We start from the raw sequence: 66,795 nt of genomic DNA, 5'->3' as shown, positions 1-66,795 counted from the left end.
CCACTTTAGTACGGAGATATAGAGAGATAAAAGGGATTGTGTGTTACGAGCAAGCAAACTTACGCGGTAGCATAGGGATCCGCAAACTGCACCGCTTTCATGATGAACGTCGTCTGCGTGATACGCACATAACATGAGATGTGATAACCATACAAACGCTAGTATTCTGATCTTTTTACCGTGTCTGCATCGCTTTGTACGCTCACACGCATCTGATCTTCTCGCGCACGCACAAAAAAGTGCTAAAAACTAAGATAAAAAAAGAAAATAACACTGTTGGAAAATTTGTCGCTTGCTGCAGTTTGTGGTCACCCTGAACATGGTCACCGAGGCATCGGAAAGGAACAATGAAGCAGCAATAGCGAGTTTCAGTACTGCATACGCAAGAACGCCGCGAAGTTATGCGCTAACGCGCGCTCTAGGCGGAACGCAGTGTTCTTACGGACACCACGTACGCCGCACTAAATCTGCCTACTATTGAAGTAGGTAGTGTTGAGGCACGAAAGATATTTTATTGGTCAAGAGCAGTGTCGTGTTTCATCGGGGTTGGAAACCGCCGCCGAAAGAAGACTACGGGAGCAGTACTGAACGTGGTTTGTTCCATGCAAGCGCGCAGTGGACAGCGGCTGCGCGGCCACATGTCTGGGTTTATATAATCAACAGTCGCGATAGTCGAGCCGCTGCTATTGATCTATGGACGATAATTAACATAACAAGCAGCGTGCAGGTGTAAGAGCTGCGCCGTTTTCGCCAGACAGCTCTGCTTTTTTGTCGTTTCTTTTTGTCTCTATTCGCGTGGTTATCTGTTAAGGTTTTTATACCTGCTGCGTGTGGAGACAACTTAATCCACGTATTCGCTTTTCGCACAGGTATGTGGCGTGAACAAAATACGCCTTCTGTCAAACCAGCGAAGCTTGTAATGGTCTCTGAACCGTGGTGCACTTTTTTTTTTTCGGTTGAAGCTAAAGCCTGCAGTTTACACATAAAGGGTCTTTTTAAAATCTTTGGTTAATGTCAAGACATATGCGGATGCTTAACTTAGCTGCATATATTCTTTCTTTCTTTCTTTCTTTCTTTCTTTCTTTCTTTCTTTCTTTCTTTCTTTCTTTCTTTCTTTCTTTCTTTCTTTCTTTCTTTCTTGTGCGATGCAACAGAAGGTCGCGTTTATCCCTTCTCAAGCTCTTCTGACGTGAGGGTTTTCTCGAAAAAAGAAATGTCTCCCTGCTGAGAGTGCTAACCTACCGCAGCTGCATTTATTTGCTCTCGAGGAACTCTCGGCAAAAAGTGCGAACCCGGAGTGGAGCGACGCATTTTCTCGCACGATGCATCTTGAATGAGGCAGTCACTGTGGAACCCCTTTACGGCGTCTTTTCCCTCGTGCGACATTTTATTTGGCGTTGTTGAACTGAAGTGAGAAAAAAAAAGCAAACGAAAAAAAAAAAACGTGAAAAGGGATTTTCGCTCGCGACTTGATGGGAAAAAATAACTGCCATGTGTGGCCGCTCCGTAAGAACGTTCGGTGCGCGCGCTCCTTAAATGGTATTTGCGCGAGGGAGTATAGCACTCTCATTGTGGTGTAGTGCGCCCCGTGGTATCCCTATGGTTGGTGAGATTGCACCGATTTTGGATGTAGAAATTGCTTTTTTTTTCTAAACTGCTTTCCGAGATGTAAAAAGATAGCGCTCTTGCTTTCGGGAATGACACTTCATGCGTTATATCGCGTGAAATTTACTTTCTCTTATCATTCTAAAGCCTGGACGTACCGTGCTCGCCCTTCGGGTGCTTCTCGCACCTTAATAACCGTTTCGTTAGACGGCCCCTTAAAGCTATGTGGCTCATAGAAAGGGCCCCGTGTGAAAAACGAGAATGTACGGGATCTCTCTTCCTATCTCTCGTTCTTCGCGTGTGTTTGAGAAAGGGAGAAAAGGTAAATAAAAGAGCAAGGAAAAAGAAAATGGGGAATGCTGATTTGTTAGGCCACGTGTCGGAATTGAAGATACGAAAGCCGTGCGCCTTCACGTTTGCACAAGCCGTATAGAAACAATGGCGACGCGGAGTGAATTGCCACGTCCGCAAATAGTGATTATACACGCGAAAATATCGAGTGACTCTGTTGGTGTTAAGAGATTTTCGCTAGCATTGTTATTATTTGTTTTCAATGCGTAGCGAGTAAGCTACATTCTTGCTTTTCATTCCTCTAGCACGGGAGCTTATGCTTTGCCACAGTGACACTCATTGTGTGGCGAAGCCAGCTTTTCAGCCCACGTGGTACTGGCGCAGTCGCAGTCTTAAGCATCAAGCAAGTTTTTTAATGGTAAGGTTAGACTGCTTATTTTGCCTGTTCGCTGGGTTGCGATATTGCAATGGTAGCAGCACTTCTCGTTTCCCAAGAAACATTCGGTCACTGCAATTATCATGCTCAATACAGAAGCAGAAAGCTTGTTTTTTATGTTGTACTAGAGTAAGGAAAAACATTTTTTTTTTATCCTTTCCAAGTGAAAGAAAAGGAAGACGCTTAATGCTAAATACCGACTTTTGTAATGCTGTGCTTACTTTCAGAGAAAATATATTGGAATTATTCGGTATGTCGCAGGCAGGAAAGCGTTAAAAAATGAGTGGGCTACTCGCCAAGGCTTTTGTTCCCCGCCAGTGCTATTTTGTTGTGCCGGCATACAAAACAGTAAGCCGTACAGTACCTGTGTTTCTAAACAGCGAAATGGTCTATTATATAGACGCTGCGTTGTATCTGTACTTCGAGGCTTCAGGTGGTCACGAAAAAAAAAAAAAGAAACATGGAAGTAAGAGAACAAGGGGACATACACCTGTGGTAGGTCGGCGCGCACGAGGCATAGTGACCTCTTTTCTCTCTCTCTCTCTCTCTCTCTCTCTCTCTCTCTCTCTCTCTCTTTACGATTGCACCGTGCTGTTAGTAAGTGCGCTGCGAGACTAGGAACTTGAGCGAAAGCATGCTCGATTAGCGTGCACCATCGCGGTGATCGCTACTACGTAGGATGCCATACAATTGATTGATATGTGGGGTTTAACGTCCGAAAACCACCATATGATTATGAGAGACGCCGTAGTGGAGGGCTCCGGAAATTTCGACCACCTGGGGTTCTTTAACGTGCACCCAAATCTGAGCACACGGTCCTACAACATTTCCGTCTACATCGGAAATGCAGCCGCCGCCGCAGCCAGGATTTGATTTCGCGACCTGCGGGTCAGCAGCCGAGTACCTTAGCCACTAGACCACCGCGGCGGGGCTAGGATGCCATACAAGTCCGGTATAACGGACGGGACCACTTGTGTTCCCAAAGAAGAACGTTATTGCGAAAAAAAAAGAAATAAACTTTCGCTTCCTTTTTTTTGGGGGGGGGGGGGGGGGGACGATACGTTCAAACAATAGGTAAATAGTACTGCACGATTGTTCGCGCGAGCTTGATCTCGCAAGCGATCGTATCACAAGCGTAAAGAGCGGAAACGAGGTTTTCTGTGTGGTAATTGAATCGTCTTTCTACTTCTTCGTATTTCTGGCTCGCGTCCATTTCTGACTACATCGATTTTTTTTGTTTTTTTCTAGTGACGTCTTTGAACTAATGTTCTCGTCGCTTGTGAAGAGAGAGAGAGAGAGAGAGAGAGAGAGAGAGAGAGAGAGAGAGAGGCGAAGAGTGTTCGGGGGGTGTTGTGCCTCGTCCCTGTGTTCCAGCAGTGGTCGGTGCATGCCGTGGACGCCTCTGCCCGCCGCTTCAGCGCAGCGTCGGTTACCGAACGCCGCGTTCGCGTTTCCCAGCGTCTCCCCTTCTTGACACGCTTGTGCGTGCGATCGTTCGCGCCTTGACCGGCGTGTCTAGTGTATCGTATAATGTGCTGTGTCTCGCGTGGCTAGCAGGGAGCCTGTCCTGGGCCCTTGCGCCAATGCTGCTTCTTTTCGCGGGTGCAGTGTTTCCTCGACGTCGCCAGCGGGCGCGCCTGTGCCGCTGCTTCCACACCGAATTGATACCCCCCCCCCCTCCCCCACCGCCCCGCTATCTAACTATAGCGTTCCAACTCCTCCCCTATTCCGCCAGCACCACCCGCCAATCTCGTTCCTTTTTCTGCTGCTTGTTTTATCGGCCAACTTGCTGCCTCTGCAGCGCGGAGAGACAACATGCGTGCCAGGTGTGAGCTGTTGAGCGCCGAAGCCCCGGAGCGGATAGCAAGGATCGAATGCACATCCCCCCTCCCCCCCTCCCATTCACCGTATACTCCTGTGTTGGGCATATTGCGCTTTATACGCAATAGGCGTAACTTGAGAACTTGTTTCGCTTGTGAGCAGCGTGAGAAGGTAAATTAGCGAAGGAATAAAGGCTGTCATAAAAAGAAAGAAAAATAATTTGGACTACAATGACTCGGAGGCTCATTCGCCTAAATTTATCGTGCTTTCGAAAACGGAGGTCCCTGTTTATACGATTCTATGAAAAGAATAAAGTGCGGTACTTTACTCAATGTACAGGTGTATGTTAGGGAGATTCAGGTGTTAGTGCTGCACTCGCCTCAATGAATGTTGTAACAAGCAAAAGTAAATGTATGTTTTGTCTCCGTGTCCTACAATATCGAATGCAACTAGGATAGCATGATGTGCGAGAGGCGGGAGTTATGCTGAGATACTTTTCTCTTCATATCGCTAAGTTGAATATCACTACCCCCCCCCCCTCCAGACGATCGAATTAATCCGGATATTCACGGTGTGCCGTCGCTATAAACCTATGTAGCAGTTTCAAAGCGCATCATGCTGAGATACTTTTCTCTTGATATCCCCATTTTAAATATCACTACCCCCCGCCCCCCTCCAGATGATCGAATTAATCCGGATATTCACGGTGTGCTGTCCCTCTAAACCTATGAAGCAGTTTCAAAGCGCCACAATTAATTTGAAGAGGGCTGGCTTCTTTGTACAAACGTGCATCGCGTTAATGGCGCCTATCGGGTGAGATCGAGCGTGGAAACCGTCTTAAAGAATTCGCGTAATGCCACGGGCGCTGGACGTTAAGATGATGAGAAGCGCTTCCTGAACACCGTTTGATACTAACGGCCGCTGCTCTCTATCTAGGCTTTGCTAAGCGTGCTACAGCTGCCGACACGTTAAGGCGATATGAGAGAAGGAGATGAAACATTGGCTAAATGATGAGAGGATGATGGCTTCGGAATTGCAGATACCAGCCCTGCTGCGAGCAACGATTGCTCGGGCGGCGTGCTGCCTGTAGGAGGTGCAGAGTGGGGGCTGCTGTAGCGTATATAGGTGGGGTCGTGTCTGATTCTATACGGCGGCAATCGCTCCGAACGCATGAGAAGCGCATTTTCGAGGAAGGGAGTGGTCGTGTTGCCCGTTCGATTAAGGGTCCTGCCTCACAGTCAAGCGGGAAGAGACGGCGGGTGAGAAAGAGGTGTCCTTAAAGCAGAAGAGACGACGAAAGATGCAACAGGCGTGCTGTTTATTTTTTTTTTCGTGATAGTTGGGCCAATGATCGCCAGCGACATTAATTAACCGTGCTCATTAAGCCAAAGGTGTCATCCATTCCCTAGTCTCTTCCTTTCCTGTGGCACAGTCTTCCTCGGCAGCCTCTCTTGTCGTGGTCTAACCACTGCACTTGACCCTCTCCAGCTCCCTCGATTAGTATGCTTGCAATAAGTACCTTGTGCTATTTGTATTTATATGCGTCTGTGTTACCATCTCTCGTTGCTCGAGATGTCGTGCTTATGACGTGGCGCAATACATAGGGGCTCCTGCAGCGTTGTTAGGGGTCGCAGCGTTTGGTCTATTTTTGGTGGCCACGCTACGGACACCTTCCTTTGTGTTCATGCTTCGACGGTTTTAGAGAGTACCCTATCGGCGCACGGTCTAGATGACACCGACGTTACATTTGGGGGCTGCAGGGACGCTGCTTTGTACTTTGGACGCGACTAAGAACAGCAGTGTGTGCGGCGGAGATCAAAGCCGGGGATCCTCAATCACCGTCTCTCTCCAGAGGGAACCATCGTTGCTCCATTGCTAAACCTTTCTCAAGAGCAAAAGCAGTATGGCCCTTCTTCAGGCAAAGGCAGTAAAACAAACCTAAATGAAACAGAATCTTCGACGGTATTGAAGTCAGGCCTAATTCGAGGAATTTCTCTTTTGTAAGTGTGATTTCGTGTTATAGCCGGCTTCGCTAATGATGTGTCCCACTTGGTGACTCACTGAAACGTGCTCTTACAAAGCTTGTTCAGCGTGAGACGTTTTTGTGAACGCGGACCTTCTGGCGCGGAACGAGAGAGGAAGCGCAAGTGCATGGCAGTAAGAGAAACGAAATTTCTATGCAATCAAAGGTGGCGTTAGTGTTTAATTAGGCGATGATGGAATAAACTGAGCAGTTGAAAGTGCAATCGCTGTTGTTTCAGTGTGCAAGTTGTCGCGCTTGAGTTAGTTTAATGGCGCAGCTGGTTAGTGAATCTTCTACGAACAAGCCGATAACCTACCGTGGTAGCCAAGTAGCACGGGTGGTGCGGTGCTAAATTTGAGCGCTTGTATTGGATTCCCGACCATGGTGGTTGCGTTCTTTTTTCTTCTTCTTCTTCTTACTTCATACGCGATGTTCAATTCTGTGCTGTCTGACAATGTACTCGTAATCTTATAAGTGTTAATAAGTATTAATGTGGGCTATATTAGAAATCGTGGAATATTTTCAAAGTGCTTTGAGTTAGCATAAATTCTATTGCTATGCATAAAAACGACCCTAAGAACCGCATTCACAGAATAGAAATGCAGGAACCTCACTGGGCTGAAGGATACAGCGTCATAGATATTGTACCACTTAGCTGTATCGAAGGATGAATCTCGTGGAACGCCGAGGGCAAGGAATGCTTTAATTTACTCTTGCGCGATTCATTAAACGCGTGTCCCTTACATGTCCGAAGGATCATTCGAAGCGGTATCGGTTCTCATTTCCAGCTGGGAGTATTAGAAGCTGAACTTGAGTGAAACTGAAGGGCAGGCTTTTTTTTTACTGATACGGGTGTGCGCCTCGTTAATTTGCCAGTAAGAAGGGGCATACGCACGCTGTCTTATTGTGATCGCGTTTCTTGCTCGGCAGCGTCTCTCCGGTGAAATCTCTCTTTAAAGGAGAGTTCGCTATGTAGTATGGATGGCAGTTGTTCTTTTCAAAATAAATAAATATATGTATCTAATGAAAAGGCTCGTCTTTGTGCGCCACTATGCCACTCAGCGACGCTGACAAAGAACGTCCGGGAGTAATAAGGTGTGTGGCCTCCGGGGTTCAGGTCTCCACTGGAGCTGTGCGTGTGGTTTGAAGTATCTCTGTTCTCGTTCTTTCGGTCGCTCTTTTTTTTTTTTTAAGTGCAGCTTCGCGCTCTTTATTTTTTCTTGAGCCTTCATCTATTTTTTCTTGAGTCTTCAGCATTATCAGCAAGATAGTGCAATGAGCGCGCGGCGGCTCTCATGTCTCACGCGTACTTTGGCCCACAGAGAGAAGGGGAGTGGACGATCTTTCGCGCGTCCTTATATTCCGGTTGTGTGGATCATACGTCTTGGCTTGCGTTGGGCTTGCACTGGAGTGATTCTGTTGTATTTACGGGGCGCACGAATGTCTCTGCAATCGCTGCGCAGTCTCCGTTTGCGAAAAGGGTGCGCTTTTCAGACACAGTGAAGTAACAACTGAGACGCTTATTCGCGTTCATCTGTACCTGTGAGTACGTTTCGTGCGTCATTTGTGCGTGAGAAACGCGGAGCACGTTTCGATTTGCTTGCCATTCTGCGCGCGACCTTCCAATTTGTTGCTATCGCGTTCATTGCTTCACCTTAGCGGCAAAACTGTGACCTTTTTTTTTCTTTTGTGAAGGTTGGAAGCCTCTAAACCCTAGATGCAATGCTTGTAAACATGACAGCTTAAATGCCCGACTATGATACTTGCCTTTCCCGGCTACATAGCAGCAATAATATCCGGGGTTTTTGTGCCAATGCCAGGATGCCACTATGAGAGACGCCGTAGTGGAGGTCGCCGGAAATTTGAACCATGTGCTGTTCTTCAACGTGCACTCACGTCGGACAGTACACGGGCTTCTAGCGGTTTGCCTGCTTCGAAGTGCAACAATCACGATACAATCCGCGACCTTCTGGTCAGCAGCCGAGCACCGTATTGCCGCCAAGACGTACTCGCGAAACTCGAGTAAATCGAGTTTCGCTTCGTTAGAGTACAAGCAGCAGTAAGAGAGGCTGATGTGTCGTTTCACGAAGTTTACGCTCATCGACAGCCTTGCTAAGAGCATTAATGCAACTATTTATGATGTTTTTTTTTTACAACTGCATGCACTCTCTTTCCCAGAAATAACTCCGTTTCTAACACGCACTCTTGTTACAAGGGGGCCACAAGAGAACCATTTCATCTTTTTTTTTTTGTAAAGTCTTCTTGCCCCATTGCTGGATGCCTGTTCAGTAAGGTCAGGTGCGATCTCCGTTGTCGCGATTTAAAGATTGTAGCGTTTCTATGTCGACCAAGAGAATCTCGATTTTTGTCCGCCGTGATGGGTCAGCTGTCGCGTGTCCTCGGCTGCTGACCCAAGGGCCGCGGGCTCAATTCCGATCCCGGCGGTCGCACTTCGATGGATGCGAAACGGTAGAGGCCCGTGCACTGTGCTACGTCAGGGTGCACGTCGAAGAACAGCAGATGGCCGAAATTTTGGGAGTGTGCTCCACTAAGTCTCTTGTGCATGAACATATCGTAGTTGCGAGACGTAAACTCAAGTTTAATAATAATAATAATAATAATAATAATAATAATAATAATAATAATAATAATAATAATAATAATAATAATAATAATAATAATAATAATAACGTTATTATTATTATTATTATTATTATTATTATTATTATTATTATTATTATTATTATTATTATTATTATTATTATTATTATTATTATTATTATTATCGTAATTTATCGCTTCCGTGGTGCTATAGACGCCGTTTGCGCGCAGAGAGGTATTCGATTGTTTCGCTCGCACCTGGGCATTTCTTTCGCCAAGTCCAGAGTGGTCTGGAAACAAGCACTCACCGGGCTGTTGAGATATCGAACGACGGCGCGCATCAGCGCTGAACGCCCCCAAGTGTCGAAATCCTCTTTCGCAAGCACTAGCGAGCTAAAAGCGTGCAGGCGAAAATTCCCGTCATCCCGGGGGCGACCGGTGAAACAGGGTCGCGTGAAACATAATTTAGGCGCCTTACGTACGTTTTCTTTCGCGTTTCGCTCATAGCTCCCTTCACTGTGTATAGATTATTGCAGCGCTGCTAAGCGTAGGCTGTTTTAGCCAAATATTATTCTACAGGTGGGCAGAAAACATACAAGGTGACTGATCCTCCATTGCCGTGTTTTGGTGACCCTGTGTGGTGCTTGATGCTTATTGAATGCGTGAAGTTGTGGGCCCAGGACCCCTTAATGCGCCTATTTTATTTCAGTTGTCTTGTAATAATGCGCGTTGTTCTGGTAGTCTCTTCATATTTAGGGGCATGAGACCGGGCTCATAATAGTGGCGCGAAGACGATGACCATCTGTGCTGGCAGTGCTTCATTCAGGTCATTCCTGTCGTTCGTTATCATTTTTTTTTTGCTAGATTCTACCCACTAAATATGCTAACGAACATCTGTATTCCTTGTTCAACGTCCGCCTTGATGAGTTCATGGTTTGTCGCTCCGGCGCTTAATCATCGTGAATGAGCGGCCGTGAACAGGTGTGATGAAGCATAATAAAGTGAACGAAAGAACTGAATCCATAAGTCATCAGAGTATCATTAACATAGAACAGAAAAATATGATTATTTGGCTCGGGGGGGGGGGGGGGAAGGAGGGGATGTGGGACGGAGGTGCACTCAGGGTGTTTCATATGCGCCAGGGACTGAAAAGTACGTTTGAAAAATCGCCTGTCACTCAGGATGAGTGACTGATGCACCCTTTTCCGAACACTCGGGCGTAGGCGGCATGTTGTCACAGCCTTCCCAACACTGCACAGAATAAGTGACAGAGCTATAGAGTATAGTTTCCATCTGTCGGCCGCGCTGCGGTCAACCGTGTTACGCCAGCATTCGGGAAAAAAAAAAAAAAACAAATAGCCCGGCGGGTCTCCTCTCCGGATTCTTTTCTTTTTCTTTTTTGCCGCGCATCGCGCACTCGATACGAGATTGCAAACAGATGACGCCATCGTTTCCGCACGCCGCAGCGCCTATAAACGCGGTCGTCGAGCTTCTTCCTCGTCTCTGGACCAACGCCAGCAGCATCAACGGGTCGTCTTGGGCGGGCAAAGAGTTTTGTCTTTCCGCGATGCGGGCGTCGGGAAGTCCATCCTCGGAGATCCGCGTGGAAACGATCTGTTCACGCAGACGTATATACACATGTGCAGGCGAACTGGCCCGCCCGGTGGACCGGGATTTCGTAAGCGCGCCACTTTAAAGCGGCTCGGTTTACGACTGTACGCGCACGACGCGGTCCTTTTGGGGGATTCTATAGGCCGGTCATCCGAGTGGACATCGTTGACCTAGTCGCCGTTGATGGATGGACGTCGATTGGGTTTACTCGGATATTTTCCCTGGCCTTGCCCCTCGCCCTGGTACACTCCCCGTCCACCATACAGCTGCAGCAGAGTTCTTTTTCCTTGGGATGTTTTTGTCTGTTTTTGTGTGTGTTTGTGTGAGTTTGAGCGAATATCTTCTGACACGTCCGTTGCTATAGGTTCATCGCAGACTCCAAGACAAAAAATGAAAGAATGCCTTTTACTCTACTTGTTGAGTTTTCACTTGTTATATAACCGCAAAGATACTCGTTAACTCACTTTCGGGGATAATTAAACCCTCTTCAAGGATCCGTGAAAGGGTTTGAATGTGTATCTTTGGAGAGCGACGTGCGTCTTTGTAGATGGGTCTTGTCAGCTCAGGTATTAAGAAAAAAATAAGTGCGCGCATGCGCATTAAGCCGCAGCGTGTGAACACGAGCCACTTTCGCACTTGCATACCATTGTTAGCATGTGTTTTGGGTGCGACTTCGTCCGCCCTGGTTATCGAACAATTCTGGTAATATTACGTTTCACTGTGTCTTCCGCTTTACTATTCCTTGAGTAGAGTCTCTGACCAGTAAGCTTTCGGTTGCACCTAACGAAGATAAGTTGCATAAAAATTTCCAGTCCCTTTAGTATGTGGTAGCGCGCGGGCATATTCCGTGTTGTGCTCAGGAACGTAGCGTGGTGTGTCCAGGAACCTAAGGTGGTGTGCCCAGGAATTTAACCATTAATTTAACCGTTAGGTAGTGCCGTCGTGGAAAAAAAAATTGTTTCTCGCTTCTTTGTGCAACTACACTGAACTGTGCGAGGTATGTGCGTGAGGAGAAGCTGGTTTACGGGGAACGCGAGAGCCACGCGGAGAAGACAACTTTATCCCTAACCACACGTATGCGTTACAGCACGTCGACGTGATGCGTGTGCATTCGGTGTCGCACCCGCTCCCTACAGAGGAAGAGAACGCGCACCTTCGCCCAACCGCGCGCCCTTTCCCTTCATAGGGAGAGGGCGCGGCGTCGAGTCTAAACGCCACGCACTGGCGCATTCTAACGCGTACATGTGGTCAGGGCTCTAGGGCAAGCGTGACAGTTGTGCGTGATTTCCACACACTTTAGGGCTTCTATATTGCAGAATTTGAACTACGCGCTCCTTTGACTTGCGCTTGCGATTTTTTTTTCGCTGCCCCAAGTTGGCATACCGCCGTCACTCATTCGATCGCGCAGCATTGTTCCTCCCGCCTCACCTTTTACGTCTGATTATGGACACTGTTTGTCTGTTCTGCCTGCTTGGGATTCTAATGAGGGCATCGTGTTTTTCTCGTCTTTTTCCAGCTCCTGAGCAGCTTGTATTCAAAGCATATTTAGCTGCCGGTCTGCGTGCGTGTGTTTGTGTGTGGGAAACCCTGGCTTTCCGAGGGCCCTTTTTCGCGTTGATCGTGAGCTCTGAATAGGTCGCGCACGCACGCACGCACGCACGCACGCACGCACGCACGCACGCACACACGCACGCACGCACACACACACACACACACACACACACACACACACACACGCGTATATATATATATATATATATATATATATATATATATATATATATATATATATATATATATATATATATATATATATATATATATATATATATATATATATATATATATAATAAGAAACCCGTGCTGGTGCACCGGCCATAGTAGGTTGTTTATTTGCGATCCCGCCTTTAGTAGAGGTTATTCATCCTCTTACATTTTTTTGTTTACATCTTTGTCTTGACTCCATGCTTTAACCAATTTGTTGACGGACGGTTTCTTTAGCTTCTCCCTCTAAATAGCGTATGTTTGCTCCTTCACTCTATAGCGAGGTGAATATGCGGCCATTGACCGAGGAGTTCACATGGTGCCCTTACGGTTAAGAACGGGATGGAAGGGAGGGAGATGCTTTAGTCTGCGTTTAGTTGAGGGCCGTCGGACGTTGGTATTTGTAATATGGGGGCGTATAGGTCGCTATAAGAGCATGGAGGTAGGGGGCGGGGTAAGTGATGGAGGAGGAATGGCCTTCAGATGCTTAAGTTTGCTTCCTAGCCGTAGGTGGCGACGACTGGGAGAAAGCCCCTGCAGTGAGGTCGATGGCAACCAGCTGCTTACAGGGGAGCCGCCTCTTGCCAAGCTGACGCTGCTGAACGGACTTCAACTGTGTGCGTGCATGCGTGCGTGTGTATACAGCCCCGCCAGGTCCTTCACCTCTCGCAGACTTTAGTAGTGTGCTCGAACTGTGTCTGTTTTGTTTCTTTAGTAACTATAGTTTTAACCGTCGATCTCGCCTGAGCGACGTCAGTAAAACGTGGTGGCCCGAGTGTTGGGTTTGATCGCCGTGTTATTTATAGCACATGTCAGGGCAGAGGCTGGAGTGAAGTGGCACCACGTAATGCGTTATATGTGCCCGATTTTTGTGTCATGTACCCTCTTTTCTTTTTCTCTGGTGAGGAAACGGTTTTTCTAATGTTTCGGACGGCAGACACGATTCAGAGAAAGAAAGAGGGAGAGCTCTAACGAAGAGCAGATAACTCTTGTGGCATATATGAAAAATAGCCTCAAGGGGAGGAGGACAGAAAAAAAAAAGACGTGCTCTCACTTTACCACATGCACACAACGCAATTGTTATACAATTTCACAGCTCGAAGAGAACGCTTTCCCCAAAAGCGCCCAAATAACGTGACGCGCTTTGCGTGACGTTTGATGGTCTAAACCGTCGCTATTGTGTGCGACAGGTTCGCCGCGGAACGCCTAGGTTAATGAAATAAAAAAAACGTTTATTACAGAAAAAAAAAGAAATAAGGGTTAGGAACAGGTGGTTGGGGCTCCTTGTCCAGGGCTCTACTGCCCTCAGCTGCCTGCCGCGCCTGGTCCTGGAGCGCCAGAAGGTCTCCTGGAGCGCCAGGAGACCTTCCTCGCTGGCGAGCAAGGTCTCCCATGCACTCCTCCGTCTTGAATATTCGCGCCGGAATCTTATGCGTATTAATTTTGGCTGGCATTAACTAACGTTCCCATGTAATGTGGACAAGTGTTGGCTGTCTTCCACATCACGGGCAAGAACCCGCGTATGCGGTTGGGTGCATCGCATGTTTTAAACGCAAGCGCGGATATGTATTTGTCTGCAGGCGGCTCCACTCACGTGCTTCTTTTACACTCAGCTGAGAATGGGGCGGCAAGTATCGGCGTCGTTGTCGACGCTGGTGTGATAAAATATCTCGAGCAGTGTGGAGAGCCTGGACTAGCAGACGGGTATCTGGACGAGGGACAGTCGCGGTCATTCCAGCGACGCAGGCGGTTTCCGCGACGGCTTCTGCCGTGTATTCGGAGTTCGTCTTGGCTGAAGCACATGCGAATATAATCGGGCCGCGTACCAAAGCAAGCCTAGAGGTCAAGGTCCGTGCTTTGATTTCACGGCCGTCGCCGACGTACAAATGGCGCACGATCTCACTCTCGAGCCACTGGCGCGCCATATCGCGCAGCCTTCTTATAGTTCCAAGATAATAGCTGACAACCAGGCGCGTTCGTGACAAAAGCGACGCGCTCTCGCGAAATCCCAGGGTGAGCGTGGGGCCTCAAGCAGATAAACATAGTGGGCTGTGGGCTACATTGAAAATAATACTGCTGAAAAAAAAAACAAAACAAGAAGACGTGCATTCATTCGGCTAAAGCCATAGCGTTGTATAGCGTCTAAATATTTCGCAAATGAAAAGAAATACATGACTTTTCTCTTTGTTTTTAAGGGATGAAAATGAGTTTTTGCTTAGTAACGTAACATGTATCAATAAACAGAATCCTAGCCGTGGCGGTGTTCCATCATTCTTAAATCGCTCTAGCCCTTGCGCCACGCCATGCTCCACCGGCAAGCCGCAGTTTATTATTTTTTTTGAGACTGCCTAGGGAGGATATTCGCGCAGATTGCCGGTATTAATCTCTGGGCACCGCTCTGTACTAAGACGGCAAGGAGGGGCAGGAGGAGAGAAAGATGCTCGATTCTGCTTAGTGCTGCTTATTTCTACTTTTCATTATTCATTGTTACTTCTTTCAACTCCACTCCCCCCCCCCCCCCACCCCTTCAGCGTTTAGATCGAGTTCACTCGAGTTTACTCGTTTACTCAAGTAAACTCGAGTTTACTCGAGTAAAGGCTACACCGAGTTTTGCTTTAAACTGTTCTTGCAGCGCCCGCGTAGACCCCCGTTTCAACCGGGTCAACGGCGTACGCACCTCTGCTACTTCGCATCCCATTATGGTTCCCTTTTGGGAGATGGCGTAAGTTCGCCTTCTCTAATCTCTAAAGCTTTCTTTTCTTCTCTTCTCTTTTCTTTCTTTCTTTCTTTCTTTTCTTCTTTCTTTCTTTCTTTCTTTCTTTATCCAGCGTATGCTGGTTCCCTTGAAAATATTTATTAGATGCAAAGCAGCTTATGGTCAAACTCAATCTAGTGTGCTTGGCCTCCCTTACTGCGCTTGCACAGCAGCTGGTTCAAGCTAGCACTGCCAGAACGCGCTAACGCTTCTTCAACACGTCGGGGCCTGTGTAAGGAGCTGGGTAAGACTTCTTGCACCTTCTGAGCAATCATGTGATGGCGTCAGAGAAAAAAAAATTCCGTAAACGCGCGATGAACCAACACGTTGTATACTAGTCAGAACGTGCTGGCACTGTTGTGCCAGCGAGTCCCCGTCAAACGTCCGTGCCTCGGAAAAAGGCAATCTGGGTCAAGGCCAGCCCGCAGTCCCCCTGACGCGAACATCTCAACGGCGTGAACACGCGCGGCGCCTCTCTCGCCCACGTGCATTGAGTCAGCGGCGCACGTGACAGCGAGCCGGCGTTCTCGTGTCTGGTGGTCTGACGCATGGCGCGGCAACCCCATTGGAAGAATCTGTCCTGACGACCAGCGGCGCTTCTGATTGGACATTTTGGTTGGACCCGGTGTAAATAAAAGAAGCCCTGCGGCGTGTCGCGATCGGCAGTCCTACGAGAGAGGAGTCCCCATGTCGGAGAGCCGACATGTGTGTGAGTCAGCGGTCTTAGGCGAAAGGCTGATCTATGTGTTAGAGAGAAGAGCTCGGCTCTTCGAGTCTCTGTCGGCCCCAGTGCCGAAATTGTAACGCCTCTGTATATATGCTGTACATAAACCTTGTTTAACTCACCGTCGTCTCGTCCGCTCGTCTTATCAGCTCTGCGCAGAAGCAGTCGCGAGCTGATAAACATACGCTACCAAACGGCTGGTGACCTTCCCGGCGGAGTTGGAAGCAGTGGCGCCTTTGGGGCCGTGTTGGCGTCGCCGTCTTTCGCAACAGTGGTGGCTTCGGTGGGATCGGCCCGGCTTTCGCAACAGTGGTTGGCAGCTGCGGGATCGGCCGGCGTCAGCGACATCGATGCGGTGAGTGCCTGATGTTTTCCCCTCAGTTCACCAGACTACTCTAGCTCAGGTTGTAGTAGTTTAGAGAAGGGCTGTGTGAAGCATTAGAGTGAGCTTTGATCGTTTCAAGCAAAGTCGAAGTGCTTTGAAACCAAAGTTAATGCGGAGGGGGTAAACACGGGAGAGTGAAAAGGTGCTTGCGCGTCTTGCTAGTTGACTTATAGTAGGTACGGCAAGTAAATTGTTAACAGGGGCAAACAGCAAGAGGCTAGTGTGAACGATGGAGAACCTTAAAGTGAAGGAACTCATCGAAATTTGTGAGGAACTCGGCATTACTTTGGGCCGTGCGAAACGAAAGCAAGCGATCCTTGAGATCATGAAGGATGAGGGAGTGTCGGCTGAGGAAGTCGATGAGGCCTGGGTGGATATTAAAGCACGCCGCGAGGAGGCTGAAAGGCGAGAAGTAGAAGCTCGCGAACGTCAAGAAGCTGAGAGGCGAGAAGTTCGCGAATGTGAAGAAGCTGAAAGGCGCGAACGTCGCGAGCGCGAGGAGGCCGAGAGACAAGAGCGCCTAGAGATGAAACGACTAGAATTGGCAATCCTACAGTGTTCGCAGGCGCCTAGCGTAGCTTCTCCGACGATTCAGGTCAGCGGTTTTAGAATTCGTGACCAACTGCCACCGTTCGTAGTAGGCGAGGACATGGCGAAGTATCTCGTCAAGTTTGAACACGTCTGTGAGCGAAACGCTTTGGAGCGGTCTCTTTGGGCGCAGAACCTGTTAGCTCTTCTTCCCGGCGAAGTATCCGACGCATTAACTTGCTTGTCTAGGGAAGCGTTTGAGAGCTATGACGAGGTTAAGGAAGTGCTCTTGAGACGTTATAAGTTGTCACCCGAGGCTTTCAGGCAAAGGTTCCGGTATGCTGAAAAGGGGAATGAGTCACACGTTGACTTCGCGTTTCGTCTTAAAGCCGATTTAATTGAATGGCTCAAGGGCGAAGGTGTTTATGACAACCGCGATAAAGTGGTGGAATGCGTTGCATTGGAGCAATTCTACCGCTGCATCGAGGATAATGTCAGACTTTGGCTGCAGGACAGACTTGGGGAAGTACAGTTAAATAAGGCAGCTGAGTTAGCTGAGGAGTATTATACTCGCCGAAAGTTGCATAGCAGGGCAGTGCGCGTTGAAAAGAATGAGAGAAAAGAGGGCTTTTCAAAGAAACCTGATCAATGGAGACCCGCTCCGCACCGTAATTTCAAGAAGGACCCGTCTCTTACGAAGGACAGTGTAGGGGAAGGGCAAACAGAAGCGGAGAAATCGAGTGAGGTTTCTACCACACAAGCATTTGAATCGGAAAACAAACGGAAGCCGCTAATCTGCTACAACTGCAAAAAGGAAGGACACATTGCGAGAAACTGTCAGGAAAAATTTGCCTTCGCAACAATCCGAGAATCAGAAAAAAACATGCGGTTGTTGGAGCCGTATCTCCAAGAAATTAGGGTCAATGAGAAAACGTGCCGAGCACTTAGAGACTCAGCGGCAACCATGGACGTTGTCCATCCTTCATTGGTGTCTCCGGATGACTTCACAGGAGAATGCGCGTGGATCAGGCAAGTCGCCGAGGTGCAGAGTGTTCGCTTACCAATCGCCACGGTTGTCATTGAAGGCCCGTTCGGTAAGCTTCGCACCGAAGCAGCTGTGTCTGCCGCGCTAAATGATCGTTTTCCATATCTTTTCTCCAACAACTCAGAGCAGCTTCTCAAAGAGCAGGGCAAATCGTTCTTCCCCAACTTAGCGTGCATGGCCCTCACGCGATCGCAAGCGCGGAAGTTATCGCGGCAGCTTGATCTGGTTCAATGCGGTGAACTCTCAAGTGACCTTGTCGGCGGGTCGACGGAACCCCAGAAGGGAAATTTTCCGCATGAGTCATGTGAGCAGTCACGCGAGCGGCCCGTCGCGGAAGCGGCCGGCGCAGTATGCGTGGGGGGAGACGACATGGCGCCATTGAGTCAGAGCGAGAGGGTTGCAACGCTCTCGCCTGTAGCGGAAAGTTGGAGCGAGCTGCCGAGAGTTGATCGAGAGACGCTCATTCGGGAGCAGCGTGAGGATCTCTCGATTGAAGCGCTAGTGGAAAGCCAGGTTGAAACGCTAGTGGAAAGCCAGATTGAAGCGCTAGTGGAAAGCCAAATTGAAGCGCTAGTGGAAAGCCAGAAAAACGCGGCAAAAGTGCTGTCGAAGGAGCACTACGAGGAATCGGTGAAGAAGAGTGCTTATGAAGTTGATAATCAGGTAATGCTGCTGCAGCCGTCCAAGAGGAACAAGCTCGAGGTTGATTGGGAAGGGCCCGCCAAAGTATTATCGAAGCCTTGCGATACAAATTATGAGGTGCAAGTAGGAAGGCGGCAGAACAAAATTTACAACTTGATGAAACCCAATGTTCAACATCAAGCGGTCGTAAATCTGTTGTTGAATGCTTCAGTGGAAGAGGAAGCAGAAAATTTGAGTTCTAGTGAGGTAATTGAAGGGGGATCGAAAGTAATCCGGGAGCAGATAAACCTAGAGCCTAGCTTAAGTGAAGGAGGACCTGAGAAAGAGGACCTGAGAAAGATTGGTTCCGAGTTTGAAGACGTGTTTTCGGACCGCCCCGGAAACATGAGGGTGATCGAACACGATATCGAGCTAAGCGGTGAGGAGTCAATCCGTAGCAAGCCGTATCGTTGTTCCCCTGTGCAACGTCGAAAGTGTGAGCCGCTCTTGGTGCCGCATAGGTATCGTCGCCTAAAAGTGGCCGGTTACTGAAGTGGAGCATGTTGCTCCACAGCGCAACTTTGACGTTCGCTAAAAAAAAAAAAAGGAAAGGTAAACGCTAATGCAGGTGCATTGAGCAGTGCGTTCCAGCTAGTAACTTCTCAACCTTTCGGTTTCTCGCTGGCGATTCGGGGCAAAATTATGACCTCATCACGACCTGGCCTGAGCGCTCTCGTTCAGAGTGAACTCAAGGGGCCAACTTTGTGGTATTTTAATTCGTTACGTTGTTGTACGTGGGAAAAAAAATTGAGTTGTCATTTTAAGGGTCTTTTGTCCCACATGTGCCTCTTGATGTAGAGGGAACAAAATTCCGGTAAACACGTAGATAGGTATATGTTGTACTATACTCTGTCTGGTGTTCTGTCGGGTGACCGAGGGCACTTGCTTGTGTCGTGTGTTGTCTGTTGTCGAACCGTTCTTGGCAAGTTGCAGAACCATCGACAAGTGCTGAAACCGAAGATGGTCAGAAGAGACGAGTGAAGCTGGTCAGCAAGTTGTGGCGACAAGCCAGTGGAGCTGGGATCCGTCGTCAAAAATGGGATGTGTTCCCGGAACAGTCTGGAGCTGTATTCTCCCCATGGCCCTGGAGGCGAACCTGGAGGGACCTGGCGAACGAGCGCACCTGACATCCGAGCCCCGTGGAAGCAGCTCGTCTTTCCGGTGCATTGTCTGGCGGCGGGGGTGCTGTTGTGCCAGCGAGTCCCCGTCAAACGTCCGTGCCTCGGAAAAAGGCAATCTGGGTCAAGGCCAGCCCGCAGTCCCCCTGACGCGAACATCTCAACGGCGTGAACACGCGCGGCGCCTCTCTCGCCCACGTGCATTGAGTCAGCGGCGCACGTGACAGCGAGCCGGCGTTCTCGTGTCTGGTGGTCTGACGCATGGCGCGGCAACCCCATTGGAAGAATCTGTCCTGACGACCAGCGGCGCTTCTGATTGGACATTTTGGTTGGACCCGGTGTAAATAAAAGAAGCCCTGCGGCGTGTCGCGATCGGCAGTCCTACGAGAGAGGAGTCCCCATGTCGGAGAGCCGACATGTGTGTGAGTCAGCGGTCTTAGGCGAAAGGCTGATCTATGTGTTAGAGAGAAGAGCTCGGCTCTTCGAGTCTCTGTCGGCCCCAGTGCCGAAATTGTAACGCCTCTGTATATATGCTGTACATAAACCTTGTTTAACTCACCGTCGTCTCGTCCGCTCGTCTTATCAGCTCTGCGCAGAAGCAGTCGCGAGCTGATAAACATACGCTACCAAACGGCTGGTGACCTTCCCGGTGGAGTTGGAAGCAGTGGCGCCTTCGGGGCCGTGTTGGCGTCGCCGTCTTTCGCAACAGTGGTGGCTTCGGTGGGATCGGCCCGGCTTTCGCAACAGCACGTGCTAACGCGCTGAGAACTGTTTAAGTGGCTGTGTAAGAGGCTGTGGCCTCTCCCCCTTACACTGGTGGTGGTAGTGGTTAGAATGAAGAGGAAAAAGGCACCTAATTTCTGTCTGCCTTCGGGCGACACGGCGCAGTGCCTTATAGGGGTGGGGGGAAGGAGGGATAAAAAGAATAGAAGGAAAATAGAAGGAGAAGAAGACAGCCAAGCGAGAGAAAAAGAAGGAGATAGGAAAGTGGGGATCCGGTCGAAGCAGTCCAAGGGCGGGGTGCCACAATGCGAGAGCTGCACGGCGTCAGGAGCCCGCGGAGGGCGAACCAGTCGGCGGGAGCTACGCTGATGTCGGAGATCGCGAAGGCACAACCGTCCAGCTTGAAATCCTGCGAGCGAATCCCCCCTTACACTCTCTCAGCAATCACGTGATGGCGTCGGGGAACGGGATTCTGCATATGAGCGATGAACGCACTTGATCCCGCATGGCGTGGCGACGAACCCGCGTGGCGTGCGCCAAAAAGTTTTGGACGAGTAACAGAAACTACAGTGAATTCATGATGTGTCCGTTTGCAAGGAAACCAGGCAAGGTGCCCGTGATGAACGGAACATTAAGGTGACCCATGCGCTTCTTTGCATGCTGCTCGTGGTTGCCTTTAGTTGGTGATGGTGTAATTTTGAGATGCGAAGCAGCTATTTGACTAGGCTGTGTAACGCTGTCCTTCTGTCCGCACCGTGCTCCCCTGGCCACAGGTGTTGGGGGCGGTGCTAAGTAGGTCACGTCTTCCCTCGCGGTGCGCGCACATTGACGTCTCTCTCTTCCTAGCTTGTCGCATGCTCTCCGCGTGTGATCTCTCTCGCTTCACCCTCTCCACCGCTCGCAACGTTCGAGCGCACATCGAGTAGAAACACTCTTTCGGCTCGTTTATCCGCCATGAAACTTACGCGAAACCCGATTCGCCTCCCGTGTCTTTGCGTTTCAAAGAAACGTTTACTCGTGTAAAGGCTACACCGATTTTCGCTTTAAACTGTTCTTCCAGCACCCGCGTGGACGCCCGTTTCAGCCTGGTCAGTGGCGTGTGCTCTGCTGCTACTTCGCATCCCATTATAAGTTCCTTTGGGGAGATGGTCCATACTTTTTGGTAGACCGTTCTGCTCTTTTCTTTTTCGACAACGAAGTTTGTAACAGCAGAAGCGTTGGCCGTTGCAGATCCTGGGGGACCCGTCGTTCGCGTTTTGTAGCCGAGCTGCGAGAGCGACGCCTGACGAAAAAGAGGGCGCGGAGAAAGTTGAAGGAAAGCCCAGTCTATCCTGTTGAGCCTGGTGGAGAATAGGTAACAAGGTAGAGAGAGTGAGTTTGCGTAGATAGGTGAAGCAGGTAGAGTGGAGAGGAGGAAAGAGCAGCAACGTGATTGGCTGTGCCGGTGAAAGGAAAGACGACGGACGGGAAAAGGGAGAGCGCCGGGGCACTTTGCTTTGAAATGCGCGCGAAATCTCGGCGGTGTGCATGCAGGGCTCCTTGGTCGCAGACTTCTCTTGACGTTGATGTCGGTGGCGGCGTTCAACGCCGAGCGGAATGATTCCAGAAATGGTTTCATGCGTCTGCGCTTTATGGCTCTGGCCTGAAAGAGCAGTTTCTTTTAAGAACGTGGGCGTGTGCGAATGACAAGATTTGATTCAGAGAAAGAGAGAGAAAGAAAAGGAAGAGAGACGGACATTTTATCATTTACTACTCGCGAGAGACAGGGCTTTCCTCTTTTTTTTTTTCTTCAAAAGTTCGAGCTTGATGTACGTATGTGTGTACAGTGTGTAAGCGTATGCGTGCGTTTCGCTTTTCTACGTAATTGGAAGGGCGTGTTGTATTACGGCCTTACCCGGCCGCCGCTCTGTCTCCGTCGTCACATTCTTCCTTTTTCCTTCTTCGCCTCTCGCGTTTTCTGATGGGTGCGCGAATCCCTTTATCATATTTATGCCGCTCGGGTGGTTTGAGAAATCGCCATTCATCACTCGCCAGTGGAGCTACGGGGAGTCTGCCGAGCGAGCAGCCTTATTCGCCGCCGCCAACTGGCCCAGCACGGCTGGGACGCAGTGGCTTCCAGTTTCATCATATCTGCGGTGGTCGAATTCACCGGCTGTGGTGCGTTTTGTTCAGTTATCGGATATACATATAAAGCTGAAAAAAAAAACAATGTGAAAAAACTGGTACCGAATGATTCAGTGGTAATTGGAAGGAATCGCTCGCCCGTTGGCGTCGGGGCTGAACACGGTGAGCGTGTGCACCGAAAGATTTCTCGCTCTGTGACCCTTGATTGATTTATTTGTGGGGTTTAACGTCCCAAAACCACCATATGATTGCGAGAGACGCCGTAGTGGAGGGCTCCGGAAATTTTGACCACCTGGGGTGCTTTAGCGTGCACCCAAATCTGAGTACACGGGCCTACAACATTTTCGCCTCCATCGGAAATGCAGCCGCCGCAGCCGGGAATCGAACCCGCGACCTGCGGGTCAGCAGCCGATTACCTTAGCCACTAGACCACCGCGGCGGGGCGCTCTGTGACCCTTAGAATGGCGTTATGTGAATGAGCCTGATGTCCGTTCATATATTTTTTAAAGCTTGTAGTCTGACAATGGGAAAGCGGTGAATCGAGGAAAGGGTGTGCGACGTCATCTTTCATCGTGCCGAATTGGACAGCCATGCCCGCGAACGACGGTAGGTCAATTACCTACTTGATGCAACAGTGCTAAGAGAGTGTTAATTAAAGGGCTTGTTTGCATTTAATGAGAACAGACAACAATGTCAGGGAAAGTGTAGGGGATGTTATGAGAAGTAATTGTAATGTGAATGGGAAGAAAGATAAGTGGACGAAAACATAACTTGCCACGGGCAGGATCCGAATCCGTGACCTTCCAGCAAGGCGTCCGATGCTCCACCACTGAGCTACGCTGACGTAGAGTATATATGTGAATTGAAACGTAGGAGGCCATAAATTAGCACTTTATTTCATTTATAGCGAGGGTCTCCTTTTGGCGGACTTGGTGCCTTGAGGTGGTATACGGGGGATAATTGGTCAGCTGCCATCTCGTAATACGATCAGGTACTATAAGAAAAAGTGGTTCACACTCGCCATACTGGTAACATATGACGCTGACTTACGCTCCCACGTATAAATACACATACGTACCCCATAAGCTGGATGGGGGAGGGGGACCGCCAATGAGTACTTATGGTGAAATGGTCATTTACTATAACACGTGCAAATAATTGGCGCAGTGTGCTTGAATGGGCTGGTCGTGGCGTCGTCCTGTCCATAGCGCTGTCCTGCTCCTTTTCGCCAATGCGAATAGTTGTTTCCGTGAAGCGTCCCCGCAAGTCAGTCAGCGCTGCTCGTTCCCAAAGACGGGGCTTGCAAACATCCGATTGATATGTGGGGTTTAACGTCCCAAAACCACTATATGATTATGAGAGACGCCGTAGTGGAGGACTCCGGAAATTTAGACCACCTGGGGTTCTTCAACGTGCACCCAAATCTGAGCACACGGGCCTACAACAGTTCCGCCTCCATCGGAAATCCAGCCGCCGCAGCCGGGATTTGAACCCGCGCCCTGCGGGTCAGCAGCCGAGTATCTTAGCCACTAGACCACCGCGGCGGGGCTTCCCAACAGGGATGCAAGAAATAAGTCGGGACACCGCAGATGGCGACAAACAACCGCTGAGGCGCACAGCGTGGGAAGAAAAAGAAGGCGCGAAAACTTATCTGCGCATGCCTACGTACAAGGGAAACCTGTATCGATCCGGTTCAATAAAACTTGCTGAGCCAGTGGACTAGTTTGTTCACGCTTGGTGGGTGGTTTGCGCTCTCGAAACACAAAGCCACGTCCCTGTCGGCCGGGTCCTTGCGTGCGCAACCACAGTTACCTAACAAATTTATTACTCCCGCACTTGTGCGGATCCACACGACAGATAACTGCGGATGCATTTGTTTTTCTTCTTCGTGCAGGTTATATGCCAGTATTGTTATCTATATTCCAAGCCCCAATAGCTTGTCTCTTAGAACGAATACTTACCATCCAGCTGAGCCTTCTGTTATTCTAAGCGCTGCTCGCCTCGTTCTCCTCGATGCCGAGATCCCCGCAAAGCGCCATCGCGTGTCGACAAGTGTGGAGCTGCGTGCGCGGCAGCAACGGCTCCATTATCTTGTAGGGCGGCCGCGCCCATTTCGACGGACTCCTCTCGCCGCCTGCATCAACCGCGGCGATCGAGGGGATCCACCCCTTCCTCCTCTCTCCATGCGGCCCCTTCATGCGACCATGAAGTGCCGCGGTCCGTTATTTGTGCCGTGGTCCGTTATTTTAACGCGAGGGCGTTGGAGAGCTCGTGCCGCAGAAATCCCGCCGTCGGTGTCGGTCCAGTTGGTTGTGAGCGAAAAATCGTCCGTGAGAAAAAAAAAGCAAGTTACAGAGATCGCCACGAGACGCCGCTACTTGCCCACGCGTGCGCGCGTGATCACACTGAAGAAATCGCGCATTCGAAGGAAAAAAAAAAAAAAAAAGGTGCTCAAAGTCGCGAGGCGCTGGTAACGTAGTTTCTTTGCCCCTGCCACCCCTCCCTGCTTACATTCGAGCGCTTTCGTCGGGACGAGAGAAGAGATAATGCAATCGCAGCATGCGACAAACTTTTGCAACTCCACTCGCACTGGACGGATTCTTTAAATTTTTGCGTCGTTAAATTCGTGAGGTAATAAGTTCTTTTAGTGAATCCATTCCATGGTTACTTGAAAAAAGTGTTTCAGGGCCCCTTGAACGCATTGTTTTCGACAGGTGTCACGACGAAAACAATCTTATTCGGCGATTTGTAGGCGCATTCGGAAGGCCTCAAACTACGTCGAAAAGGGCCGGGATAGTGCAGCCATCGCCGCTAAAAACACACAGGAACTTTCAAACAGTTCCAAGAATGGACAACTATGTCCATCTAGCGGAAAACTTATCATGCCTTTCCAGAGGCGTTTATCAAGAAAACAGCGAACGCTAGATGGGGTTCTGCTATCTGTGAGGCATTGTGAGACTCTTTATGACCTCCGAGATGGCGATCGCGCGGCGTGTGTCTTGAAGGCCACGTGACTCTTGGTTTAGATCAAAAACCTGTATGTACCATTCGTGCGCGCGCGCTGGTACAATCTACTGTGTGCGTGTGTGTGTGCGTGTTTGTGTGCGTGCGGGTGTATGTAACAAAACATAATAATAAGTATGCACTTAGTGGTTGAAGGGCGCACTAAGTGCCGGATTTCGCTATCGCGTTCAATTCTTAAAGGCAAAGCTTAAAGGTCTCCAATTCTTTTTATTTTTTGCGGTGCGTTGCCTACCATAGTCCGTCATCTTCGGTCGCGAAATGTGGGCACTAAGGAGGCCTCGTGCATGTGTAGACTGTTTTACGGAGGGGTTTCAGTGCCGCCATGTTGCGCTGTTAACCGTTGTGTTTTGCATATTTAACAACTAAATGGATAGCGTTACGGTAGACTCATACACATGGAAAATGTCGAGTTGATCCATACCATGTTTCCTGGTCTTACTAATTCAAATCGCAATATGCAAAAATAACTACACATAACAGCCCAAAATTGCGGCGCCCATATAGCTTAGGTAAAATAGTATATATTGCAGCGGGCACATCCCGCCGCTGTTCCTTAGTGTGGCGGAGACATGAAACACCCGTTCTCGAGATTCGGGGACATCTGTACGTGGCGCCGTCTTTCAGTGGCAGCAACTGCGTCCTCTTATAACTGAATGAGAAATAGGCGAAGAAAATCGTATATCTTAAGATGAGGTTGTTATCAAAAATGACTCCGGACCTATAGAGCAGGGGCCTACTGAAACATTTGGGTAAAATTGCAGTGTCGCATTCCGATGCTTTAACTGGCAGTCTTCTTATCTGTCCTCCTAATGACGTGACCTGTGAAGGTTATTTTTTTTCTTTCGCTTAACGTCTGCTAGGAGATCTGCTACTCCTGTTTGAATCTTGATCCACTCTAACATGCTGATACGCTTGTAAGTTTTCGTTTTGTTGCAGGCTGACTGGTTCTTTACATTCTTCTCGAGTTTTTTTTTTTTAAGTACTGTCCAGGTTTCTGCCGGCACATGTTAGAACTGGCTAAATATTTTTTGTACTTTTCGCGCTGTAGTGACAGTCATAAGTTGACGTTCATCAAATGACAGTGCCTATCGCTTGCGCACAAGCAAATCATACTTCTTTGGTACTCGTCCGTTACACGGGTAGGCACTCCTGTTAGTATTGGGCCTATACATGGAAATACGTTTCCACGGATTTAACAGGCCCTGTTGTCTATCGCCGACTGACGCTCCGTCGCTGGACCTCGTACTAATATTTGGCAGAACATGCATTTCTGGCGAGGGTCGCACACGGAGAAATTCGGGTGTCGCGGTGATGTCACTTCACGATATACATTAACATTGTTGAGCCTACCGACTTCGTCCGTCTTGTAGCCATCGATTTTTTTTTTTCAATCGATGTTCTTCTTGGAGGACGCAGTGAAGTTAAAATATTTAACTGCGTGTGTTTCACTATATACCGTCGCTGTCACGCTGAACCTCGCTCGGATAGCTGCTTCCTGCTTTCACGTTTAAACGCTTCAATTGTAATGGTGGTTCACCTTGCGCGACTCTATTAGCCTCTACACTGAAGCACACGCGGAAACGCGAGATCCGTTCTTCACGTGCCGATTCTTTAAACGAACTCGTTTTAATTTTGTTCAATTCTTGGGTCTTCTTTAAAATGCAGCCCTTCGGCGCTCTCTAACTGTATAGCGTGAAAAGCGCGCACGCTTCTTTTCCGACCACAATGCAATTTCATAACGACAGCTCCTGTATAGCTTCGTTTGTGTAAAATGCAGCCGGAGAGACGCAAAAAAGAGATAGCTAAACACGAGGAGGTGTATGGGTAATAAAAGGCACGCAGCCAATAATGGATGGCCCTCGTTGGCAAGCTCGACAAAGCCTGGCGTGCAACACGAGCGCACTTGTCCCCAGTTTGCCGGATTATTAAAAAGTCTGTGACAGGGCGCCGGGAAAGCTTTGTTATTTTTTCTATTGTTCGCCGCTGCCGCAGGCATAATATGACCCATCGTCATGCGGTCCTTTCCCAACCCCCCTCACTTTCTTTGTGGTTTTGGTTGTTCTTGTTAGCCACTCAGAAGCTTCATGCTGACGTATAGGCACGAATTGAGACCTTCTCCTACACCTACCCCCCCCCCCCTTTTTTTTTTTCGTTGTTGCATTAAATGTTGCAGTTATTGTTGTTTCTGGTGATGTTGTTTGCCTCACTCTGAAGCTTCATATTTTCACGGATGCATACGGCGACCTGCCCGGGCCAATAACTTGAGACAGATGTGCGCGTCTGGGCCACAGTAAAGACGCATTCGTTGTCCGTGAGATGCAGCTCCTAAAATAACAGTTAAGTTCTAAGTAATTACAGTATACAGTTCAAGCTACGCGGCAAATTAGACGTCACTTCTTATTAAACGTCCCTTCCTTTTTTGTTTCACGTAGCTTAACAACGATTTGTAAGTTGAAAAACAGGATCGACTTAGCGTTTGATGTTACTATATTGATAGTGTTGGTCTTTGCAAAAGTACGTCGCCTTGAATGAGTGACAGCAGCATGAAAAGTAATGACTGACGAATGATAAGGTATACTTCGACGTAATTATATCCGTATACATAGCGGACGAAAATATGTTGAGTCTGCGAGCCTGACCTGATCAGAAGAGCTTTCTGTGTTTTGACTACATAGATCAGCCTGGCTCTGGCGTTATTCGGCGAGAAGTCTGATAGGGCTCTGATTTCATGGTTATAGCTTTGCGCAGCGCGAATGCACGATGTGCACACGTGAGCGTTGACGATGTCCGAACTTGTTGCTACATCTTGAATTCAGTGCCCCGCGTCGCTTCGATCTTTAACCTCCTCCTTCCCTTCCTCCTCCTCCTCCTCCTCCTCCTCCTCCTCCTCCTCCTCCTCCTCCTCCTCCTCCTCCTCCTCATTCTTGTTGTTGTTGTTGTTGTTGTTGTTGTTGTTCTTCTTCTTCTTCTTCTTGTTCTTCTTCTTCTTTGGCTGGTAATATCTCCGCTCGCCGTGTTTCCTTTCCGATAGACAAACATTTACGTCCGAATTGGCTGTTTCTTGTTGACGTTTCATTGATGAATCAAGTACGTGATAATAATAATAATAATAATAATAATAATAATAATAATAATAATAATAATAATAATAATAATAAATAGTACAGACTTGATGCTAGTGCATGTGATGCTGGTGTAATTGCCGTGCTAGTTGACATTTTGCACCTTCTTTGGGGATTGATTCCTCCGTTTTGGTAGGGGCCGGGACAACCGCTATTGCCCGAAACAGAGCTTCCGAAATGAAGAGAGGTTTCGCGACTTTTCCGCTACCGGGATGGTGCGTGCGCCATGGCCTTGTTCCGTATCGAAAGACATTTCGTAGTGTATTATGGCTGTGTATTTATTCTTGGTTTTGCCCATTGTTACATTAGCAATCGTACATCCTTTCACGCACACCTTTCCCCTATGTTTTTTTTTCTTTTTACTCGAGAACTGACCAACCATGTGCACGTTAAAGAACCCCTGGTGGTATAAGCTTACCCGCGAGGAAAGGGAAGTTCGGTATAATGTGAGACGTTGGGGAGGACGTAGCTACGTATACACACGTGCCATGGTACGAGTTAATAAACATGCTCTTTGAGATGAGATACAAAATTAATGCTTTCTTAATTTATATTGCCTTGGAAAGACAGGTCGTGCACATTCAGGTTCGCGCAGCGCTTTGCCTAGCTCGACTTGGAACTTTGTATTTTCGGAGTAGTCAGGCATCACTCTTGCTTGAGGTCGGCCACTATTGTGGAGAAAGGAGGGCACAAAAAGGTGCCCAATTCGAAGCTTTGTTTGTTCGTTGGTACCGTTTTTACGGCACTTCGAGGTCCTTGATGTTAGCTTGTCGAAGGGTATACTGGCCAGTAGCTTGGCACGACTGTTGCGACCCCAATTAATCACTTCTAGCCGAGTGCGGTAGTCTGTTCACGACAGGCAGAACCCCTATATGCGCCTCGACCCAGGAAGCTAGCAGTATTGTCTTTGGAGGTGGGTTACCGTCGCATTTTTCTATTGGGTTACTTTTACGCAGTTGCAATGTCATCAGGTTCGTCGTGTATTTCGTACGTCTGGGCAAATTTTTGACATGGGATTAGTGCTGGGAAAACAATCTGCTTGGATTTACGTCCAGTGGCATGTTTCCCTGTTAGGTCTGCATGTGGGGCCGCGCATGTTCGGTGGTTTTCTCTATAATAAGCGGTAATTTCGTTGTACGTGGTGGTCCCTTCTTGAGGGTGGTCCAGGGTTGGGTGGTCCACCTCCTGGTTGGTAAACCTCGGGCTGCGGTATTTCCTGTTGGCCTCCGGCGTTCGGCGCCGAACTTTATTTGACACCGTGAGAAGCTTGGTGTTCGACATATTTTCGAACCAAAAAGAATCAAGTTTTTGGCAGGTGTTTACATACTCGTGCCAAATCATTCAATGACGCCGCATGCGGAAACGGGGTCAGGAACATTTTCTCTGACAATCGCTGCCGCTTCCACAAGGTACATCCCTAGTGTATATTTATTTATTCATTCGCATTACCTTACAGGTTCCCGTAGGGACATAGAGTAAGGGGGGCGAGAAAAGAAAACACAAAATATAACAGAAGCTACAGAGTACAAAAACATTACAATGTGGTAATATGAAGTGTAGAGGAGGGGCATGCAAAAACAATGTGGTATCTAATACAAAGTTGAATAAATACAAAGTTGAAGTCCGAACACATACGCTTTTGTGTATATAGCAGAAGTTCAACACATGAAATCATGAAGCTCGAGTGACGTCACAAAATACATCGTGATTTGTGAGTGTTACGGGTCTACAGAATATACAAAGTGTAGTGTCCTTTGCTAGCTTTCATATACGCAGCTTGTCGCTAACGTAGTGGGTAGGACTTTTTTTCATTTTATCTGTTAAGCAGTTGGTTTGGCTTGTATAAACCACACATTAGACCGATAAGTACTGTGTACACTCGTGTAATGGCTGCATTCATGTAACAGCCGCACCCTGAACATTGTCGAAAAATCCCCCCCCCCCCTAGCATGCTTCAAAATTGTCCGTGTATTGATCTCATGTTGTTTGTAAAGCAGCATCACCCGCCGCGTAGTAACTCTAATTAAAAAGATTCCGCGCCCTTCCCCTCCAGTGCCTGTCCAATCCTCCTCGTACGCGTAGTGACGTAACCCTGCCCGTGGGCAAATTTACCTGGTACCGACTTCATCGATTGGTTCACTGCTTTACGAAACCGCATTTTCATCTGTGGGGTGACGTGGTTTTCGGCCGCGTATTCACTGCGCTTTTTTTACTGCGTCGCTAGGGGGGCTTGTAGCGCCGCGGTTAAGAAGCGAGATAAACGGTAAAGCCCCTCTATCTTTCACGTAGAGCGGCTTTACGCTGACACTATAGGGGCACGTGGAGCAAGCCTTGTTCGGTCGTTGGCTGTTTGCCGTTGACGTAGTCGCTGAAGTCATGCTAGGTTGCCGAAGTGGACGTAGTCATGACAGCGGGCTACACTGTAAACCAAATTACACCCATATAGGTGTTTTATAGTGTCTATAACTCACACCCCAACACCCCACGAAATGGGTGTATCAAGCAGGGCTACACCCATATCGTGGGGCGGATTTCCGAATTTACACCCTATGGCACAAACATTTTATCGGGTGGAAAGACAAATGTACACCCAAGTGGCCTTAAGGGTGTGAGGGTGTAAAAGCGAATGTACCCAAGTAATCTTAAGGGTGTAAGGGTGTAATATTGCTATGACACCCTAACACCCTTAAAAAACAAAAGTAGTGTAAAGGTGTAATTGCTCAAACAGCAAAAAGGGTGTAGGGGTGTTCATGCTGAATAATGCCCCAACACCCATGCAAAAAATACCATAATTCAAAAGTTACCCCTTTCCAGTAAGCCCCCGTGGAAGCACGTGAAAGCTTACCCTTTAGCTAGACCTTTCATGTGCAGATGTCCTATTGTAGTGGCTCCTGCCACAGTGTGGTAATCCTGGCCTTAGCACAGCTTTTATGGTGCATATATGAAGCACGGCGTATAACACGTAATCCTAGCTTAATGCAAAGGCATCACTCAAAATGAGCTGTCACACATAACACAACGTTCACAAAGTCATGCCATTGTGCAAAATGAAATCAAGCTTTATTTTATTAGGCACAGAGAACATACAGGATTCAGAGACAAATTGTACCTTAATCAAAAGCCTTTTTCAATTGTGCAAAGCAGAATGCCATTTGCTACAAAAGAAGACCGGAAATCAGACGTCAATGGTACGGCATGGAGCTCTAACGACCAATGCATGCATATCAAAGTACAACAAAAGAGCCTTCATTTGCACTTAAAAATGAAGAACTAATTTTAACATGCTTCAATGCAGCACAAAAGCACAGAGCAGTGAAGCATACAAACAGCAGGAATATTAGTGCAATGCAGCATGCCTTGTTTCTCCAATATACTGAAATAATATATCAATGCACACTACAATTACCACAATGATACGCCACAGTTTGCATGTGTTGTGGCATGCCTTATGCATATTATGCAAGGCTAGTGGTATTCTAATGAATGTAATGACAAAACAGTCTTAAAATCGCATTTTCATTTCACAATAACCCCTGTGTGTTCAGACATTCAGAATACTGGGAAAACAATAATACAGGAGTGAAAACAATAGGCAAAATTACAATAGCTTAACAGTGTCACTAGATACTAACCACGCAGAATAATTGATTTAAAGATGTAAAATATCAAGCACATCACATAATATGTCCCCCTGAAACAATGCAACATCAAAGAACATAAAATGGGCACACAAAAGCAGGGTGAAAGAGTAACCACTTATAGCTAGCAGAGGTGGAGCAGCCAAGCTATCACCTGGAACAATATTTTGGAGCATCATATCTTGTTTTTCTAGGGAGAAAATCTAAATTTGGAGCAGGTTTCAGGAAAAACAAACACAGCATTTTTGAGCTTGAAATTTCAAATTTACAGCATTGATTAATATGTACGTCCCCAAACCACCATATGGTTATGAGAAACGTCGTAGTGGAGGGCTCCGTAAATTTTAAACACCTGGGGTTCTTTAACGTGCACCCAAATCTGAGCGAACGGGCCTAATGCGTTTCTGCCTCCATCGGAGGTGCACACACCGCAGCCATGATTCGATCCCACGACCTGGGGGTCAGCAGCCGAGTACCATAGCCCCTAGACCACCGCGGTGGGGCTCCAAATTTACAGTAGTACAACAAATTATACTGAATCACACACACAAAAAAGTATATGTAGAAATTATTTGACATACGCTAATTCATTCAAAATACACGAGAGTGCAGCTATTTCAACAAAAGCACTCTTGAACTATCCCACAGTGCAAACAATGCTATCCTCCTTATATACCAATGCTCCTCGACTCAAATCTCATCCTTCACTTGTACTAGCTGAGCACAGCGCCACCGCTTGTCTAAAAATGACGCTGCGTTTCTTGAGAATCGCAGCAGATTATCCCTGATATTGAGTGATTTGCTCTGCCCAGAGACTGCGCTGGAATCAATTTTCTCAAGTCAAGGTGAAGCATTTAGTGAAGGGACGTTCTAAAATACGGGTGTAAAACTCGCAGTAGCATTTGGTGAGCTTGTCCAACTGTTTGACAGGCGACCCAGAAATTCCAGATATTCGTAGAGGAGCTCAAGGGGGTGGCGAAAAGAAAAAAAGTGGCATACAATTTTCTTTATCGTCGCTTAAGGCTGCAAAAACCTCATAAATCACTCTGAAAGACGGCCAGCACTTATACTAGTACTCGTTATTGAATGGCATCTGCATGGCAGAGTAATATAGGGACAAAAATATTTTGTGTTCTGTAAATCAAAAAGCACTTTTTCGCAGAGCGAAAGCGTATTCTGGCAAAAGCGCCTTAAAAAGCGTTATGGACGTCATAGAAAGGGGGGGGGGGTAGAACCTTCTTTTAAACCGTTCTACTCTTTTCTTTTGCTGTGAGGTTAGAATATAGTCAATTAAAAGTTATAATTACGGTTGGCACATCTGTATTAGATTGGATGATGATGACCCCGCCTCAATGGTTTTGTCGCCAAAGTACTCAGCTGCATTTTTCATGCAGGCGGAAATGCTGTAGGCCCATTTCCTTAGATTTGGGTGCACAAGAACCCCAGGCGGCCGAAATTTCTGGAGCCCTCCCCTAAAGCGTCTCATAATCAAATGGTGGCTTTAGGACATTAAACTGCACACATCAATCAATTCGATGGTGTTGCGCAAACTTAAGTTGAATAATGGATCTTATGTTTCTTGATAAAATTAACAATACTGAGAAATAATTGAGGCTGGTTGGGCATTTCATAATGGTTTTGTCCAAAATTAGGAAATTGTATCCAATTGACACAATTGGTACGGCTGCTGTTCCCTTGAACATGCAAATATGAATACGAAAATATCATGTAATATTTTGCTACAGACATTAAACATGTGCTGTGAATAGACATGAATGCCTGAATTGAATAGTCAATTTCACGTCAAAACCACGACCGCACAAAGAAAACACATGAACAGGACGGGTGCTCACTAGCAGCTGTTTGTACCTTATATTCATAATATACTATATATTCATACGTACAACCTTAAAAAGGTGGCGAGCCGGCATGAAGTAATGATTGTGTTCGTGCCCCTAACAAACTAGCAAAATTGCGCCGGTGCATCGCTGAAAATCATGCTGAGCAGCTGAAAGGCTGTAAAAAAAAGCATGCGTGGCCATTCACGAAGTCTGCCACTGAAGTGGTTTACAAAATACCCCTATCGTGCAGAAAGACACATGTTAGCCAGACGACGAGGCGCTGCGTCAATAATCGAGCGAGGGAACACGCCCTTACGGCAAAGAATAACGACGGTGCCCGTTCAAGAGCACATGTCACTTCATGTGGATTCACCCCAAGAGCCATTTTGATGGGCTTTCACAAAAGAAAAGGGGTATCAATTACGTTAGCAAAACTTCACTCATCATGTATGAGCTGGAAGCACGGTATCTAGCGATCATGTGTCCTATAGCGTGATTAGGTAAGGGACGGCCCGAGTAGGTTGCACAAGCGTTGACAAAAAGTGGGTTTATATCAGCCTATTTCCTCAAGAAATCAAAAAGTTGCAAATAAGTGCCCAATCCGTTTATGTGTTTTCTTCGTTTGTGTGGTCGTCATTTTGGCGCAAAATTGACTATTATTTAATGCAAACATGCACCAACTATCCCAACAGCAAGTTCTACTACATATTGATGCTACTGCTGCACATGTAAACAACAATAGCACGTGAAATTAGTTCCCTTAGAACTGTGATAAAAGCGGCACTATACAGTGCCTCAGAGGAGGCACTTTCAGTATATTTTTGGTAAATAAAGGGCTTAATAAGCATAGGACCTTTTTCTGTGTTCATGACACACTGTTAGGGTGATTTCATGCTAAACGCCCAGCCGTTTTGGCGACCATCTCAAATGCATTCGAAAAATATTGTGCTGATTAACTCTATTGAAAGCAGTGAAACGGTAGGATATTTCGGAGAGAAAAAATGTTTGGTCGCAAGGTTGCCGTCGGAACTTTCGGGGATGTCGTTTATGTGTGTGAAAAAATTTATTTTAAAAGTACGTTCTATACCAAACTTGGTCTACATGTTGAGTAAAGGTTCTTGTGTAAGGTGTTTGAAGCTCAGTGATATTATTGCAACTATACTGGCACATAAGCTTCTAAGAATTTATCCAAAATGTGCTATGTTTGCAATTTCTTTATTGCAATACTGCAGTTTGTATGAATATCTGTGTAGTGAATACCTACTCCCCGCAAGGTATATTTTGAGAAAAAAATATTTGAGACTTATCAAGCTGGTAAACTTTATGAGAAAAAATCATAAATTGTACAAAATCGTAATTTTTGATCATATTCAGATGGGATTTACGCCATGTGGTGGCTTAACTAAAAATTACCTTTATACATAAATTGAAAGCAAATAAACACTTCTTTTCATATACTATCATTGAATTTTTTGTTTTAAGGAAGAAAATATTTTTTTAGCATTCCCATTGGTGCCTATCTTCCCATTTCGTCATACGACAGCTGCCACCTTGAAATTTCCTATTTTCATCAATGGGAAAGTTCAGAACTTATTTTCTTCCTTAAAACAAAAAAATGTAATGATAACAATTGGCACATGAAAATACCTTTTTTTCCCTTTCGATTCAGGTTTGAAGGCCACATTTATTTGGACCACTCCACAGTGCAAATCGGGTCTCAATATAAACGAAAATGACGATTCTGCGAAACTCGTAATTTTTTCTCGTAATGTTTAGCAGCTTAAGAAGTCTCATAATATTATTTCCTGAAAATATACCTTTTGTGTAGTTAGTATTCATTAGTCAGACATTCATAACACATGTTGGCTAAGTTCTTGTAGGCGTAGTAGACGAAGAAAGTGCTTAACAGCGCAAATGACAAGAAAGAAAAGATGAGACGAGAACAGAGCCCTGAACAAACAACCAAAGCTTATTGCAAACCAACTGCAATATACAGAAAACAGAATCTGCACATAACCACGCATTATAAGCAGAATTGCACATACATGCACCATACGGCCTACCTTATCGACAACCGGTCATATAAGGGGACCCCAGATAACTAACTTCACAGCAGTTAAAAAAATTGAGGGTGCGCTAAGACAGGAAGCGCCAAGTTCTTGAATATAGAAAGCTTCACTAATCTCGTGCTCGCGCCGATTTTTATATCCCCCGTAATCAAACACTTGTCAAGAATTGGCTGTCAACAAGACTTATTACAATGGTCTACACCAAGTGGCTGGGAAGGAAACCTTTTAGAGAGTTAGCGTGCTCTCTCAACCGATCATTCATGCATCGCCCTGTTTGGCCGATGTCCACAGGTAAATAATATCTTGTAGAGAATAGCTAAAACACATTCAACATGGTGCATAGCGTGTTTCTTAGAGCATGCTTCTTTCTCAGGTCCTTCGCTGTTGACCCTGCGACATAGGCCAGCGAGCTAGTCGCGTGCGCACAACGCAACTCTTACACCTATTTTTTCAGTGACCTTCTTTAGCCCATGGAAAAATTCCTGTACGTAGGGAATAACAGCCTTGCTAGAATGAGGCTTGTTGAGTTAGCTCTTGATTTGTGTCTCATCAGGTAATCTTAGTGACGTTAGGAGAGTCTCGGCAATAGAAGTTAGCAGGGGATTAGAAAAGCCTGCTTGTTGAAGGCAGTGAACTTAGAACGAGAAACTGCACTCTATCTGGCGGTGACAAGAGTCAGTTAGAATTGCATTTAGGCAGACAAAAGCGCTGCTTTGCTTGACAAGCTTAGAATTAGTAGACGTAAAAAGAACGCTTTTCCTTGAGAAAGGTTCGTACCGCCAATATACATGGTCAACCAAAAAACCATTTCCAAGTCAAGGCATCGTAACTTGTCGACATGAATCGAACTCCGACTTTAATTCCAGTTGCATCATTTCACGCCAAAAAATGTCAAATATCTCACCGGTGCAGATGTGTGCAATGGCTCAAGTTTAGCACCGGTTCTTTGTGACTTTTACTCGCGCGGTATGAAAGAAGTCTCATGGCTAACTTTGATCACACGAGTACAGTTAAAGTGTTCGACTACGTTGACGACTTTTTAGAGTTTTACCGCATCCATCAATCTGACCCTCGGCGAACCACCGATGAGATATTTGACCTTTTCGGGTGTGAAATGAAGAAACTAGAAATAACGTCGGAGTTTATTTCTGACGACAAGCTACGATGTCTAGAATTAGAAATGCTTTTTTTTTTGTTCATCATGTATGTTGGCGGTACGAGTCATTCTCAAGAAAGAACCTCCTTTTTACGTCCGCCCATTCTAAGCTGGTCAAGTGAAGCATCGCTTTTTCCTGCCTAAAGGCAATTTTAACTGGCTCTTGTCACCGCCAGATAGAGTGCAGTTTCTCGCTCCAAGTTCACTGCCTTCAACAAGGAGGCTTTTTTAATCCCGAGCTAACTTCCATTGCCGAGACTCTCCTAATGTCACTAAGAGTGGTTGATAAGAGACAAAGCAACAGCTAACTCAACAAGCCTCATTCTAGCAAGGCTGTTATTCCCTACATACACGAAGTTTCCCAAATGCTAAAGAAGGTCACTGGCAAAATAGGTGTAAGAGTTGTGTTCTGCGCACGCGATAAACTCGCTGGGCTATGTCACAGGGTCAACAGCGGAGGACCTAAGAAAGAAGAATGCACTGAGAAACACGCTACGTGCCATCTTGAATGTGTTTTAGCGATTCTCTACAAGATATTTTTTTACTTTTGGGCATGGTTACATTGGCCAAACAGGGCGATGCATGAATGATCGGTGGAGGGGGTACTCCAACTCTCTAAAAGGTTTCCTTCCCAGCCACTTGGCAGACCATTGTAATAAGTCTTGTTGTCAGCCAATTCTCGACAAGTGTTTGATCACGGGGGATATAAAAATCGGCGCGAGCACGAGATTAGTAAAGCTTTCTATATTCAACAAATTGGTGCTTCCTGTGTTTGTGTACCCTCAATTTTTCTTAACTGCTGTGAAGTTAGTTATCTTGGGTCCATTTACATGACCGGTTGTTGATAAGGTAGGCTGTATGGTGCATGTATGTGCGATTCTGCTTATTGTGCGTGGTTATGCGCAGATTCTGTTTTCTATATATTGCAGTTGGTTTGCAATAAACTTTGATTGTTTGTTCAGGGCTCTGTTCTCGTTTCTTTTTTCCCTTCTTGTCCTTTGCGCTGTTAAGCACTTTCTTTGTCTACCATACAGCACCAACCAGTCGTATCAAGCACATTGTTAGTCTTGGAGGTGCATGTGCCAGTGAAATTGCACTAATATTACTGCGCTTCAAACACTTTACACCTGAACTTGTACTTAACATGTAGACAAATTTTGGTATCGAAGCAATGAGCAGTACTTTTAAACTACCTTCCCACAAACCACACTGAAACGATATTCCAGTAAGTTCAGAAGGCAACTACGTGACCGAAAATTTTTTTTCTTATGAAATTATTTTACTGTTTCACTGTTTTCAATACAGTAAATCATCACAATTTTTTTTAATACATTTGAGATGGTCGCTACAATAGCTGGGATGTTTGGCGTGGATTGACCCATTAGTGGATCAACCTTTTAAGCTGGCGACATGTAGGCCATCTCCAGTTTTTCATACAACTGTAACATTATGCATTGTACACAGTTTTCTACACGCACTGCTGTTGATCTGATGGCAAACTGATACTTATATTGAAAATATAAATAGGTATATAGGACACATAGCTTGAGATGAAGCCTTTCCCATCAGAGGAATGTTCCTAAAATGTACAAGATATTTGGTGCGCCCTATGAGTAGCGTCCACCACTGCTGCAACCCTTTAAGTGAGGTCGTGAGCCCGGAACAGCTGCTTTCAGGTTGTGATGAAGAGTGCACTGCATTGTCAGCACCCAGTCCATCGTAGAAGACGTAGTGTGCTTTCCTTTCAACATTCTGCATGTAAGAGATACACAACATTCAACTAAGCATTTAAAAAATACTGGGAACAATCAGAACCTCACTATGATGTGTCATATAATAAAAAGCTCCAGCTTCTCCGCTTTCAGCTTTACCACTATTCACTTTTACGTTTACAAGCATCTGTGCATATTAGTGTACGAATGCAAGTGCCATGTTTGAGTATAGTTTTTTCACCACCGTGGTGGTGGTGAAAAAGTGCTTCTCTCTTTAATCATGCACCTACCAAGAAGCTTGAAATATACTCGGAAGCTCAAATTTCAGCGTTTATACCAAGTTTTCTTGCTAAGCTAGAATACCCTAACCAATAGGCCACTACAATGGTTGATACAAAAAATTATATAAACCCATTCAGACAGAAAAGTAGCAATATTTATCATTTACTTCGAAGGATCATTGTGTAGACATGTACACATCACAGATGTACAATCTACTGTGTGAAAATAGTGTAAAACATCGAGCAAGCCCCAATATGGAAGGATCAACAGCACTTACAATATGACAACTGCTTCTGGAAAAACAGCACTGTGTATTTGTGGAAGCTCACCTCCAAATTGCTTCTCCAGTTACATAAATTTGGTGTACTCGATAATTTCATGTCTTTCACAGGTTGCTTATTGGTCAACAAAATGATTACTTTAGGCCAAGAGTAAAACTGACTACTCTCAATAATAAATAAGACGTGCTAACCCTATTCTTCGAGTGCATGCATAAGCAGCTCATTCACAGTTGAATTTTTTTTATTCATAAAAACAGCCATGCAACAGATAATGTATCACAAGTAAGTTAAATATATGCTCAATAAGCTCTGAACTGTTGGACCATAAATATGTGTAATTTAAAAAATGCACGACATATTGGAGAAGCAGCTAACAGGAATATATGCACGGAGGGTTTAATAGTTGGATCAGTGTCCTTACATTCGTAAGGATGAAACCTGCACAGACAAAATGCATGAAACAGACAAGAGCTGTTAGGTCTGCCTGCTTTTATTTACAGCCACCTGTGTCGCCATCCTCATTTTATTTTCGCGAGCGTGTTCTTTAGTGGCTAACTATGCCTACACCATTATCATCTGTGCTGTATCAGTCTAACTGAAAGTTTTGTGTGCGTGTTTGTTGGTACACTATGGCTAAGCTTTCATATGTAACCACATCGCAAAACCCTACACGAAAATATACAGAAATATTCTATTCTACAATATTCTATGTGCCGCAGTACAATGGTGCAAAAATGCGAAAAGATGTGTGCAATTGACTGTGGCTGTTCAATCCCTTATTAAAGCAGATCAATAGTTCTATATCCTGATTATTTACGATATACTAGTATAAATATAAACAAACCTAGCAAGGCATAAAAAGCGCGAATCACTGATTAAACAAGGTACATATAAATTCTTTGGTTAGCTGCACGATTTTTAACAAAACACGTCACGCCGCTGCAAAGCGCAGGCATCAAAGGGGTACTGATACAAAGTTTAAGTATTTTTCAATTGTTGCTTTAAATAGCGTATTTACTCGCATTAAAAACGCACCCCTATCTTCAGTCATTGAAATCTGGATTTTTTTTTCTCCCGCGTAATAAACGCGCCCCATTTGTCCACTGCAGTCCCGCTAACTGACAACTGGCGCCTCTTTTACCGTTGATCTGCTTCGTTTTTATTATTATTATCATTATTATTATGCCATTTCTTTCGCCCACCTCGGCTCGCTCAGCCCCCCCCCCCCCTTTGTTTTCTCACCCGCTGCCGAATGCCGTAAGGTTTATCTGCGCGGGGCACATCCCCCCGTTTTCTTTAACCATGCCCCAAAGCGAGGTTCACGAACACTGCGACTGTTGAGACATCGCAGCTGATAAGCACACAGCGAGCGAAGGTCACGAAGCTACCGACGCCATGAGACGGTCGCTTCCTGCAATTACGAGTATCGCGGGCAAATCGGGAGTTGGCAGGCAGGCACGCACTTCTGCACTTCGTTGTGCGCATACACGAAAGCTTACCTTTTCAGCAATAGCACGAAATCCAAAAGCGTTCTCCATGTAGCTCCCAGCGTACAGTCCGTTGATTGCTTGATCGGAAACTCTCTGCTTGCGGCGGGCACAAGCTTCAACGAAAGCCGTTGACAGAGGACACACACTCCGCCGCACCGAAGTTGTTCTGTACTAGCCGACACGCCACAGATTGCAGTGATACGTACTGTACCTACTGTAAGCACAAGTTAAACTGTGCAAGCCGTATAAGTACGCGTCCCTGACAAAGCAAGTGAATAGTAAAATAATAAACCACCGTCAGCCTGCAGCAAACCAGCACACGACATGTTACCACCCAATTCAAAGTCTGCCTGTTGACGATGGCGATGCACAGTTGCCCCCGAAACCTCAAAACCGAAACCGAAACCGAAACACATAGCAGTACCGTTTTATGATATAATTTCCAAGCTATGTCAAGCCTCCAAGATATAGTGTAATATTTCATGCTTGATAACATATTTCTTTGCTAGCAGAGCTTCAAAGTCTTTTTTTTTTGCCACTGCCGTGTGCAGGTGGCGAATGGGTAGCCTTCGTAATGTACATTTTTTTTTTCCCGGGTGAGGCGTTATTGCGGCGTTGTTTCGACATTTCGGAGTCAAAATTTGTTACTTGCGGAACATAGATATAAATAAAAAGTTAGGGAAGGGTCGCAAGGAGGTTGTTCCATATTTGACACATCTTCCACTCCTTTTATGTTCGTTTGAGGAGATATTTTTTAATTCAAAATGGGGCAAATCTAGAACCGAAACAAGCTCAACTAACGCTGCCTTGACATATACATACTATCAACGTTCTTCTAGAACAGTAATATTTATAAATAATGTTTTAATATTACTGTTTTAGAGGAAACGTGAACGTATGTATGAGCCAATTGAGTGTCATTTGAGCTACTTTCGGGTCAGGATTTGGCCCATTTCGCAAAAAAAAAAAAGAAAGCTTGCGATTCAGATCCGCACGTATGCAACTACAGGCAAAAATTTACATACAAATTGCGCCAGGCCCCCTTTTTCCCTCTTTCTGTTCCCTTGCACGCATAAATCCTAGCAACACCCCTGCTGTGCTATTAGCTTCTTTTAAATAACACTCTGCCAATCAGCAAGAACCGGGCGCTTTGCTTTTTTTACCGACAAAGTATGTAGGGCGTTTGCTTTTATTTCAAGTCTTAAATTTTGTGTGAGCATACCAATGTGCGATTATCAGTGCATTGTAACGTGACAGTAACAACTGTCAATTACAATGCTGCAATTAGTCAACTACTCTCCATCTTTGTGGCACGGGTACATTGCGCTAGTGTTGTCTACGATCGTTCTCGTGTATATTATACGACGCGCAAGCGTGCATTTCAAGTAACTATAAAAAGAGCACTAAGTGCCCACAGAGTGGTGCGACCCATTGGAAGAGTTCAGCCGTGCTTAGCGTATGTGCGCCAAGATTGTCCTGCGGCGCAGCATGCGTGCACAGCAGCTGCATCAGAGTAAGCTTAGCCTGTTAATTGCAAACATGCCTAGTTCCGTGGCAATGCGAATACTACAAACATTCAATTTGAACTGACCCATGTTCATAGATCTAGATACAACTCACTGAATAAATCAGGGACTCGTGTATTGATGCGAAATATTTCAGTGTGAGGAAATATATGGACCCCCATTGTGAAAAATTGTCCCCGTATCTCCATGTTTCTGCAAATGTCGTCAAAAGAAGATAGTCTTGCGTGTGGAGAGAGTGAACAGGACATTTATTTGGTGTTCTGCGCAAGAAAGTCGGTGAGTGGTATTCTGTAGGCACTGCGTTTGAGTGCCTCGAGCGTACAGCTAAGGCGAAAAAGAACATCAAATCATGTCGCACGTGAGACATGAGCACCATCTGGCAGTCTTCCTAGAAAACAAAGTGTGTGGCTTTGATAGGGGTGTGCCCGCCCATCTCAGAGGTGATAAGGTGTAGAACGGAAGGCGACGGGTAGATTCCACCATCTTAGCAAAGCGTTGGAAACACTCCCTGTTCCGTGCAAGCATTGCATGGTCAGCGCAGCGTGATAAGCGCTACGGCCCTTAATATTACTAATGTATGCTTTTTATAGTAAAAGACGCACATGCAGAATATATACGTGTTGTTATGGTGCCACAGACATGCGCAATCATGGCTTTTTAATTGACGATTGCACAAGCATGAACGCTCAATCTTGAACAACACTGGTGGGCGCTGCAGATGAGGTCGGCCATTTCAAGTACCACATGCCGTATAGAGTGGACAAACCGACAAATGCACAGACAGACAGACAGGCAGGCAGACCAAAATTTTTGCGTTGAAGGTCCCCAAAAAAGACTATCGTCTTTAATAAATCAGGACCTCTGGTACAAAAAACTTAGTGTGATTTCAAATGAGAAAGCGCGCACGATAGCCTGTCGAAAACCGTGTGTAATCGTTTCATGTTATGTTTAAGTGCAACATAATCTCTTTTACTGATGTCTCTGTGAGAATTAGGGAAGAATGGACATAAACGGCAGCAAAATATTTTTAGTAGGAATCCCAAAAAGTTAACCCATAAATTAAGTCATTGAACATGTGAGGAATCTTCTGAATATAATAAATAGGGGGTGGTTCAATAAATATAATACATAGCACGATATATTTTGGTGAATGAATTATGGGAAATGAAAACGAATGCCGCCACATCGATCTTTTCACCAGACTTTTGGCATGCGGTTTGATTGCGTCGGTTGAGATGTGATATGTATTGATGCTCTAAACTATATACATATATGATAGGTGTAACGTTCAAGGAAACACCCTTGGGTGTAATTTGCTAACATATACCTATAATACACCTAAAAATGAGAAATGGGCGTACAAAAGGTGGAATTTCAGAACTTACACCCATGCGGATAAGTTTGGCAGAAATAATAGGTGTAAGATGGGTGATTTATTCAAAAATCCACCCTTAAGGGTGTGAAATGATTTGCAGTGTACGTCTACCCTTCATGGTTGCCCAGAAGAATGGGAAGGTTGATCTAGGAACCGATACCAGCCGATACGAGGTCTTCTACGATGTAACTTCCTTGTTACTTCACTGGCAAAACATTTGCGGCAGCATGTTCACGTCGGTGAAGTGCGCAGTTATCGCTTTATCTTACATTTGCGATTGCGGGGATTGTTTATTGGCCCTTTAAGATGGCTAAAGAAACCTTTGAGGTCACGGTAATTTTCAACCAATTTGATAGAATGTAGGACGACCTCATGTCGTTTGGTACAGAAACGAGTTTGAGGATGAGACGGGTACAGACGAGGAGGAGGAGGGCAAGGTTAAGTTATAACGGCTTATTGATGAGTCGGTCGCACATACAGACTGTACTGTTCTCGCGCAGTTCGGGTATGCATGTTCTTGGACGTTACGATACGTTGGAATATTCTCTTCCCGAAGCAAAGTTGCAAACAACGCTGTTGGCGCTTGATCTACTCGAAATTCTGGTGTGCGCTGATCGAGCTGCAGGTCTAAGCATTTTTTGTGGATGCAAAGGAAGCGCCTAACGTTAAATAGCAATGTGAAAAAGTCGCCGAAAATCTCTTCTGCTGCGCATTGAATTAATGAAAAAGACAAGAAAGAGAAAGGGAGGCTTTAAAGGGAGCGCAACTGCACAAGCACGCACATGCACGCTTGCCAGTCGTGATGGGTCCAGCATCTTTCGTAGTGAGTGGGCTGCGACGACTCGGTGGGGGAAGCCGCGGGAAGATTTAATGAGTGTCCATTCCAGATAGCGGGGCCCTGCAGGAATGCGCCGAACCTCGGTGGAGTTCTCTGAGTGCTCCTGTGAAGCTGGGAAGAGGGGACCAGCGTTTATAGAACCTAAACAAGTTCTATAAATGACGGCGGGGACGGCGGGAAGCGAGTACAGGAAGAAGAGCAGAAAGAAGTCCGAAGAAAAGAGACGTGGAAGAGGTGGAGAAGGCATGTCACGCTCGTTATCCAAATAGAGGGAATTTGTAGAGTGCCAAAAAAAAAAAAAACTAAGGAAAAAGTGGTCGGACGCTGCGAGCATGTGTGTGTGTGTGTGCAGCGCCTTTTTCTCCTCGTTATTCCTTTCTGTCTGTCTCCAGTTCGCTCTCTCTTTTCCTGTTCTTATCTTTATTTTTGATATACCTACTTGTGAGTGTGTGACCCGAAGATCTTGGCGCCTTTTTCCTTCCACACTGATATTGCTTTATCTTGTTATATCGACAGTTTCTCTAATTAGGTGTTCTCGTATACCATGTGCTTCCTTTTGCTGTATGTCTTTGTGTGAGTGTGAGTGTGTGTGTGTGTGTGTGTGTGTGTGTGTGTGTGTGTGTGTGTGTGTGTGTGTGTGTGTGTGTGTGTGTCAGAGAGAGAAATAGATGAGAAGGATAGAGCGCGTGTAAAATGCGCATTCTCCTTCGCGAGTAATTCTTCTTGCGTTACTTCTCTTGTTCTGCTAATTTAATATGTTAGGAAGAACGAGTTGTCTAGCCGCACACAACCACCCTTCGTGTATCCTGCCTGCTTGGCGTGCTTCACTCGCGTCGCCCGATTCATATCTGAAAATCGCCGCGTGGCTGGTTATAATTGGCTGACTGTGCGGTTCTTTCTCAATTAGTTTTGAGGTGCTCACAAAGTGGATTTTCATGTACGTGCACACGGCGCGTCGCGGGGTCGCCTCGTGTTGCGTGGTCCGACGTGAATAACGTGCGGCTTAGCTTGTTACATGCACCGGCCACCTTTTTTTTTTGTCTCGAAATTATTTTTTAACATTCTATTTACTTTCTTTTGCTTGCAGTGTACAGGTGGAACTGCCGAGCCACCTCCGAGCCCGCGACGAGGTGAGTGCCTGCCGACTTTATTGCCTTTTACTTCGCGACACGTTTCAACACTGTCGACGTTTTCTTCGACGGCCTTACTTCTCTCGGTCTTGTGCAACCAGTGTGCGGAGGCGCTAGAAAACCTTTAAGAGCCGAGCTGTCTCGCACATTTTGTGATTACGGTAATACAGGACTACAAAAAAGCGGAACATAGTAAAACAACAACAACAGCGGACTACATCTGCACAGAGGCATCTGTAACTCGCTATTTTCGTTCCCAGACGAATTGAAGTGTAACGGGCAGCTCTAGAATGGCTTTTACTATACGCGACGACACGGTGGAGGAACGCCATTTCTGTGGCCCCCCAGTGGGTATGTGTGTTTATGGGGGGGGGGGGGGGGGGGGAAAGAGTTCCACCGCATGTTCGGTGCAGTGACAATGAATTCACTGCGACGTGTCGTCAAGGGAGCCGTCTCATTGCGTGGATCACTATAACTATAGCTCACGCGCATTTTTAAACCGTTCTAAAAGCGGATAGCGTGTATTAGCCAACACATTACTACTAGCATTCGCCAATGCTAAAATTTTACGAGTTGAGAGGCTATTTTTCGCACATACTACAGACGTTCTTTTTATATAGTTTAGGGAAAATTTCGACGCATATTGTTTTGATTATAGAAAGCTGAAATTTCTGGCCTTGTATCTCTCGAGGTTTCTTTCTTTTTTTTAAATTTAAGCGGAAACCATTTTTTTATGCTGATCAAGAGGGACCGTGTAAAGTCCAGACTTTACGGCAATGTTAGGGTTGTTATTAATAAAATCAACGAGTCACATATCATTGTTATCGGAACCGCGTAGTGTCCGCGTGCTCAGATTTGGGTGCACGTTAAAGAACCCCAGGTGGTCGAAATTTCCGGAGCCCTCTTCTACGGCGTCTCTCATAATCATATGGTGGTTTTGGGACGTTAAACCCCCACAAAATCAATCATCATCAAGCCGCGTAGTGTACGCGGTATACGAAGATTAAGTTCGTATGGTATTGTGAACCAATACTTTTTTTTTTGTACTGACTGTCATTTTTGTGGATCTGCTTACGTATGCTCTTTTCGTGTTTGGTCGTGTACGTATAATTGCTCTTCTATTGCAAGCAGCAACACTGCTTAGCAGCTATGGCCTTCTCCATTCACGCTGGCTACGCTCGCGTGCCTTCGAGATGCTACACAGCCTCGCGGTTGCTGCCGCGCATGGCAACGTGAAAGCGACACGTGGTTTCAGTCGCCTTTGGCGGCGGTGGCGACGCGTTATCGCACGCCAGCCGAGAACACGCGCGCCCCCCCCCCCCCCCCCCCCCCCCCCACACACACACACACACACACACACACACACACACACACACACACACACACACACACACACACACACACACACACACACGCCGTCGCGCACTCATCCGCGGCGCCATCAGTAATTTAAGAAGGACGCTTTTAATTATCGCCACCGCCATCCAGGCCGCCTAATTACACCGTGGTTCCTACGTGCGTGCGACTAAGACACGTGTTATTACCGCGACCGGCGTTTGCTCGTCCACTGTTACACTTATTCGCGCGCCTTGCTGCGCTGTGCATTACCCGGAATCGAGGTAAGTCGGGGACGGTCGGAGAGACGTGCGTCCTTTGAACGAAGGGATGAACTTTTGCGCTTATAATATGGCCTTATTCGATTATAAAGCGCGACATCGCGGAGCGTGACCCCCCCTTGTGATTACTCATGCCTTCCCGAGTCGTCTGTGGAGGGTGCGTATGAGTGTGCGCTGGTCCAACGGTCGTCAGTGAAGACTTGGCATTGACGCCGCGGTTGGTAGTTTCACATGTCGCCGCCGACTATACGCCCCGTTCAGTCGTCCAACGTCGAGGGTTGTATTAGTAAAAGCGACAAACGATAAGAGAGCAAGATAACTTAGATTTAAGCGTGTGTTAAGCAAACCCAGCTTATCGAAGAAATTCGGGCCGCTCCGCTCGGTTGACACAGATGAAACAGCAACTATGGTGGCGTGCAGTAAATAGGGTTGAACGAGCTTTGAAGAAAACGGGCATGGAAGGTTGAACGAGCTTTGAAGGAAACGGGCATGACATGTAATGGAGCGAGTTAAATGTAGTATACAAGATGAAGCTGGTGAATAAAGTGGGAGGAATGGTGGAAGTGGTGGCTGTATTGGCGAGTAATGGCTGTATCAGTGAGTATAGGGGGAGTAATAGAGAAAGAGTGTGACATATCCCTAGCGCACATATACCACAGCGATCTACAATGCATACGACGGGCCCCGGACACGACAGCCTCGACCAACAACAGCTTCGCCGTTTGAAAAAATATGTCAGATACTGAGAGAGTTCTTCACTTTGCTGCATCCCCGGATAAACCACAGCACAATTTCGGGATGTGAGAAGTCCGCGGTTGATTTTAAGTAAACTGTAATAGGTCATAGAGAAGAACTAACCTTATGCCGGTTAGTACCTGTTAACTTTCTGCTAAGCTCAGTTATCACATAGTGGTACATTGCACTCGTATATTATATCCGCACGCTTCTACCTCGGCCTCTCATTAGAATAGTTACTTTTGGTAATACAGTGTAAACCAGTTTGCACCCCTAAGAGTGCTTTCTCGGGCTTGTGACTAACACCGTATACGATAAGACAGTCATGCCAAGAAAAGTATTAGAAGATGTTATCACATTAATATTACAATTACTTCTAATAGCATCCCCTATAATTTCTTTAGCATCATTGTCTGTTGAATCTCATTAGTGGTTTGTGTAACATCTGTATGGCCTGTACATCCATGTAGGGATGACAAGCCAGAACCTAATAGGAAGGCACGGCAGACTATACGCTTTAAAGCTAACTCTTCTATGCTATCCAGTGTTTCTTTTTTTTTGTGCGCACCCTTTCTTTCCATTTCTCTCCCACTTCGCAAAATATTCAGTTCATGCCAGTTATACCGCACCCTCCTTCTTCCAGCAATATGTCAGTAACTACATTTTTTGCTGCCAGAAATTATATAGGCTGTCGCTGTCGTGGTCATTGCGAACCCATTTACAGCCCACGCCTCGCAACGCCCACCATCTTTTATTCTTTATGTTTTTACCTCCTCAGGTTCTTTCCAATTTGGCTGTCACGTTGACGCCCAATAAACTGTCGTTTTGGGATCCAGTTAGACAACTCTTCCAGTTTTTACGACGTCTCGTATCTTCATAACCGACCATCGCTAACGCGCTGCCTTTGTGGGCGATCTAATATGATGTCCGGTAATAATGTTTAACTATAAGAAGTCATTCAGTTCGAGGCCTCGGAGAGCGGGAACTAGAGGTGGCAGTTTTCGGCCGATGACTCGAACTCGCAGGCGGCGCGGAAACATCAAATGAAGCCGTTAGGACGCCGTTAGGTGGATAATAATACGGTCCCAATGGGACTACACGTTTGAAAGGCCTTTGACGTTTTGTTTTTCTCGCGGTATACTCTCCAACTCGGCTGTCGTGTCGGGTGCCTAATAAGTGTCTGCGTCAAATCTAATTAGACAGCTCGCCTCGTTTACGGCGCGTCTCGTAGATCAGCCGCGATTCCTTTCAGGATGATGGCTCCGTGTAGTTTTTATTAAGTCTGTCAGCGTCGCGCCTCGCTTTCCCGGTGACGTCAATCGGCTTATTAGCCCGGTATTGGCCGTATATATATCCACACGCGTTGCACCCCTTCCCGTGCGACGGATTCTGTAATTGAGTTAATTAACTCCTTGGCGACGGGATGTCGTCCTCCCTTCCGGCGACGCATCGTTCGTAATGCTGTCGCTAATGTCCCCGTGAACCTTTTTACGTGATTGTAGCGGGAAAAGTTTCGTGTTTCCCGTGTGCCCACTCGGCTGCCTGTCTTCTAGGGTTATATGACTTCATACATTGGATTGCCCACGCTGAGGTATCGATGGGGGATCGATGATTAAGGAGAGGGGGAAAGAGATCGAATGCCGCTCTAACGTGTTTACGACCGCAAAAGTGGATACGAGTGTCTCGTTTGTAAAATGAGCAGTGTGGTCGAAGAAGATACCTGTCAGGCTTGCGTCAATATTTAGACCACTAGGGGCTGTCGAAATGGAAATGCCGACAAGGGCACGTTTGACAGATCATCTAGCCAGGTCTTCATAATGTATCGACGACCATTCTGTACAGCTCATGTACCTTATATGTCTAGGATAATATCTACTATCGCAACGACGCTGATACAAATTGTATATTGTACATATTGCACATACACTTGTTGTACATAATGTGGACAAGTTCTTATAGAGAATGCATATTGTATGTTTACTATTATGGGTTGTTAAGTACTATTTACCTGTGAAAGCTATGTGTGCGTATACTCGGCGATGGCATGAAACGCAAGTTGAAGAAATTTCCGGTGCTCTCCGCCACGGCATGCTTCGTAATCTTATCGTGGTTCTAGCGCGTAAAATCCTACAAGTTGTTAGGTGTACGTGAATTCTTTGGTTAGGTTTGTTGCGTGCATTCAACTAACGCACGTAACAAATGACAGTTCGACGTTACAACATGTTTGTTTAGTAATTTACACTTAATTAGTGTTGCTAGCCAGTGTTTAGGCTGCACGGTATATAGAGGCGCATCGTTTTTGGTCTGTTTCGTCTATGCGATGGTGGTCTATATATAGAACAGGCGCTGGCGCTGTCTTGCGGCCTGCAGAACGACTTCATAACCCCTCCCTTCACTCTCCTAGTCACTTCCCATCTCGAAAGCGAAATTCTCATCTCGACTGCAAAAAAGCAGATATGAGCAATCATGATTGCTCTTCCCATTTAAATTAACGTGATTTCTATTGCAGTTTTGTGCATCATTGTCAATTTGCAAAATCTTTTTTCTTGTCCCTGTCTGCTAACCCGCCGCCACCTCTTCTCCAGAATAGCCTTGATTCTGGCCCCCGCCACGCTGGGCTCATGCGGTCTCGTCCCTCCTCGTCAAGAGGTCATTGTAGAACACAGTTGGCTATTTACATTTCATCATACTTCTGCCAATTGAGCGTGAAGTTGCAAAATGATTTTTAAAAATTGTGTACCAATCGTGCGTGGACATCGCCAAATGCGTAGTCATCTTATCTTTCCCAGTGAGGCACGTTGTGACTCCTCAGGATGATTATTCGGCGGTTCCGCGGCTATACCCAATCTTGTCGCTTCGAAATCACCTCCCTGTGCAAGTAACAATCTTAATATTTTTAAATGTCCCGTTATGGCGTCCATAATAAGGCGATGAAAATTGTATTTAAAAAAAATGAAGAAGATTCAGGCGAACGAGAAGATGATGCCGGAAAAAAAGGCCCCAAGGCAATGTTCGTTGCCAGTGCTCTCAACACTCGGTACTCTTTTTCTTGTTTTTGTTTTATTTTTCTTCGTTACGCCTCAAGTGCCACTGCGTGCGCACTATACGTCCCACTTTCACGTCACTCAGCGCTCTCGTCGCTGATTTATTTTTGCGTGCGTCTATATAGCTGCGCCTCAGTGGTGTGGTGTCCCGACTGTATCGTTCCTTTTGGTATATCCAGATGCGACAGAGCGGTAGCTTTTTTTTGCAGAAATCTCCTTCGATTCTTTCCTCGGGCCTCTTTGTTTCGTAATTCCCAGCGCCGGGTTTCTTTTTTCGTATCTCGGCAAATGATAGCGGCATCGCGTTACAGCTCTTTCTTCGCCTAGTTACGCCATAGCTGCGCGTGGCGCACTGGCGTACATCATTTTTCTTTTATCTTAGTGCCTGCTTGCCGAGTCTGGGATGCTTTGTGCGTGCGTTTTCTGGGCCAGGGCTTGGTTGTCTCTCTCTGCTTTATGCTATTTGTGATCTCTCTCTCTCTGACACACCCGCTCGTGCAGGCGCGGGCGCCAAAGAACGGTTGAATTTGCCTGCTTCAGGATTATTTTCCCCTACTTTTGTACTCGCGTACCACCCTCGCGGTTGCCTGAGCTTGCTGTTTCTTTATCCTCTTTCGAGAGTATACACGTATATCCTTAGTGCACCCCGTGCCGTGCTTTCTGCATCGCAATTTTCATACCTTTATTCAATCCCTTCGTCTGTCTCAGTCAGTTCGTTTGTGCGTATGCGTACCTTGGTGAAAATTTCTTCATCCTGGTTTCCTATGCCTGTCTGCCTGCGTTTAGTTCGCGTATTTTTAGATTGCTTGTGTCGTTTTAGTCGGGTTTCTGTCTGCTCTATTTCCTGGGGTGTTCTATTTTTAGAGTATAATACCGTTTGACGAAATGGCTGTGAGACAAAATCGCCTTTTGTTGCTTGTGTGTGTGTGTGTGTGTGTGTGTTCAGCGCGAAATTAGAGATGCACGCTTTTTATAGACAAAAGTCCACACATACACGCGCGCGCCGCTGTGCGACCGTTGGCATTTACGGAAACTGTTGGCCTTAAAGTGTAGAAAACAGATCTTTAGACCACCGCCCCTTGCATTTTTTCTCAACTTTGTGCCTAGTTCTCGTCGTCGGCGCATGTGTGCGATAAAGAAGCTAACGAAAAAAAAATTCAACAGGTCCCACATACCTGGGACGTTATCCGAAGCATGTGGAGGGAAAGTCACCGTGTTGCAATTTTTTTAAGTGACACGTCATGAAGTGACGCTAAATATATGTACAAATGTTGCACGTACAAACATATGTTGAATAGTTGCAAATGTTTATATAGCCAATTGTTTGCATTTGCGCAATGATGCAAACTGGAACATGCGCATTAGCAACACCAGAAGCTGATATGAAGCGCCGATGCTCGCGAGGATGCTAGCCTTGGATACTGCTACATAAATCAACATCAGCACATGACAACTAACCACAATCGACGTTAAACAGACGTGACGCCTGTGTCAAAGGAGTACATATGCAATGTTTATAAAATTGGGTAGGCAGCACTGCAGCCACTATTGACGTTTCACGAAGATTAGCGTCTATTTGAAAAGTAGCCCCCTAGACCTGGCGTGGCTCTGTGGTAGAATGCTAGATTGTCACGCAGAATTCTTGGGTTCGATTCCTGCTGGAACCCTGAGATTTATTGTTTGCATTCGTCTGGTCAACACTGCGGGTGTCAAGTTTTTCCCACAGGTTACAATTGCCCGTGTTTGTTCTCGTTGTTCCTGGGTTGATACTAAGCGTCAATCACCTGTGGCACATACCAACATACCAGCGGCACATACCCGCCCGTGGGCTCGTGCCACTTTCTGGCGGGAAGTGTTTGACGACGTACGCGACGGGATCGTGACATTATTCATGTCTTGACTAGCGCGTCATATTCGTCAAACCATCTTACCCTCCCGTGCTAATTTTGGTTCACGCAAAGTCAAAGGGTTGACCACGAGGGCACCCAAACGTAAGCGGCTAGATAGATAGATAGATAGATAGATAGATAGATAGATAGATATAGATATTGCCACGCTGTGTTGGTGGCAGAAGACGAGAGCGAAGAAGTCAATGGCAGCTCTGGCTGAGTAAACAGTCCTCCACTTCGAGTTCCTGCCTATCGTTTCCTCTCGCGACAGACTGGTGGACGTGCTGGGTACTGTACTGCAACGTCTTATGCCTGCTGGTCCTGAACCAGAAGCAACCACCGCCAGTGCACCAGGATCTGCTGATATCTATCGAAGCAGCCGCCGCCTTCAAGGACTACCACCACAGTACGGCCCCTTGGCAAGTTCCGTGAGGACAATGTTTGCCACATACGCAACCCAAACCGAGCATGACCCACTCGCTAGCGTACCCTGTGTCATCAACACGCCTCGCACACCCAACCCATTCCACGGGGATGCCGGTGAGGATGTCGGAGACTGGCTTGACCATTTCGACCGGGTCGCTGCCATCAACGACTGGGACAATCGCCGTAAGTTGAAGAACGTGTATATCTCCCTCTTAGACGCGGCAAGAGTGTGGTATGAGAACCACGAAACCTCATTCACAAGTTGGCAGGAGTTCCATCGGCAGCTTCGCGAGGCGTTCAGTAACCCCGAACGGAAAGAGAGAGCGGAGCAGGCACTCTCTTCGCGATTTCAAATGCCGAACGAGAGCGTCGCCATGTTTGTCGAAGAAATGTCGCGATTGTTTCGACGGGCTGACCCCCACATGCCAGAAGACAAGAAAGTGCGCCTGCTAATGCGAGGCGTAAAGGAGCAACTTTTTGCGGGCCTTGTGCGCAACCCTCCTACGACCGTGTCCGAGTTCATACGTGAGGCCACAATTATGGAGCGCATGCTTCGGCAGCGGGTGTCGCAGTATGAGCGTCAGACGGCCATGTCCGCTGCGTGCTCGCTTATACCAGGAGGTGATAACAGGGAGGTCCTCACAGAACTCGTACGGCAAGTTGTACGAGAAGAACTTCGGAAATTTTATGCAGCGTCCCCTCCCAGTAGCGCTGCTCTTACGGACGTCGTTCGGAACGAAATCAGGCAGTTCGTTCACTCTGCACCACTATCGCAAGTCGAACCTCCCACGCTTTCCTACGCGGATGCTCTACGCGTCTCTACGCCACCGACGGCACATTTTGTTCATGCACCTACCGGGACCCCCAGACGCTTTCAAAGTCCAGCCCGTCGCCTGCCTTCTCAGACCGATTTTCGTCCTGGCCCGCGGAAGTCCACCGTCTGGCGTGCACCCGACAATCGTCCTTTGTGCTACCATTGTGGCGAAGTTGGACACATGTACCGCGACTGTTACTACCGACGAATAGGCCTACGCGGATTCCACCCAGATGCTCGTTGTCCACGCTATGGTGAGCGCCCACAGGAAATTGCGGATTACTTGGAGGGTAGTCATCACGCCCCTGTCCCGCCGCGACGACAGTCACGGTCACCATCACCCCGTCCGTCCACATCAACGCACCGCGTCCGACCCGCCTTTGGGTCCCCTGGTGTCAGTGGCGCAAGCCCACGCCGGGGAAACTGAAAACGGCGACCTCCGGAGGTGAGGCCGCTGTCACGCGAACCGACAAATACCCTCCGCCGCTGCCTTACGACGTGCCGTTAAAGCCTGTTTGTGAAACCGCCAACAGAACGTCCGCTGCCATTACTGTTTCCGTCGACTGTTATCCGGTGACTGCGCTTGTCGACACGGGAGCTGATTACTCGGTGATGAGTGCTTCATTGGCCACCCGTCTACACAAGGTGCTGACAACGTGGGACGGCCCTCAACTAACAACCGCTGGAGGACACCTTGTATCCCCAATAGGAAGGTGCACCGCCAGGCTTGAGATTTGTGCGCCGGCTTTTGTAGCATCATTCCTTGTACTGCCCAATTGTTCTCGGCCGGTCATTTTGGGCATGGATTTTCTGCAAGAGTATGGAGCGATAATTAATCTGCGTGATTTGTTCGTCAGTTTTGTTAACTGTGTTTCTCCAGATTCCGACATCGAGAACGAACATCGTGGCGTGGCCTTACGCGTAGTCGATGATTGCGTCACGTTGCCACCTCGCAGTAGTATCTTCGTGCTTGTTGAGTGTCCACGGGAGCAGTCGATTACGGGCATCGCCGAAAGTAACCTGACGTTATTGCTTGATAGGGAAGTGGCAATTGCTCGAAGCCTCATTCAACTGAGAAATGGCCAGACTATGGTTTTAGTTACGAACTTCAGTGGAGAACACAGGCATTTTGCGAAACGCACAACCATAGCTTACTTGGATGCATTGGATGATTTGGACGCCTTCCCTTTGATTACGACGATCTCGACTGAGAACAGCTGCGATACTGACGTGACTAGTCGCCTCAACGTCAATCGCCAGTTGGAAGAACCTAAGAGGGCAAGGCTCCTCAGTCTCCTCTCATCCTTCAGAGACTGTTTTGCCACTACTTCGAAAGTCCGGCAGACTCCTTTAATCAAGCACAGAATTATCACTGAGCCCAACGTGCAACCCGTGCGCCAACATGCTTACCGCGTGTCGCAGAAGGAGCAAGATGCTATACGTCATCAAGTAAAACAAATGCTCGACGACGACGTAATTCAACCATCGACTAGTCCTTGGGCGTCACCAGTTGTTCTGGTTAAAAAGAAAGATGGTTCATTACGATTCTGCGTCGACTACCGCAAACTGAACAAGATAACGAAAAAAGACGTATATCCTCTTCCTCGTATTGATGACTCCTTGGATCGCCTGCGACACGCCCGTTACTTCTCTTCCATGGATCTCCGTAGCGGATATTGGCAGATTGAAGTAGATGAACGGGACCGAGAAAAAACAGCGTTTATTACACCGGACGGTCTCTGTGAATTTAAAGTACTTCCTTTTGGCCTGTGCTCCGCTCCAGCTACGTTCCAACGAATGATGGACACAGTTTTATGTGGCTTTAAGTGGTACTCTTGTTTAGTGTATTTAGACGACGTAGTCGTTTTTTCTACAACTTTTGAACAGCACATTGAGCGGCTTGAGGCGGTTCTTCTGGCTATTCGCACTGCCGGCCTCTCTCTGAAACCGGAAAAGTGTTGTTTTGGATATGAGGAACTGAATTTCCTTGGCCACATTGTCAGCAGCAGTGGTGTTCGCCCCGATCCTGACAAGGCTATGGCAGTTGCTTTGTTCCCGATACCGAAAACAAAGCATGATGTACGCCGCTTTCTGGGACTTTGTGCTTATTACCGCCGCTTCGTGCCAAACTTTTCGAAAATCGCCGACCCTCTACAACAACTCGTCAAGGATGACGTCGCCTTCGTCTGGGGTCCCAAACAATCCAGCGCTTTCCGCGACCTTCAACAACGCCTACAAACGCCACCGATCCTAGGTCACTTCGACACCGAAGCAGACACAGAAGTCCGCACTGACGCGAGCAAACTTGGCCTCGGAGCTATTCTCGTGCAATATCAAGATGGCGTGGAACGCGTCATCGCCTACGCTAGCCGCACGTTGTCATCTGCGGAGAAGAACTACTCGACGACTGAAAAAGAATGTCTGGCGGTTGTATGGGCCATAACGAAATTCAGGCCCTACTTGTACGGACGCCCCTTCCGAATCGTAAGTGACCACCACTCTCTCTGCTGGCTAGCGAATCTGAAAGATCCTTCTGGCCGTCTCACAAGATGGAGCCTTCGGTTACAAGAGTTTGATATAACGATGGTTTTCAAGTCTGGCCAGAAACACACCGACGCTGACTGTCTTTCCCGCGCACCCGTCGAGGTCGCTGAAGAAGGCAATGATGAAGACTTCAGCTGCCTTGCTATTCTCGCATCATTAAACGTGGCTGAGCAGCAACGCGAAGACTTAGAATTGCAACCACTGATCGAATACCTTGAGGGACGTCGCCCACAACCCCCACATCAGTTCGCGCGCGATTTGTCATCTTTCTGTTTACGCCAAGGCATCCTCTACAAGCGCAACTTTCACTCAACGAAAACTGTTTACCTCCTCGTCGTTCCTGCTGCTCTCCGCGATGATGTTTTGCGCGCTAGTCACGACGAGCCATCGTCAGGGCATCTTGGCTTCGCGCGTACTCTGGCGCGGATCAAGAACAAATACTACTGGCGGAAACTTACGAAAACCGTCCGGCAGTACGTCAAGACATGCACAGCCTTTCAGCGCCGCAAAACTCCAACGACGAAACCAGCCGGTCTGCTTCAGCCTTTGCGACCCCCCCACCAACCTTTTCAAAAGGTCGGGATGGATTTACTCGGCCCATTTCCGAAGTCTACGGCCGGTAACCGCTGGATTGTGGTTGCCACCGATTACTTGACCAGATACTGCGAAACACAAGCCGCCCAGCGAGCAACTGCTTCCGAGGTGGCTGACTTCTTCATCAAGAACATCGTTCTCCGCCACGGCGCTCCCGCTGTCGTCATCACAGATCGTGGTACTGCTTTTACGGCACAGTTGCTCCGACAGATCCTGTTGCTGAGCGGCACGACGCACCGAACAGCAACTGCGTACCACCCACAGACTAACGGGTTAACCGAACGTCTTAACAAAACGATTGCAGATATGCTTTCGATGTATGTCGCCAAGGATCAGAAGAATTGGGATGAAATCCTCCCGTATATAACATTTGCCTACAATACGGCTTTGCAGGAAACCACCGGCTTTGCTCCTTTTCGTCTGGTTTACGGCCGCGACGTCACCACAATGCTTGACACCATGCTGCAACCAACTCTGCCGGACACGATCACCCCGGACGCAGATGTATTTGTTCAGCGTGCCGAAGACGCCCGGCAGCTGGCGCGCTTTCGCATTTTATCGCGGCAAAATCAAGATGCTCTCCGGTACAACACCCACCACAGAGCAGTAATATACGAACCCGGAGATCTAGTCTGGGTTTGGACTCCTATACGTCAACGTGGACGCTCAGAAAAATTGTTATGTCGGTACTTCGGACCCTACCGAGTTCTTCATCGCCTCGGCGAAGTGAACTACGAAGTTGTCCCAGCAGACACGTCACACCGTTCTCGCAGACCCCGCTCCTCGGATGTGGTTCACGTCTCCAGGATGAAGCCGTACTATTCTCGTTGACTGCAAGACAAGAACTTTGTGATGTGGCAATATCCTTCAAGACAATTGCACATTACTTTCTTGCCTCTTTATTTTTCATCTCGTCCTTTTTCTTTTCAATGGACACGGACATTTCTTACTACCTTTCGTTGTTTTTCGGAGCCATGGCATTCATTCGATGCTTCTTCTTCTTTTTTTTTTCATTGGGGAGAGGGTAATGCCACGCTGTGTTGGTGGCAGAAGACGAGAGCGAAGAAGTCAATGGCAGCTCTGGCTGAGTAAACAGTCCTCCACTTCGAGTTCCTGCCTATCGTTTCCTCTCGCGACAATATAGATAGATAGATAGATAGATAGATAGATATAGAGATAGATAGATAGATAGATAGATAGATAGATAGATAGATAGATAGATAGATAGATAGATAGATAGATAGATAGATAGATAGATAGATAGATAGATAGATAGATAGATAGATAGATAGATAGATAGATAGATATGCTCAAAGTCGCCGAAGTTTCCTAAGAAATGCTTCGCATTAAAAGAAAAAATCTTGAATATGCCAACATTCTTGAGTTGTGTGCCTGGGAGTGGCACTCGCGCGTATATGGGCGTTCGTGTGCCCTGGATGGCATTGGTGTACTCATTGACTTAACCTTGCGTTTTGTCGTGCTGCCGAAGCTGATCTCAGGGGCTTCGTAATAAGAATCGCGTGGTTGAATAATGCTCCGCCGGGTGTAGCAATGATCTCGGCTCCTGACAAGACAAGCGTGCGTTCTACCAGGGAAGTCACCCGTCAAACTTCATTAATTATCCGGTACCTAATTAACTAATACATTAACCCTTTGCTGCCAGATGTCGCGATTGCGCGACATGCTGAAAAACTACGAGCAAGTAAGTCGCGAAATGCGTGCCACCTTTAATGACGGCTGTCAAGTACTCGCGGGGCATGTAAATGCCAGCATGAAAAATGCAGCGCTGTCTCTTCTAAGGTTGTTGTTGAGACGTCTGAGGGGGTTTGAGCTAGAACCAATTGTTATAAGCTGATGGCGGAAAACGTAAAGCGCGTGCAACAGCTCTCACTTCGTTTTTTTTTGTTGCCTTGGTGACGTAAGTTCTGTCTTCAATAATTTTGTTTATTTGGTGTGTATACGCTCTCAAAAGGTAGCACACGATATGCTACGTAGCTCTTAAGTATGGTTTTTTTTTTTGCAAGGCCCTCGCTTCTGTGGCATATGGAGAATTCGCGACATACGCGAAAGTATGCATTACAGTTGCATTTGAGATAATTAAACTGCGCAATCATGTGAAGGTGTCTATTCAGAGCTATAGAAAATGGAACAATTTGGATTTTGATCCGCTTATTCATGATTCAGGCATTAAAAGGTTAAGTAAACTTTTCCTCCAATATCATTTGAATATAACTATTTACTTCGATTGAAACCATCGAAGCTCGTGCCTGTTTTATTTTTAGAAGACCTCTAATATTCTGAAAACTTGAACTAAACGCCTGATTAGAAGCGCTTGGGGAAGTAACAAGGACAAAGTTCAAATACATATAATTCCCTTTGGCACGGTTTACCAGCAGAGCCTGTCCGACTTGCATATGTGGCCTTATGGGCTTTCTCCGACAATAGAGGCTGAAGCCGGGATATCTCTTCTACCCGGTGGAATCGTTGTCTCGCAGTGTATTGATATTTTATAGCACTATATTCGCTATTGCCAGTCATAGAGACGTTTGTGGCTTCCTTAAGATTGTTCGATGCGCCAATTTTTCGTTTGTTCCTCGCCGCGGTGGTCCGGTGGCTAAGGTACTCGGCTGCTGACCCACAGGTCGTGGCATGGATATCCCGCGGCTGCATTTTTGATGGAGGCGAAAATGCTGTAGGCCTGTGTGCTCAGATTTGGGCGAGCGTTAAAGAACCTCAGGTGGTCGAAATATGCGGAGTGGTCCGCTTCGGTGTGTCTCATAATCATACGGTGGTTTCGGGACGTTAAACTATACACACATCAATCATTGACAAGTTTAACCTCTGAGAGAAGTTGTAAATTTATTCAGCCGCATAAATGTTTCATGTATGCATTACTGACTCTGCGTTGCATAGTGAGAACGAAACAATGCGTTTGTTTTCTTTTTTAAAGGGTACCGACTTCGCGCTTCAGCACACGCCATCTCGCTCGCTATACCGCACCCGTTCGAGCTGGAATTTCGTGCGGACGAAAGGAACAAAGACAACATAAAACGGTGGACCCGTGAAACCGAAAGTGTTTTTGTGTGTGCGTGTCACTAAGTTTCTTCTTCTCTTTAAATTGCCGAGGACTTCGCGCTTCATTAGCCTTGATCTTCTCTTTCGCAACGAGATCGCTTCACCAGAGTGGGCTGGGTAAGCTATGCGCGTATACGGCCATTTAGAGTTTGATTACCAATGACTTTCCCGAGTGTGTGCCTGCCTATAGAGAAACTACGCCGATTCGCGGCCTACACCCGACTATCTCTCCCACTCGGTCTCTTTATGCTTTGTGGCGAATTGGTTTACGCAGTCGGAGTAACGTTGATAGTTGGGAATACTGAAGTGCCGTTTTAGATTTTTGAATTGATTACAAAAATTGTAAGAAGGAACGCCCTTGGGCGGAAATTGTCAGAAATAGGACGACATAATGACCGCTCACCTTGCTTTCTGCTGCCGTCGTGGCCGATCTTTTTTTTTTTGCTTTGCTTTTTTACACGCGTGGTGAGAAGAAGTTGCGTGTGCGAATAGAGCTTTTGCTAAAACAGTGTGCCAAGTATGCGTTGTCAGCTTTAAATCAAATGCGAACAGCGACAAGCAATTAACCGTGGTATAGCGCGCGCACTCCTGGTATCGCCGCTGACGCGCGCGTGCATTCAGTTTGAAAGCACTGCGCATGCGCGCACCTGTCCATATGGTAATGACTGGAAGGCGCGCACTATGCCCGTGTGAATGTTTGCTGCTGTTCGCGTTTCATTTGACGTGAAAAGTACACTCGTGTGTGCATCGACACTGTGCTGACAGCGCTAGAATTTTGCTACGGCTTTGGCGCCGCATGTGTAGCCTGAGTGCCAGGCATAACTGGCAGATGATAAGCGTGCGCGGTGTGATAGCGCTGTAACCGGAACGAGATTATGTTTCACTGACGCCGGCTGAAAGCACAGATTCACCAAGCAAAGGCACGTCACAGTTGCCCTCCGCCTAAAGCCACTCTTTCCGCTCTTGACGTTCAATTTCATCGCAATGAGCCGCAGCAAAACGCAGATGTTTCAGTAGTCCCTGCCATGCTGCGTCCGTTTTTTGTTTGTTTATTTTGCTATGTGGTGCCGAGTCTGAGCTCCTGAAATCAAGTTGGAAGGTGTTTCTCTTGAGACAAGATCATGAACGACAACGACGACACAAACAACAAGGAGCCAAGAAGAAGAAAAAAATTACGGCATATTCACGGGTTGAATGATGATGAATGGGCGAAGCTCCGGAGGGATTCATCAGTAAACTGTGAATCTTCCGTGTAATTCGCCCAGTCGATCATCATGTAAAGACGTGAGAAACGCTATGTGTGTATATACACAAATCAACTTTTATTTGTTCTTAGACGATGGATGGCTTGCGATGTCCCTTGCCTCGCGCGCTCGCACATGGGGATTCTGTCTGCGAGCGCGCGCTCCTGCCGCCTTGCGCTCTCTCCGCTGTGCAGCCTTATCCATCCGGTGACTCCGAGCGCGCGCCAACAGCGAACGGATTTTATTACAACGCTCCCCCTAGCGTACGTCGCCGCACTAAATCGAACGATTGCCTTCAACCAATGACACGCGCCATATGTGACATCGTTTCTATTTTATAAGATCTCGCGTCTTTCATCAACTACAAGTACCGCTTTCTAGTTTTATAACATCTTGCATCTTTTCATCATCAGCTACAAGTACCACCATCTAGTAAACACTACAAGAACTAAACGAGAGGTGGCTACATACAGGAGACGGTACCGCCATCTAGTGAACACTGCAAGAACTAAACTAGAGGTGGCTACATACAGGGGACGGTACCGCCATCTAGTGAACACTGCAAGAACTAAACTAGAGGTGGCTACATACAGGCTACAGGGGACGCACAGCCCACGCCCTAAGGAGCTTCGCCCCTAAAAGTGAGGACAGCTGGACGCTACTATTTTTCGAGGCTTGCGTGTATGCAGCTCTTTGGCGACGGCCGGCTAGTGTGAGTGGACTAGACCAGACCAAGGGTCGTCCTAAAAGATGGCGTCAACGTAGATGCGCTCAAAAACAGCGTCCTCGAGAAAAGGATGCGCCGTGTAAATGAACTCTGGATCCACGTGGGTACCTATACCGAGGATATGTCCTGTATCCCCCGGAGGCGCACTCACAAAGGGACCTCCTTTCAGAGGCGGAAATAACTATAGCCGGCGAAAGTTTCGCCTTCGCGACCGGCGTAAGTGAAGCGTCGGTTCCCTGCTTCCGTTTTGTTGTTGTACGGTGCTATATACCTCTGGGAAATCATGAAGCTAGACAACCGTATGCAGCGCGTATCTCCGCTTTGTGACTTGTCGCTGCGTGTTTTCCTAAAGGCCAACTCTGGCGATTTTTCGACCATGTCAAGGTAATGGTGTTTCTGTCTTCCTGACACACTCTTGTCACGAGCCCAACAGCCGAGAAATGGTCAGAAATACCGAAACCGAAACCCAACCGGGCGCTTTGTGTGCGTCTGACGTACTATTCGGTAAGAACCGGAGACCGTATGCTGGTTCCGCCGGCGCGGAGTATAAAAACTGTGAAAGGCAGACCAGCGAAGCGCCAGCCAAACACCACAGAGGAAGGAAGAAAGCTTTCCCGTGCTATACCCGTGCCAAACACCGCAACCGTCACCTTGTGGACAGCACAATAAACGCTCTAGTGGCCAAAGTAGCGATGCCATTGGCTGCGTCACTTTCGTTTACATGCCAAACATGCAAAGCGATTTTCATTGAGATCCATTAACCTCGGAAAATCGCTGGAGTAGGCCTTTAACGCTTGAGTATTGGTCAGCGTGTGTAGGAGCTTGGGTCAAACGCGCTTTTGGGGGACCTCGCTGAGAAGACAGCAAAGCTGCTTGCTTCAGGATCGAGTCGGCTGCTTTACGTGGTTGAAGTTCCCAACGTTCCCAACACGACCCTGGCTATAATGAACGGCTAGTGTAAGTTCCCGTGTAATTTTGACCGCCTGGCGATTTCTTTTCTTTTTGACGTCCACTGGCATCGTGCAGTTTAAGTTTGGCCTTTTGAATTTGGTATTCGTCGACTTCAGGGTTGGACTTGAGGGGGGGGGGGGTTTGTCGACTTGAAGCGGAAAGACACAATTACTCAAGACAATGTCATGGCAAATTGAAAAGCTGTGCGCAATCACAAATTTCGTGCAATATGCAGACCCACATGTTGTGCTCAGTCTTGCGGAAGTCTAGCGAATTCGACACCGGGGCCTTATATTCACACTGGAACATGGTCTGTACGTGCTTGCTTGCTCGGTAATCCCGCCTTCGTTGCCGCTCCCATGACCGAATATTTTCAAGATTGGCTTTCTCAGTGCAGTCGACAGCTATTTCAGTGCTGCTTGCATTTTAAAAAACGGAAGTATAGGACTGCATTCAATACTTAGTGGGCAGGAAGCCCCATCGACAATTGCCTGTCCTTGTGCAATGGTACTTTTTGGTGGGCTGTAACTGGAAGTGAAACAACATTATGTAACATGATTTTATTGATTGTGAAGGCTGAAGTGCAAGGGAATAAATAGGAAAAGTATAAAAAATATCAAATGTTTTTTAATCATTGTCAGAAATTTCTCTTGCATGCTCTTTTTTCAAGTTAGCGTGATCATATCTTTTTATTGAAGAGTGTCGTTAATATAAGCTATGGTAGCTTTATCAATAAGCATGCCGGGAAAGTAGTGCGGAATTTTCACCGCTCTGTCGTAAGCCCCTTTTTGAAAAAAAAAAAGGCCTGCAAACTAGGCAAACAAAACTTTTTCTGGGTTAATCTTGAAAGTTTTCATTAAAAATCCGAACTACCCAGCGAAGCTAGAAAAACTTGAACATAAGCAAGCCTTTGCATATATTTAGCTTAATAAGTAGGAAGTACGTAGCTTTCATTCATTTTGTGTAATTCATCGCCAAAGTTGGAAAAAAACAGCAGGGCAGGTAAGCGTGGCACTCCACCTCTTCGTAATTATTGATTTATTGTGCTTTGACGAAATTCTTTCTGACAAACCAATTGCGGATCTGCTCTTTCCACTCATCAAGCAATAACTTATAAAATTTTAGGAAAAAAACTCAAGAGGTCGACTCTCCATGCTGTGTTCGGTCTTACGTGGAACCATCCTGCTTTGCTTTTTACGGATATACTGTGGCGCATATTGGGTCTGCAGTCTGGTGACATTCCAAGGTGTCCGTTATTATGTGCCACCGTGACAGTCAGAGTATCGTTGTGATTTCTTCGTAAGTTCTACTGCGTCTTAACCCGTCCAAAAGAAAATGCCGAGTTATCCCTGATCTTCTGGATAACGCGAGGCCTGGACAGTAAAAAGTGAAGAATTCGGAAGAACGTCATGTTGACGGATCACATAGGGTGGATTATCATGGCTTTCCATAATCGCCAGAGAAAGTGAAATCGATTATTGCCCGTTGACATGATGCAGTCGACGTTAGAACGGCAAAACCTTGTGTTTTTTTGTTTTCTTGCTTTTTTGTGGGGGGGGGGGGGGGGAGGGATATATTCTCGTATGGAAATTCCAGTGGCTAATGCTTGCGCTCATCTTCAGCTTTTTTGTTGTTGTTCTTGCCGCCACGTGTGCTTCAAGACGTGCTCTTCATAACTATACAATATAGGTTCCCCTGACAGGGCTGGTCAACTTACTTAGAACTCGCCTCGCATTGAACGGATAAAGCATATAGGGTAACCCCGACCCCTCGTTCTTTTCTTTTATCGCTTTCACGGCAGGCACACGTCCCATAAGGCAGCGTTAACGGCTTCTATATGCCGAGTTTTTTTTTTCTTTTTCTCCTACAACCTCGTCCTCACCAGGAGGAGGCATGACTGGCTCTGCGGGAAGGCGGCTCTCATTTAACGGAACAGAGGGGGACCGGAACTCCGAGAGAGCCTCACTATATGCGGCCATAGGCTGCTATAACTCTGCACGAGTTGTGGCCTGGCCGCTAAGTAAGTGAGCGACGCTTTTCCGGCGGGTTTTTATGCCCCTCCCGGGCGACTCGTTACGGCCGGTTAGGCGCCCGATGAGATCCCCGTCTTTCGGGGAGGAGGTTGCGCGCCATATAATCGAGTCGTGGTCGCGTCACCCGGACCAGCGGTATAAGAGAAAGTGAACTCCTTAGCGGTCGTCATCGCGAGGGCCAGCCCTTGAGAATGGTTTCGGATTGCTGCTGGTCGAGGAGGTGCACTCGTTGAGTTCTTGATCATGTTTAGTCAGGACGACTGATTATGTTAATAAGTGCGGGATTTCGTCGCGGGGGTAAAATTTCTAAACCGGCGCCAAGGTGCGTTCTGGTGGACTCGCAATAACGGCGTTGAACGGTAGCTTATCTGTGTCCCGTTATAGCTAAGCAATGTGTATCTTAAGGTGTATAAGTATGAGAAAGTGATTACTTCAGCGTTGCCTTCTATACATCCACCAATGACCATTAAATATAAGCGAAGAACATTTAACACAAGTGTTGCGACGGGGACCTGTTAGTATGGCATCGTCCTTTAGTAGCGTGCTTGTGTCCCCCTTTTTATATTCACTACTGTCTGATTGACTGATCAACGCAGTGAAGCCACGGAGCTATAATGATCTTAAAATGAATGAAGCTTTAGTCACTAGGGCTGAAAATTGGCCAGCCATCATTGCTACATACGCCCAGAAACAGTGTTCGCTGACATTTTCTTCTGGCCGGTATTAGCGTGTGTACTTTTTGCGAGGACGACACCTCGTACAGTTTCGACCCCTACAGTTTGACGATTCTGTCGCTGTTTACTATAGCAAAATTATCGCTGTATCTTTTGCACTCGTGAAACAATAAGAAAGAACTTCGCTTGATTGAATGATTGATTGATTGATTGAATGATTGATTGATTGATTGAATGATTGATTGATTGATTGATTGATTGACAGCACTTGTGCTTCGACATCGTCAAGGCCGGCCGTTGCACTATGCGACGCGGAACTCCGCGGTGAATTATCATGTGCTGCTAGCGCCCTGCGCAACGGCGCGTGACCAGCGAGGCGAGCTTGTAAGGAAGGGCTAGGGAGCGGTCTGTAGAAACCAGTGGCGGCCGGCACTTTCAATCAGCGAGCACGTATATCGATCGACGAACGAGGAGGGGTGGCGGCAAAGGGTGATGGGCACCGCAGCGTACGGGGTGTGGTGCACTCACCCGGAACGGCCAATCTGCGGCGTTTTCCGTTCTCTCTCCGCAATTCTCGCTTATGCCATTAGTAAATTGTTTTGATCGCTAATGGGAATCTTGCACCGTACGTACGCGCTTGCGTTCGTTCGTGCTACATGTTGGAGCTTGCCCGGCGTGAGTAGGACGCTATAGGCCAGTTTTGGTGTCTT

The 66,795-nt window shown here is 47.0% G+C and overlaps 1 long non-coding RNA gene across 1 annotated transcript; it reads right to left on the bottom strand.

Annotated features, from left to right (window-relative positions):
• Positions 1–31,402: 31,402 nt before the first annotated feature.
• LOC142803804 (uncharacterized) lies at positions 31,403–41,390 on the bottom strand. The gene is made up of 2 exons (XR_012894297.1): positions 40,860–41,390; positions 31,403–38,837 (listed from the first exon to the last, which is right to left on the bottom strand). It is a non-coding gene; the product is annotated as an uncharacterized LOC142803804 (long non-coding RNA).
• Positions 41,391–66,795: the final 25,405 nt, after the last annotated feature.

This window comes from Rhipicephalus microplus, chromosome 3 (genome assembly GCF_043290135.1).
Source record: "Rhipicephalus microplus isolate Deutch F79 chromosome 3, USDA_Rmic, whole genome shotgun sequence".
Taxonomy (NCBI): domain Eukaryota; kingdom Metazoa; phylum Arthropoda; class Arachnida; order Ixodida; family Ixodidae; genus Rhipicephalus; species Rhipicephalus microplus.
This window is presented reverse-complemented; position numbering and strand designations above follow the sequence as displayed.